Source organism: Podarcis melisellensis, assembly GCF_964234715.1.
Source record: "Podarcis melisellensis genome assembly, chromosome: 11".
Classification (NCBI taxonomy): Eukaryota; Metazoa; Chordata; class Lepidosauria; order Squamata; family Lacertidae; genus Podarcis; species Podarcis melisellensis.
Genome location: NC_138543.1, coordinates 4,779,291 through 4,851,379, shown reverse-complemented (window position 1 = coordinate 4,851,379; position 72,089 = coordinate 4,779,291). Strand labels below are relative to the sequence as shown.

The 72,089-nt window shown below is 42.6% G+C and overlaps 2 long non-coding RNA genes across 2 annotated transcripts; both read left to right on the top strand.

Moving 5' to 3' along the window:
- The first annotated feature begins 27,605 nt into the window (after positions 1-27,605).
- On the top strand, positions 27,606-31,357 carry LOC309380669. The gene is made up of 3 exons (XR_014173005.1): positions 27,606-28,137; positions 30,572-31,222; positions 31,266-31,357. It is a non-coding gene; the product is annotated as an uncharacterized lncRNA (long non-coding RNA).
- A 153-nt stretch (positions 31,358-31,510) lies between these two features.
- Positions 31,511-35,035, top strand: LOC309380726. Its single transcript, XR_014173080.1, has 2 exons — positions 31,511-32,124; positions 33,036-35,035. It is a non-coding gene; the product is annotated as an uncharacterized lncRNA (long non-coding RNA).
- The last annotated feature ends 37,054 nt before the right edge of the window (positions 35,036-72,089 follow it).

The window sequence follows — 72,089 nt, the reverse complement described above, 5'->3', positions numbered from 1 at the left end:
TTTCCAGGTAGAATGAAAGGTGTCTAAGAGTGTTAAAGGAGCCAAACCGGCCGGGGGAAAAATAAGTTTTAACCAATAGTGTATCTTTAGAATCCACAACCGCGCGTTAATGGGTGGTTGTCCAACTTCTAAGCGGACAGCTATATTAGATACACAGGGGGGGATCCCCAATAGACACCGATAGAATTTTGTTTGAAATGCCTCCATAGGTGCAAAATTTTTAAAACTGCAAACCTGGGATCCATAAGTGAGTTGTGGGAGTATTTTTGCAGCAAAAACCTGGGAGGCTGCCGGAACATATTTACCCCCTTTCCCGTGAAAAAATCTTGTAAGGGCTTTATTGGCCCTTCCTGCGTTGTCAATGGGGTTTTTCATCTGTTGGTGCCACGAGACCCTTTCCTGAAAAGTTATTCCCAGGTATTTGAAAGTCAATAGGTTGACCGTTTATTCTCCATTTGTGTTTCCTTCTTTTTTTTGAAAACACCGTAATTTTAGATTTGCTGTAATTTATTGATAGTTGTTCCTCTTGACAATAGTCAGCAAGTGATCTCAAAAGCTTCCTCAAGCCAACGCAGGAAAATGAGAGTAGGACTGGGTCGTCCGCATACAGGAGCACTGGGAGGGGCAAACCTGCCAGTTTGGGAGGGTGGGCATTTTCTTTCACCATATTTACTGCTAGAGAGTTGATGTAGAAATTAAATAGCATTGGCGCAAGGACACATCCTTGTTTAACCCCATAGTGCGTTTGAATTTCTTTAGTTAGATGGCCTGACCGATGGCATCTTACCCTCACCCTGGTGTTTTCGTATAGACCACGAATAAGGCGTAATAAGCGTTTATCTATGTTTGTAGCGCCAAGCTTTTCCCAGAGTCTATCCCTTGGTATTAGATCAAAAGCCGATTTAAAATCGACATAAGTTGCATATAAAGACCCCCCTTTTCTAGAGTATTTATCTGCCAGATGTTGAAGGATAAGGGCATTCTATGATTCTATTCTATGATTAATGAGAATAGGGAGAAGTTTGTTTCCCCTCTGGGAAAAGGTGGAACCGTATAGAGCTGCCACCAAAACCAGCATTCTTTAGGCTCTTCCTCTTTCTTTCCTTTAAAGATCTCTAGTAACAATACATAATATTTATATTTTATTGAAGTGATTTCAATTAAAAGAAATAAAGTGATACACAATAATGAAGTAAAAGATACATATTAAAAACAATATATGTATATGTATATGTTTGCAAACATGCAATATACGATATTCCCATACATTCTTATATAAATTGGTATAGTGTTCGTATCCTAATACTTATATAAATGTTAATAGCCTTTTTATTTATCCAAGCAAAGTCTGCACTTGTAAGCAGTCCGTTCAAAAGTTGTGAGTGATGTCATATCGACAAATCATTGATTAAAGGGTATTGTATCTTTATTTTTCCAGTTCATCAATATCAGTCTCTTGGCCACCATTAGGGCGTGCAAAATCCATTTTCGTTGTCCCTTTGATAATTTCCATACTGCAGGTATATGGTTCAATCAAATATTCTCCGCTGAAAGATTTAACTTTTTCTGCACAGTCATAGTTACACAGTCCAGCACTTTCTCCCAAAATTTAGTAAATATAGAACACTGTTTCATAGAGGCATTGTCCTTGCCACATATAGAACAATGAGCTTCCTTAGCTAACCTTTTTTTAAAAAATACTACCATAAAGGAGTCCAATAAACTCTAAATATTGTAGAAGTCTTAATTTTAAATCCAATGACACCTTGGGTATTGAGATTAAAACATTTTCACACTCTCTGGGTAGTACTGAAATTTCTAATTCTTTATTGCAATTATTTCTTACAATTTGTATATTGAATTTATGTATTGTTAATAAATATCAATAAAAAATAATTGCTGGCTTTTTGTTTTTAAATGTGTTTGGCTCATTTAAAGGGCTGATGGCTCAAACACACTTGTTAGGAGATGTTGTAACTGGAGATGCATCTGATAGGTTATATTTTTGTCTTAGAACAGCAAAAGTGTAAAATTCATCTTCCTCATCTATCAGTTGGTCCAATGTCAATACATCTGCTTCCATCCAGTTTTTCTATATTACCAACTTTTTTGCAATTCTTAGTGTGGGGTTTCCCCACAAAGTAATTTTAGCATGTGAAAATCGATCATTTTCTTTTTATTCGCTAAAATATTCCATTTCCTTCTAAGAGATTTAATTGTTTCCAGAGTCACCTAAGATTTCAAATATGTCAATCCTAGTATTGTTCAAGCAACAAAAGGTGCAAGGTGCATACATTCTAGGGTTGCCCAACTCAGAAAATTAGGACCAACAATGGATTTCCAATATTTAATACTCAACAGTAAATAAGTATAGTGATATAGTTCCAAATTTGGAATTCCAAAACCGCCTTCTTTAATTTGTAGTTTTATTCTCTGTGAGGAGATTCTTGGTGTTGTTGAGCCCCAAAGGCATTTCCTAAACAATGAGTTTATCTTCTAAAGATATGATCCAGATATAAAAACTGGAAGCTCAGGATATAAATAAATCTGGGAAGAATATTCATTTTGGGAACATTCACCCTTCCCCAAAGGTTCAATTACTCCCTCCTATCAATATGTGAAGAAACCTCTTTGATTAATTTATTTGGTAACAATACATAACATGACATCATCTGGCTCCGAGTTTCTCCATGTCTCACCCCAGCTGCCACCTGTGAGGATAAAGAACTTTCAGCAAAGATGACATCACATTGTGCACTTCTATTTACGGAGTGTTAATGTGGGTGGGGAAGAAGACGAGATGTGGGACTACTGTTTTCCACGGTAGCTGGACAACTCTAGTAATATTTAAGGTCTATATGGGTGTTCTGATCATATGTAAACCCTGAGCATGAACACGGTGAACACAATTCTAGATTCAGCCATCAGTATTCTGTGTTCTGACCCCATGCCATTATCTCAGAACCGTGCAAGACATTTTGGCATCTGAGGCAAGCCCCCAAATGATGCCCCCTTCTTGCCAGGAAAAAAAGGGCTGAGTGAAGATCAGGAACAAGTGGGGAAGAAAGACAAACATTGGAATCTGCTGCCCCTGTGTAGCCTGCCACCTGAGGGGGTCGCCTCAACTGGCCTCATGGGTGGGCCAGCCCTGCATTATCTCCATTGCCATCATACTTGTGGAAGCAACCTGGTGAAGTGGGGGATCTTCTCTATCCATGGAGTGGAAGAATTAGGTGCATGATTTAGAACTAGCCATGATGGCTATGAGCTGCCTCCACCGTCAGAGGCAGTCTCCTTCTGAATACCAGTTGCTAGAAACTACAAGAGGGGAGACTGCTCTTGTGATTGGGTCCTGCTAGTGGGTTTCCAGAGGCAGATTTAGGGCAGTGCGACTGGGCACCAAGTCGAGGGCCTGCCACAGGGTGTTGCAACCATGACATAGTGAATGGAGCACAATGGAAAGTGAGAGGCAGGGAGCACTAAAATTTGGCCTTGCACAGGGAGCCACTGAAATGTGAATGACCAAAGTCTGCCCCCGGGGTTTCCCCCAGGCATCTGGTTAGCCACTGTGAGAACAGAATGCAGGACTAGATGGGCCCCTGGCCTGATCCAGAAGACTCTTCTTATGTTAACCCCAATTATGCAAGAATTGGAAGATGACAGTAATGAAGAAGACGCAGCGGTGGAGCTCAGCACCCTCAACCCTGCCTGCCTCACTTGTGTGTGGAGTTCACACTCGAACAGGAGACTTAAACAGGGCTTTTGTTCTGTCTGAAATCATTCAAAGCTCCTTAGGAAGGTCACTTTCCATCACTCCAGAGTCAGGCCTCAAGAGCAATTCCCTTCCTCAAGTCCAGTGATAATGCATCTGCCAACACAGCCTTGGATATGGTCCAACTGGCTATGTTGAATTCTCACTCTAGCCAAAGTATTTTCAGAAATTTTCACCATGCCATAGCAAACAAGTGGGATTTCAAGTGTAAATATCTGGAGTATAGACGCTGTACCCTGAGCCTGTGAAAAGCTGCAGATGCCAGGAGTGCACTGAGAGCTGATTAACATTCATATCACCCCAACCCTCATTATCTCTCCCAGATGTTTCTGTGACTGTCCCTTTAAAGAATGCCTGTCTAAATTTTATTTACATTTGTTCAGCAATATTGATGCTCAATGAATAAATGCAGTACGCCGCTGTCAGTGCTGGAGACTAATTAAATCTATGTGTGAGCCTGATGCCCTGATTGAAAAATCTGCTGCAACTAAACTGGGTTTAAATAAACACTTTACTGTAGTGCTTTAATTACACTTTAGATTGTAATGTAATTTTTGGCTGTTTAAACTATGATTTAGGCTGAGCTAATTACAAATGATTTTCTACTGTGTAATTAATAATAACAAAATTGCAATTAGACAGCTGCTCTGGATCAGGGTGACAGTTTGTGTTAGGTGACTCATGATCAGTCTGGCAGAAATACAAGAGCAGATACAGACAGACTTGCGGACCAGGATACGCTGTGGCTTTTTTCCAGCTCATTTCCAAGAAACATTGTCATTGTTCTTCAGAGCATCTCAGAGCAACCATTGGTGGTTTTTTTTTTTAAAGAAATAAGGCTTGTTTCTCTCTCGCTGTAGTACTCTCCTTCCCATCCCCATTCTAACCACCTGTATAATGAGATGCTGTACCATAAAAGTGATATGTCCATTCATGGCTCATACACATGGGACCAACCAAGACTCTCTGATGTCTTCTTTTAAATCCCATTTATTTGTGTCTATGACTATCCAGTTATCTCTTGAACTAGAACACATTATGAAAGATGATAAACCTAAAATCTGCTAAAATGTGCCTTGTCTGCTAGGCACATGTTTTAGGCATCTGTAAAGTAGTTGTGGACGCAGGTGGCGCTGTGGGTTAAAGCCTCAGCGCCTAGGACTTGCCGATCAAAAGGTTGGCAGTTCGAATCCCTGCGGCGGGGTGCGCTCCCGCTGCTCGGTCCCAGCGCCTGCCAACCTAGCAGTTCGAAAGCACCTCCGGGTGCAAGTAGATAAATAGGGACCGCTTACCAGCGGGAAGGTAAACGGTGTTTCCATGTGCGGCTCTGGCTCGCCAGAGCAGCGATGTCACGCTGGCCACGTGACCCGGAAGTGTCTCCGGACAGCGCTGGCCCCTGGCCTCTTAAGTGAGATGGGCGCACAACCCCAGAGTCTGTCAAGACTGGCCCGTACGGGCAGGGGTACCTTTACCTTTACCTTAAAGTAGTTGTATCTTTTTGAGCGAAGTATCATAACCCTGAAATACCTATTCTGAATGTGATGTTCTTTCAGACATTATATTTCTTCAATATAATGTATCTTCATATATGAGAATCAGGAGGTAGTTTCAGGACTTCTTTTATTTTATCATGGTCCCATTCCTTGCTAGCAGCCCCTTACAGTCGGTTCAAGGCTGAGGCTACAGTGCCCTACATAAACCCCCAAGAGAGCTTCCTTCCATAACATAACACACGTGTTCCAATGATATCACCAACCAAGAGCTGACAACCAAGAGCATCAAGCTATAAGTGAGTTCAGAGAAGAAAAAGCCCCAATCAGCCCATTGCTCTTGAACCTGGATGGATGGGTCTTTAAGAAGAGGCCTGTGGTACAATGCACTGCGCCCTTCAGGTGACTGAGGACAGCTGGGTTCGGCTTTTTTCTTAATGATCTTGAAACAAAAAAATTCCTTCCAGTAGCACCTTAAAAATTCCTTCCAGTAGCATCTTTCACACGCTAGCAAGGTTATGCTTAAAATTCTACAAGGAAGGCTCAAGCAGTATGTGGACCGAGAACTCCCAGAAGTGCAAGCTGGATTTAGAAGAGGCAGAGGAACCAGAGACCAAATTGCAAACATGCGCTGGATTATGGAGAAAGCTAGAGAGTTCCAGAAAGACATCTACTTCTGCTTCATTGACTATGCAAAAGCCTTTGACTGTGTCGACTACGGCAAACTATGGCAAGTTCTTAAAGAAATGGGAGTGCCAGATCACCTCATCTGTCTCCTGAGAAATCTCTATGTGGGACAAGAAGCTACAGTTAGAACTGGATCTGGAACAACTGATTGGTTCAAAATTGGGAAACGAGTACGACAAGGCTGTATATTGTCTCCCTGCTTATTTAACTTATATGCAGAATTCATCATGTGAAAGGCTGGGCTGGATGAATCCCTAGCCGGAATTAAGATTGCCGGAAGAAATATCAATAACCTCAGATATGCAGATGACACAACCTTGATGGCAGAAAGTGAGGAGGAATTAAAGAACCTTTTAATGAGGGTGAAAGAGGAGAGCGCAAAATATGGTCTGAAGCTCAACATAAAAAAACAAAGATCATGGCCACTGGTCCCATCACCTCCTGGCAAATAGAAGGGGAAGAAATGGAGGTAGTGAGAGATTTTACTTTCTTGGGCTCAATGATCACTGCAGATGGTGACAGCAGCCACGAAATTAAAAGACACCTGCTTCTTGGGAGAAGGGCAATGACAGGCCTAGACAGCATCTTGAGAAGTAGAGACATCACCTTGCCAACAAAGGTTCGTATAGTTAAAGCTATGGTTTTCCCAGTAGTGATGTATGGAAGTGAGAGCTGGACCATAAAGAAGGCTGATCGCCGAAGAATTGATGCTTTTGAATTATGGTGCTGGAGGAGACTCTTGAGAGTCCCATGGACTGCAAGAAGATCAAACCTCTCCATACTGAAGGAAATCAACCCTGAGTGCTCACTGGAAGGACAGATTGTGAAGCTGAGGCTCCAGTACTTTGGCCACCTCATGAGAAGAGAAGACTCCCTGGAGAAGACCCTGATGTTGGGAAAGATGGAGGGCACAAGGAGAAGGGGACGGCAGAGGACGAGATGGTTGGATAGTGTTTTCAAGGTTACCAGCATGAGTTTGACCAAACTGCGGGAGGCAGTGGAGGACAGAGGTGCCTGGCGTTCTCTGGTCCATGGGGTCACGATGAGTCGGACACGACTAAACGACTAAACAACAACAACAACAAGTTAGTTCTTGGTATGAGCTTTCGTGTGCATGCACACTTCTTCAGATAAGTATCTGAAGAAGTGTGCATGCACACGAAAGCTCATACCAAGAACTAACTTAGTTGGTCTTTAAGGTGCTACTGAAAGGAATTTTTTTGTTTTGACTATGGCAGACCAACACGGCTACCTATCTGTTAATGATCTTGTGCATTTTAGCAGAAGCATGCTCAGTTTTTTAAAAAAACAGCTTAAAAGAAAAATGCAACTTGGGTAGGTTTTTGGCTACTTGACTACAGTACATATAATTACTATAAGGAGAAAAAACATGAGGTTAGAAAATCCACAGGAGCTGCAAATGGTTCAACCAAAAGGAGTTGGAGCTTAGGCACACAGTCAGATAGGGGGTTATTTCAGCTGGAACATTGCTGGTTGGAGAACCAAAAAATCAGATCCCGAATTCAGGAAATACATAAATTCATTTAATATCATTCTATTCCAAGAAACATGGGATGAGGAAGAGATTACCATAGACGGCTTCGATCTTCTAACACTTCCGGCCTCCCCTTCCCTGAAAGGTGGTCGCCCCAAAGGGGGTCTTTTGATTGGGATCTCACTCCAACTTCACGCCAAATTCACTCTGGTACGGGCTTCCCCGCCTTTTGCTCTATCTGGACTGATCGCAGAAGGGAAGTCCTCATTACTAATTACTAATGTCTATCTCCCCCCTGAAGGCTCTGCACCTGATCTTGACTGGAGATGGGAATCATTTGAAAATCACCTATTGTCATGTCATACCAAATGCCCTAACTCGTACTCCTTAATTGGGGGAGACTTTAATGCTCGTATTGCCACAAATTGGGACCTACTAACCAAGTCCAAATGGTGGACTCCCCCATGCTTGGACAACTTTGACTTAGAACATGCCAGAATTAGAACTTCAAAGGACAACAGAGTAAACAAAGCAGGAGTGACCCTTTACCAAATGGCCATTCGCCTGAATTTAGTCTTCTTGAACGGCACCTTCCCCCCCGACATACCGGGGGAGTTCACCCACCTGGGACCAGCATCTAACAGTGTTATCGATTACTTCTTGATCTCTGCAAATTTGGCCGTTAATGTTCTTTCCTTCCAAGTTGAAAACCAACATTTCAGTGATCACCTTCCAATAGTGACCACTTTGTCATTGTTCCGGTGCCAGAAGGACTATAAACACTCAGTCCTTCTGGAAACCTCATCATCGACCAAAATAAGAGGGATCAAATGGTCGGAGGCTGTGGCCCAAAAATACCAGGATTTTTTTCATAGGGAAATCATTGCCTATCTACCTCAAATAACTACTGATTTACAAGATTTCAACTCGGTTTTGAAACTTTTTAACCTTCTCATAACAAACCTCACCACTTTTTTTACATCACCTCCTCAAAAGGCGAAAGTGGCGCATTGCAGTACTGGGGCCCCTTGGTTTAACACCTCTTGCAAACAAGCAAGATCCCTTCTTCATTCTATCTATAATGAATACAAAAACTCTAATGCCCAGGCTCTACCACCCTCCTATTTACAAGCCAAAAGAGCATACAAACAGACTTTAAAGCTGGCCAAACGCGAGTGGTACCAAAAGCGTTGGCAAGCCTTGATTGCGGCCTCTAGATCCCGCAGACCACAGGAATTTTGGGCTCTGATAAACAAAAGAGGAAGGAAGTACCCACTGGCGATTATCCCTGCGCCCACATGGGAACAATTCTTGAGTAAATATTTCTCTTTGGCAGAGGAATCCAACTCACCCATAGAATTCCGAGCCGACCATCTACCTTTGTGGCCCTCTACCGACCCAGAACTGATAATGGACTTGATACTAGATCTGAAAACGGGCAAAGCCCCTGGGGCGGATCTAGTCCCCGCTGAGGCTATTGTCGCGCAACCGAGGTGGTGGGCTGAAATTCTGGCCAAAGCCTTTGATGCAATTAATTCTACGGGGCTTATCCCTAGGTCATGGAAGGAGGCCGTGATCGTACCAGTCCATAAAAAGGGTCCCCCTGCTGACCCAGAGAACTATCGGAACATCAGCCTTTTGACTATCATCGGGAAAATCTATGCAAAATTTTTGCTGTCTAAGCTGTCCCATTGGGCATACGACTCAAATTTGATTGGCCATGAGCAAGCGGGCTTTAGGAACAATTATTCGACCACTGACCACATGGTAATTATGTATCATCTTGCCAGAAAATATTCTGCCCCGAGTCGGGGGCGCCTATGTGTCGCTTTCATAGACTTAAAGGCCGCCTTCGACAGTATCCCAAGAAACTGTCTATGGAAGAAATTAGAGAGATGGGGCATAGATAGAAGGCTGTTATGGCTTATAACCCAATTACACCACGGGTCGTCGGCTAGAGTGAGACTCACACCGGCAGGAAACCTATCCAATGAGGTCCCAATAAATAGAGGAGTGCGCCAAGGCTGCATTTTGGCCCCACTCCTCTTCAACTTGTTTATTAGCGACATGAAGCTCTTTCTGAGTGAGTCTCAAGCCAACATTCATGCCCCCTGCCTAGCTGATTTTCGCTGCCCTCTGCTTCTATATGCTGACGATGCAGCAATCCTTTCCTACTCTAGAGTCGGTTTATGCAGAGCTCTAAAGATTTTTGCGGCTTACTGCAAACTCAACCACCTGACAATTAATCATGGAAAATCTAAAGTACTGGTCTTCAGCAGGTCTCGGAAAACTTACAGCTGGAAGTTAGATGGAGTCCAATTAGAACAAGTTTTCAAATTTAAATACCTGGGAGTCTTTTTTCACTACAACCTAAGCTGGAAGCCACAGATACAGTATTTACTAAACAAAGGGAAAACAATACTTTACACTCTACTCCAATTTTTTGCGGCCGACGGAGCCTCCCACATCCCTTCTGCATTGAAGGTGTACCACGCAAAAGTGGTTTCCACCCTCTGTTATGCTGCCCCGCTCTGGGCCCCAGGGTCCAATTTAACATCGCTGGGGACATTGCAGAATCAGTTTCTCCGTCGCCTCCTGAAACTCCCCATGTGTGTGAGCAATGCAGCCATACATCTGGAGTTAAAGATTGCATCATTGGAGATTGTCATCTGGAAGCGAGTCTTTGGCTATTGGCTGTCCAGCTGGCATAGGCTTCCCGACCATTACCTCTTTCAGTGCCTCTGGTGGGATTACTTTGTTAATCTGTGGGTAGGAAAAATCCATGCCAAACTTCTGAGCATCGGAATTTCCCCAGCGGACTCCTTAAAGATGAACCTACGCTCAGCCAAAAGCCTCATCGAGCAAAGATTAGCAGACATTGACAATCAACACAACCTCTCCAGGGGTGGGGGTGTCTGCTCTCCCAGGTATCACGGAATAACCCCACCACTTGGCCTTCCATCATACATGTCATCTCTTTCATCAGTACCACACCGACTTGCATTTATTCGTGCAAGGTTCAATGTTTTTCCATCAAACCTGCTGAACCACAGATTTTCCAAGGGTTTGGTGTCTCCGCTATGCGAGTGTGACGGGAAAACAGTTGAATCTCCTCCACACATAATGTTCAACTGTCCCTTACATAGAATAGCCAGGACTAAATTCCTGGGTCCTGCTTTACTGCGCTTGGTTGGCAGGCCTGTTGAGTCACATGCCGCACTGCTCTTGCAGGATACAGATCCTTCTGTAACTCTGCAGGTGGCGAGATTCCTGAATGCGGTTATCTCACACACAAAAACCACCAAAAAACAACAACAACAAAAACTAATCGGACAGTTATGATGAGAGTGCATGACGGATCTCGTCTCCAGTTCTCCTTTCTCTGTGAACCGTCCCTCGGATCTTTCCGGGCCCCAAGCTGTTATTTGTCACTGCTCAATGTCCCACTCTTGCATCGTGGTGTTCCTCTTCTGTCGTTCGATGTATTGGTTTTTATGCTTCTGTGCTTTTATGTTTGTACATATTTTATGGGCTAATAGCCGTAAATAAATAATAATAATAATCAGTGGACAACCAGGGATGCTGAACACTCCATGGACTCACATGCTGAAAGTGAAATGAATAGGAGTGTTTTACCTGGAAAGTCATCCTTTGCTTGTTATTCTGTCTGTTATGGTACATGATTCCCAAGCTTATACCAGCAATGATGGAACAAAGACTCATCCAAACCACTTTTTGTGAACGGAGCACTTTTCCTCTGTAGACAGCTGTGCCTACAGAGGAAAGATCCTTCATTTGCAGTAGGAAGCAGTTTGAACGCAAACGACTTGCTGCAAACAGATTTCAAAGTAGCTTCATATAACTGATGATTGGCAGTTACAGCAAATCCCTTTGAAGATGTGCTTCCAGTGTCAATCACGGAAGTGCCACTATCTGTGACACTGATATTGTAGCTGCAAAGGAGGTCACTGTAGCCACCAATTTGCAGTAACTGTAACTGACTGGCAGTTACAGTGAGCCCTTCTGAAGTTGGACAGCTTTCAGTAGGTTGTGGCCTCATGTGCTTTCAGACCATACTTCCCATGGCCAAAAAGTGGGAAGAAGAAAAAATGCCACTTCCCTTCACCACTATTAGTGCATCTTTAGCTGCAGCCCCCCCATATGTGACATTAAGTCACATATTCAAACCAAATTCACGGTTGCGAATGGCAAATATTGATGAACCATTTTCATTATGATCTCTAACATATCCTTAATTTTGGTTATATTAGATGGTGTTTTGAAGTGGCACTGATGAAGCCGCCGTAGGATGATTTTGGACAAGGTGGTCTGCTATCTGTATGCACTTAACATATGAGGTGAAATTGCACCCAATCAAATTCTGGCTCAGCCCTCCCTATAATAAACTTTCCAAAAGCAGACTACCCTGATTTAAATAATGTCTGACTAAAAGGTCCCAGAATTTGAAATGTAGGTACCAATTTTAGCTTTCAGTTAAGTTGGGTATCTTCCTGTTTTATCTCCATTTTTTGTTCTGCAAACCAGATGTGTGTTAGAGAGTCACAATTAAATTAAAACATGCAAGGGCTTACATATTGTGTTTCTTTCTATTATCTATTCGGTTTTCTTTGAAGAGTAGTTTACAGCACCTGTCAGCATGAATACATATGTAAATAACATCCTCTGGGATGAATTCATCTGAAAATAATCTTCAAATATTTTGTGAGTTCTGGGAAATTCAGTAAGATGTTGATCTGTGTTACAAATTCAGCCACAGTTTGTACATTTGCCTCACTTTCTCTGTTACTCAAGGTGGGTTTTTCTCCCTGAAATTGATCTATATTAAATATATAAAAAACCTCCATTGAATGGGAGAAGCCCTTGTCTTGGATTCCATGGAAGCCTTCTTGCATAAGGCTTATGGAAATGGAGGTAGAAGATTATTTTCTCTAATTTCCTTTCTACAGTACCCAGTGCTCCCTCCCACACTGATCAGAAGGGTCCCCCAACCCTTGAGAGTATATGGACAGGGGTCTGTAAAGAGAAGGGGCACCAGAGACCTGTGAGTGTCCCATTCTGTAAGCAGAACTCCATGCAGGAACATTTGGATCCAAGTAATGTTTGTTAGTTTCCCCCACTTTCTCTTCCTCACTTTCTCCTCCTGCTATCTTGGGATAAAGGAAAGGTGGGTTTTTTTTGTTTGTTTTTAATCCACCTGCGTCAGAAACCATCATAGTGCAGCCAGTTGATTGTCATTGCCCACTATAATCCAAACTCTACTCAATTCCAGACTAGATTATTACAGTGTGTTTTTGAGAAGTTCAGAAACTTCAGCTGGTTCAGCTGCCAGACTCTATTGGGGGTTAGGTAGTTACCTAACATGGCCATTATTTTAGTTGCACTCATTACCAGTTTCCAGGCTCAATTTAAAATGCTGATTTGACCTTAAAGGCCCTAGTTTGCACCCAAGCTATTTATTGAATTGCCTACACCTATACTACCCTGCCTGCACCTTAAGACCAGCTTCAAATGCTCACCAGGTGTGCCCACCCCTAGGTTGGTAACATAAGTGGTCATAAGAAACAGGGCCTTTTGTGTAGTGGCCCCATGCCTATAGAATTTCCTCCCAATTAGACCTACATCACCTCTCTATGCTGCAGGCTTTGATACTTGCTAACTGGGTGATGGTCTACCCAATTATGTTCTCTCTGGTTCTGTATTATTTCATTATTTTATGTTAATTTGTATTGTTTTACCTTTGGGTTTGCTTTGGACATGCACTTGATCAGAAAAGTGACCTTAAATATTTTAAATCAAGAATTTTCTTGCATAAGTAGCCAACACAAAGAACCAATGGTTTAGCCCTTTGCCCCCTGCTTCAGTTCCAATCTGGAATGTCCGCCTCCCCAAGAGCATACAACTGGAAATGAAAAAGCTCCCACTGCAGCAAATGGGAGTTTCCCCCAGCCTCCAACTGCAAATTGCAGGCACAGAGGCCCATTCTGAACTGGGATCACACCAGGGCACAGAAAATGAAATGGGTACATCCTCAGCTCTCAATCCTGGATGGGCCCATCGCAAAGGGGATTTCTGTCATGTGGATGTAGCTTTGCCCTCAGACACAGGCAAAAAGATGGTCTTGGAGTGAAATACAGAAGCTATACTGTACTGGATTTCAATATCCAGTCTGGAATTTTGGCAGAGCAAAATTCTGTTCACCAAAACTCAGGGGAGAGGTCCTTCCAACTCCAATACTCCACAAGATATTTTCAGAAACAATGGAGTGGGGAGGAGCGTTCATTCATCTTTGAATTTCTCAGGCTCTTGCTACAGAATTCAATGGGTCTTTAAAAGTTTTGTGTTTTTTTTAAGGATTCCCCCTCTTTTGAAAATGCTTCTTGCCTCGCTGCTGCTAGCTGGAATAAAACTTTTTCTTTGTTATGTTGTTGATTATATCTCAGCTCTCTCAGGAGCCATAAAAGAGACAGATGATTACCACTTCATTCCTAAGTGTTCGGCAAATTTTTAAGTGATATTACAGTAACAAAAGTGTCCCTGCCAGTCATTACTGAAGGGTTTGAGGCTTGTGGCAGGAAATGTAGGCTGTGAAAATTACACATAAATGCTCAGATAAAGAAAAAAAAATATGGGAAAAATTTTCTCTGCTCTTCTTCCAACAAGTATTGCACCTCACAAAAACTGGCATGATGAATTAAAATATTAAACAGAGGTTAGTTGAAAGCATTAAATCTGGCAGCCATAATCTGCATTGTTAACGCCTTTCTAAGAGCCAATCACATGACCACCAGTGCTACCAGCCACCATGTTTATTGAGCTCAAGGTTATCAGAGCCATGATGAATAATGAGAATGAAAGAATTTTGTTTGCTCAAAGGATACCCAAGGAGGCCAGCATCTCAGCTAAGAATGATTGGTCCAAAGCGAGTGCCCTCAATGACATATTTTTACCTCTTCTTCTTTACCTCAGACAGAAAGATATAACACAGGTCATTAGAAATGCCTGGCAGATTCCTTCAAAATGTCAGCATGCAGTGGCATACATTCCTTTGGCATTCAGCAAAAGAAAACTAACAATCTCCTAGCAAAAGAAAACTAACAATCTCCTTTGGTCACTTTGTTTTTAAGATGTACACATCTGTTTGCAGAGAGGACACTCAGAGACACAGTAAAATCCTAGCACTGTGCTGTTGGAGCGTGTGTGTGTTAATTTTAGAAGGGGGGAAAAAAAGAACAAAATGGCCCATCTTGTTTAACACTCATTCAGACTTCTCTAGCTGTATGATGGGCTTTCCACAACAGCTACATAAAGTGCCAATTGAAACCAGCCCTGTCATATATACTGCTAGAAAATACGAATAGTGCTAAATACTTTAAAGTGAATCAATTTTCAGTGAAAGTGTTTTAACCTTCTTTTAGGTCAAGAAATAGCAATTTTCTAGGCTCACAGTAACTTCAGAATTAGTCCTGAGAGGCGGGTGTGTGCTGCATACCTCATTGGAGCCATGAAATTTATTGAAAATGCTATAGCTTTGGAAGGTTTTCAGAGCTTCCTTGCATTTTAGGAATACTGTTTCAACTTTTTAGCCCAAAGGCCAGACTTGACACTGCAACAGGTTTGATGCATCTTTATCTCTTTAAACTTTTTTTTATTTTGTTTTTGCAAAAACAGCCACAAGTGAGCCTGATTCAGATTGGGTCTTTGACCCTTTCCCTGCCCTGTATTTTCCAAATACAAACCTTCCCAAAGCTGCTATTTGTCTCAGTAGGAATAAGATAGAGATGCAGTCACACATTTCTGTCACCATCATGTCTACTTCAGCCCTCAGTTGTGCTTAGAGCTTCTCAATCCATTAAGAAAAACCCAGTTTGTCATTTTGTTTGTCAGTAAGAGGCTAATTTGAAAGAGAGCCCTGTGAGGTAGGTTAGGCTGGGTGACAGCAACATGCCCAAGGTCACCCAGTGAGATTCATGGCCAGGTTCTAATCTGACACTCTAACAACCATACCACCTGTGTCTTTGCTGCCAGGACGCCCTTCCCATCCCCTAAAAATTGCTGAAATAACCCCCTGACTCAACCTCACAACAATAAAATTTCAGCTCAGTCCTAAAATGTTCTGTAGATGTTCTGTAGTTTGTCACTCTGGATCCCATCCTTAGAGGATTCAGTCTCCACTGAAGAAGATTATTGACATATGACTTTCAGTCTCACTAGCAGCATCTAGATTCTAGAAAATACTATAGCCTTCTGGGACGTGGGTGGCGCTGTGGGCTAAACCACAGAGCCTAGGACTTGCCAATCAGAAGGTCACCGGTTTGAGTCCCCATGACGGGGTGAGCTCCCATTGCTCAGTCCCTGCTCCTGCCAACCTAGCAGTTCGAAAGCACGTAAATAGGTGCCGCTCCGGCGGGAAGGAAAACGGCGTTTCCGTGCGCTGCTCTGGTTCGCCAGAAGCGGCTTAGTCCTGCTGGCCACATGACCCGGAAGCTGTACGCTGGCTCCTTCGGCCAATAAAGCGAGATGAGCGCTGCAACCCCAGAGTCGGTCACGATTGGGCCTAATGGTCAGGGGTCCCTTTACCTTTATCTTACTACGGCCTTCTACAAGCATCATTCGCACAAAGAGGGCAAGCATGGTAACCATGTGTCAGGGACTGGCTGGATGAGGAAGAGTGGCAGGAGCTGCCCGCCCAAGAGCCCCCCCAGGGAGGACACAGAAGAAGACCTACATCCCAGATCTTGATGGTGAGACACTGAAGAGAAATCTGGGGAAGGGATGAGCCGGGAAGTGCTAGAAGCAGGAGGTTTGAATGATCAAGGAGAAGGAAGACCTTCCAAGACAAGGTTGGAGGCTGAGAGTCACAGTGTGAGTGCAGACTCAGACAGAGAGGAGTCGGAGGTTGCCCCTGCTACCCAGAAGCAGGATGGTCCCAGTCCTGCTGGCTCACCTCTCCCTCTGACACCCCACTCAAGGAGTATCCCACAGACAGGCCCAGAGGAGGAGTCCTCCCCCTTGATGCAGCTTTTCTGTGCTTGGGAGGGATCAAGAGTGAGAAGCTAGAGGGGGAAGAGCAGGGCCAGTGGTCACTTTCAGCAATGTCTCAGCTGGATTAAGATGAACCTGAGGACTCCAGTGTGTTGTTATTTTCTGTTACTAAAAAGCTCCATGCCTCCCGTGCTTTTCTGTCCTGTGGATGACCTGGGCTCGCTTAACAGTTCCTTGGCACAATGTTTTTAGTCCTGACCACAAATTAGATGGGGCCATCACCATGGTAGGCAATGACTTGAGGAGCAAAAAGCCTACTCTGCGCATGGAGTCTTCCTAAGCAATTTAGAAACCTGGTTAATTAGAGTTCCAAATGGCTTGGGGAGAAAAGGCTCCCAGCTACAGAAATTATGGCCTAGCAGGAGAAGATGATGTCAGGAGTATCATTCTCTCTCGTGCTGCAGAATGTGTGACTACTAGATCACATGCTCCATGTGTTGACATTCTATTCTTTGGAAGTGTGGGAACGGAAGGAACTGTACGCCACTTCCATCTTCTTTGTTTTTTGTTCTGTTTCTGTTGCTGTACTCTCTCGCAGGAGGAGAGACACACCATGATTGCTCTGTTCTTTATTTTGATCCTGTAAATAAATCACTAAACCCAGATGCTACATATCCTCAGTCTCAGCTTCTGCTAAGCTCTGCTGCTTGCTTGAACGTCTGGAGGGGTGAATGCTGTGCTATGCTGTGCTATGTGTTCCGGACCAGTCCTGGGAGAAGACCGTCTCCCACCCAGAAACACCAACAGACACGTCATTTTAGGGGTGGGGCTACACTCATGGCCCTGCTGCCTCTTTCGCCACATTGGCCCTATTCATGCAAGTAACACCTGAAGAGGGCTTATAAAATAAACATGTTAACAGTGTGCCTTCTTTTTTTTTAAAAAAAGCAAATAGCCTTGCCTATTTGTACTCAGCTGGGTGGCTGTGTATGAATTGCATTTAGTGGCTTCGATTTGATCACATTTTTAAGGGAGGAAAAACTCAGACAGATCTCTCAGTGGACTGCTTAGTTGTTTGTTGGTGCTGCCTTTGGTGCTTCATTGAAGGCTGGTGTGATTCTTCCGCTTCTGACTGAGGGACACAGCGGCTGATAGATTTGTTGGAAGTAAAGATGAAAAAAGTTATTTACGCGGAATGATGACTTGAATCCTCTTTCAAGTTTTCATTTTTTTATGGCATAGCTCATAAAAGTTGTAATGCAATGGGAAGGCAATGCAGGGGAGGGAAGGAACAGAATGCTATAATCTCTGCAGCTTCTTTCTTGCTAAGCTTCTTAGGAGGCAGCCAATTCAAAATAGATTGAATAGCTGATAGACCTATCTCACTGCTTTTTATTTACAGTATGTATTAATTATTATTATTTCACTACAGTGGTACCTCGGTTCTTGAACCGCTCTGTTGCTGAACATTTTGGCTCCTGAACATCAAAAACCCAGAAGCAAATGCTCCAGTTTTTTAATGTTCCTCAGAAGACGAACATCCGATGTGGCTTGCAATGGGTGCAAGAACCAATCAGAAGCCACACCTCTCTGAAAGTCAGAGTCACCAGATGCTCATTCCTACCAACATTACTTGTGTTTGCAACATGTTTAGGGAATATCCATGGAACCCAACCCTTCATGGTGTGCCAAGAGCTTTATCCCCATTTATTGTAGGCAGAGGACCAGAGTGGCTTTCCACTGATAGGATGGATAACCATATTACTGAGCTGAACTGGTTTTTGACACAAAATAATGGGCTAAAGAAACATAAACTTTGCAAAAGCTTGCTGTCTCTCTGAATCTGACCAAAAAGCCCCATTCAGGAGGATGGAAAGACTACAAACTGTGTAGTCTATGAATCTGCTTTTTAAGGTAGAGCAGAGGAACTTAGTTCAGCCAGCCCTGGTGTACCTCTCAAATAGCCAAGAGGTGGGATTTAAGGCTGCTTGTTTTTAAAGGGCTCTGTGCATGCAGCCCCAGCTGCTGGGTTAGAAGGGTAATCAAGCACCTGTTGGCAGTGCACCTGTGACACTCTATCCAGCTCATGATACACATGCAGATGCTCAGCTAGTTTCTTCATTAACTACCCAATTAACCTAAGAGGGAGTCTACAATGATTCTGCTGAAATACTTTATATTCAGAAATCACACTTACTTTACAGACCAAAGTACAAGTTTTGGATTTTACTTATTTGGACATCACTGATCAGGCTCTTAGATCAAGGCTGCTTTTTTTAAAGAAAAAAAACAGTTTAATGCTCCTATTTTTCAGAAGAAAAATGCACATTAAGCTAAAGATATGGGGGATTTATTTGGAAATATCAGACTTAAACATCTTGTTATACTGTGAAATGGAAAGAGATGGATGCTTTGAATAGCAAATTCGGAGGTGTACTTCAGTAGTGCAAGGCCCTTTCACTTCAATAGAATTTCTGTTTGCAGAGCACCTGAGGACTGGGGCTTTGCTGTGCCTGTCTGTTTGTGATAAAGCATAAAGCCAAGGATGGTTCCTTTAATGTGATTCCATCTTCTTTAAAGCATTTCCCATGTGCAGACAGGCCCTTTCATAATATTCATGTTATGCTGTGCATTTAATACAGTTCGGATAAAATGGACTGAATAAGAGGGTTTCGATAGCCATTCTAATGATGCATTATTCTTCATTTTACAACCTATATCATAGAATCACAGGGCATTTCACACATGACACTAAAAGCACAGCTGAGCCTCTCACTCACAATATGACCCTATGTGTGAATGTTGTGAAGGCAAGGCAAAAAGTAGTGAAGAGTCATTCTAGCCAATACAGGTATTACATCTTAATTACGTGAGTGGGAAATGCATACACACAGTCATTTTTTTAAAAAAAACAATTCTGCAAACACCTGCAGAATTTGGAGATACTATATTAAAGTCAAATCCTGGGCTGCAAGACGTGACCACATCAGTGCCTCACTTATGTATACATGCTAAGATCACAGGCACACCACAAAGTAGGACAACTTGAGCAAGGAAGTCATAGGAACTCCATAGGAACAGCCTACACCTCGTTTTAACTGATCTGGGTTGGGAAACTCCTTCCTGATTTTCACCATGAGCAAAATCCATTCAATGAAACCTCCCAAGGGAAATGATTGCAAGTAACAAGTTCACACTGCTCAAAATGACATTTCCAATTATGGGAGTCCTTGATAATCTAAAGAGAAATGGGAAAACAAAACCTCCAGTGGCTGGAGCCGCAGGGGGTCTGTCCTGGGCCCGTTGTTGTTCAACACCTTTATAAATGACTTGGATGAAGGAATTGAGGGGATGCTCATCAAATTTGCAGATGACGCCAAACTGGGAAGGGTAGCTAATGCCACAGAAGACAGAATCAGAGTTCAAAATGACCTTAACAGATTAGAGAACTGGGCGCAAGCTAACAAAATGAATTTCAATCGGGACAAATGTAAGGTTCTGCACTTAGGCAGGAAGAACCAGATGCACAAATATAGGGTGGGGGACACCTGGTTTACTAGCGGTACATGTGAAGATGAGTCAACAGTGTGATACAGCAACAAACAAAGCTAATGCTATTCTAGGCTGCATCAACAGAAGTCTAGTGTCCAGATCAAGGGAAGTAATAATACCACTCTATTCTGCCTTGGCCATGCCACACCTGGAATACTGTGCCCAATTCTGGTCACCACAATTTAAGGAGGATTGTGTAAGATGGAGCAAGCTTGTTTTCTCCTGCTCTGGAGGGTAGGACTCAAACCAATGGCTTCAAGTAACCAGTTATGAGATTCCAACTAAACATCAGGAAAAACTTTCCAATAGTAAGAGCTGTTTGACAGTGGAACGGTCTACCTCGGAAGGTTGTGGACTCTCCTTCATTGGACATTTTTAAGCAGAGGTTGGATGGCCATCTGCCATGGATGCTTTAGCTGAGATTCCTGCATTGCAGGGGGTTGGGCTAGATGACCTTGGGGGTCCCTTCCAACTCTACAATTTTATGATTCTGTGATTCTATTTACCTGTCAGAGTCTTCAGTTTGAAAGTGGTGCATTTGAGGTAGCACAACAAATGAACACACACACCTCAAAATACTCATCACACTACCGTACCAAGAATTTATGTTGTTTCAGTACTGTGTGACGTCCATTTTTATCTTTTCTAGAGGCGCAGCAGGAGCTGTAACCTACCAACAGTTTGACTCCATCTCCAAAGGGACCCTCCTCCATTGTCTTCTGAGACAGACAGATGCCAACTATCTTAAACTTTGTTGCTGCTTCATTTTCTTCATTGTTTTCACTGCTTTTGATTTAATCAGCCGACATTGCTCTTTTAATCCTATTGCTTGTGGCCAGGCAGCCACATGTTTGAGCAACTTGTGCCTGTAGTAACAAAGACGGGCCAAGGGGCAAATCTCTAACTTCAGGGTGAGTACAACTCCTTTTGGCACAAGACGAATACCATTTGTTTGGGCAAAAAAACTACCTACCCACAGTACTTTCATCTTGTCTGGATTGCCCCTCATCCAGTCCACTATCATGGACAGACATCAATATAGCATTTGCTCCATCTACATTTGGTAAGAACAAGACATAGCGTTAGATGTCATCTTCATAATAATAATAATAATAATAATAATAATAATAATAATATTTTTTTATTTATACCCCGCCCTCCCCAGCCAAGGCCGGGCTCAGAGCGGCTTACAAGCAATAATAAAAACAAGATGAATGATTACAACTTAAAAACAAAAATAAAATACAACATTAAAATAATGGAACATTAAAATATTAAAATGTAGCCTCATCGCAGGAGGAGAAGGAAAAGAAAGGGGGGGAAAAGAGAGGGAGGGAATCAAATTGGCTCCAAGCCAAAGGCCAGGCGGAACAACTCTGTCTTACAGGCCCTGCGGAAAGAAATCAGATCCTGCAGGGCCCTGGTCTCATGAGGCAGAGCGTTCCACCAGGCCGGAGCCAGTGTTGAAAAGGCCCTGGCTCTGGTTGAGGCTAATCTAACTTCCTTAGGGCCTGGGACCACTAGGGTGTTGTTATTTATGGACCTTGAGGCTCTCCGTGGGGCATACCAGGAGAGGCGGTCCCGTAGGTACGAGGGTCCTAGGCCGTGAAGGGCTTTAAAGGTCAAAAGCAGCACCTTGAACCTGACCCTGTACTCCACCGGGAGCCAGTGCAGCTGGAAAAGCACTGGGTGAATATGCTCCCATGGCAGAGACCCCGTGAGGAGCCTCGCTGCAGCATTCTGCACCCGCTGGAGTTTCTGGGACAGCTTCAAGGGCAGCCCCGCGTAGAGCGAATTACAGTAGTCAAGCCTGGAGATGACCGTCGCAGGGATCACTGTGGCCAGGTCGGGACCATTCATATTGATGGCCTTTCATCCCAGACATCAAGCAGATGTTAAATGCCATGAAAGCAAGGAAAATTTGTAAAATACTTTATGTATGTTACTATAATTAGCAATTCAAAAGCACGCCAGTGCAAGTAGATAAATAGGTACCACTGTGGTGAGAAGGTAAACAGCATTTCTGTCCGCTCTGGCTTCAGTCACAGTGTCCTGTTGCACCAGAATCGGTTTAGTCCTGCTGGCCACTTGACCCAGAAAACTGTCTGTGGACGAACGCTGGCTCCCTCGGCCTGAAAGCGAGATGAGCGCCACAACCCCAGTCGCATTTGACTGGACTTAACCGTCCAGGGGTCCTTTACCTTTTACCTTTACATGAGTGGATTTATTTTTTGGTGGTGGTGGGAGGTTGCTTTCCCCCCGCCCAGAAACATCATAGGAACACTAATAGATATCACAATATCCACTATATTGTGGAAGTTGGTTTAATACATTGGCACCAGTGCATCACTTTTTCCCATCAGAAGAAAATTGACTGTTATGGTTATAGCTAGATTATACTCTCGCTTTTTTTCTTACCTCTTTTACAAAATTTAAGTCTGTGATGTTCTCATCAAGGGAAATGATGATAGAGTTACAGCAGCCCTGTGATTAAATTTACTCTGCAGCAACCTGTATATAATTTACAGCAAACCACTTCTTTTCTTTGTTTGACTGTATAACCTGCAGGGAACATGTTGCGGGAGTCTGTGTACTACTGTTTAAAGACTTCAGGAAAAGATGGATGCACAGCAGACTTGTCATGTTAAGCAATCTGGAATTTTGAAAAGCAATAATTAGAAAGACATTAGATGATGCTCCTGGCCTTTGACACCTGAGAGATATATTTTCAGGACCCATTGTTTTTGATAGTGAATTTTAAAGTGCTGTAACCCACCCTGGGCCCAATTCAAAGTCCTGGTTTTGACCTATAAAGCCTTAAATGGCTCAGGACCGCAATACCTCAAGGACCGCCTCTTTCCATATGAACCTACCCAAACCCTGAGATCGTCTTCCGAGGCCCTCATTTGTGTGCTACCTCCTCAAGAGGTCCGGAGGGTGGCAACACAAGAATGGGACTTCTCTGAGGTGGCGCCCTGTCTATGGAATGTTCTCCCCAGGGAAGTTCGCCTGGTGCCTTCATTATAGAATTTTAGGTACCAGGTTCCTTTTTAACCAGGTCTTTGGTTGATCTTATTAACATCCAGCACCCTTTTAGTATGTGGTTCTTTTTTGGAGGGGGGGTGTTATTGGGTTATTGTTTTTTGTTTGATTTTATATGTTGTGGTCTTGTTTGTGAACCGCCCTGAGACCTCCAGGGATAGGGCAGTGTATAAATTGAATACATGTTAATAAATGATGATGATGATGATGATGATGATGAAAGGTGGGTAAGAAATCATCAACATTATCTAAAGTTCAGGCAAAAGCCCTTCTCATAGACCAACTCACAACAGATAAAGACATTTTTGTTTTGTTTCTTGGACATGTTTGCACAGTCACATTAGGAGGAATGCTTTGGGTGGTTTGCACCGTCACATTCAGACCGCAGACTGGGATATCATAGGACTGAATTCTACTCCCAATCATCATCATCATCTGCCTGCCACAGTATATCCAGGCAGAGCACCCCTGTTATGTTGCAGGCTGAAACATCTGCTTCAGAAAGCATTGTAATTGAGGGATGGATGAAGATAGCAACTGGTGTCGGATGGTGTGACAGTACTTTTAAAAGTGTTGTTCCGTGTGTGTGTGTGTGTGTGTGTGTGTGTGTGTATGTACTGCCTCAGGCAGTAAAATATATTGAGCAGGCACTATATCTAGCTACATAAGCATTAGGCTCAAGCTCTCTTTCAGACATCTAGATTTCACTGGGTAGTATCCAAGGACACATGAATGGATTTTCACTCATGCAATGGAACTTCCCCTTCCTCTCGTCACCTCTGCAGCCCCTTCCCCTGCCACATCTGCTCTGGTGAATCCCCCCAACAGACTGGAGCAGATTTTGGAGGCATTCAAGAAACAGGGATTCCATTCTGCCAGTGGTATCTGTTCTGTTTGTGCTGAATTTTTATTATATGACAACAACTCTCAGTGATCCACATACCTGAAGTCACACAGCCCATGTAGAAAATTAATACCTCAACTAACTTATTCCAAAAATGAGTTTCAGCTAAAAAATGTTGTGTTTTAAACGGTCTTCAGTTTAATAGACACCTTAGCACTTAACAGTATACTTAAACTCCATTAACTACTTCAAAGAGACTTAACTGCATCTAATTTTCTCTGGAGTTCTGCCCAATCATAGTGATCCAATGAGGAAGCAACATGTACACAAACATAACCTTCCGACTGTTCAATATAGAATGGGAAAGAATCATAGGATGGAGACAAAGTCTGGTGTAAGTAGCTTCAACATGCATTTTCTGCAGCAGGCATTTATCTGCAAACCACTTTGGATAGAATATCTGGCTGTCTTCACCCTTAGGCTCTTGCAGACTCTTGCCAAAAGAAGCCCAATACCACCCACTGGGTTCTGAATTTTGATTAGTGTTGCTAATCTCTAAACTCCCAGACTCTGAGGAACAGAATAATGCTTTCTGCTGTTTTAACATCAGCCCAAAGCATGTTATTGTCTGTGCACTTACAAAATCCAGAACAATGGTAACGGCAAAAAGCATATCCTTTCCGTTAGTTTCAAGGTGCATCTCTTGGCTGTTGCCTGGAAGATTTGATTATGGTTTTTGAATAGTAAAAAGGTTCTTTAGGCCCTGAGCAAAACCTGGGGGGGGGGGGTTGCATTGTTTAACTGTGGGCTTTTCCTCCCAGGTCTGAAGAGCTCCAAGTGAAAACAGAAATCTTGCTCATAAGGTTCCCCACGTTTGCATTATGCTATGCTATTACATTCATGGAATTTTGTTATTGTTGCTTAACTTTTCACAAAATCATTAGGCTGAAGCACCACTCTTCAATTTTTCTAAATAGTGTCATTTGACCCAGCATCTAGCTTAATCCAGCTTCCACTTTGGAACACATTTCCTTACAAGTGGCAAGTCTCTAATAGGGTCACATTGATTGGTAGCCAGGCCCATTATATGTTACCTTGTACAACAATAAGGGCAATTTCAAATGGCATTCAATCAAAAAAGCGGAAGGGTTATTAAGCAAGGTTTGGTCCTGTAGGTCTTTCCTGTTTTTAGGGAAGTAAAATATGGTATGGCATTTTGATGATTAAAATTATAGATGATAACATTTCTACTGACATCAGTAGCCTGGAAAATTTAACATGTGGCAATCCAAGCCTCATGACAGATGAGCTTCCATCGACAACACCTTTCTTTAGCCCATGATTCATTTCGTTTATTACACTTAACATACAAGGAGATCAAAGCAATAAACGTTGTTCTTCTTCCTCCTACATTTTATCCTCACAACAACCCTGGCAGGTAGGTCAGGCTGAGACTCCTACCCTTCCACCCGGTTCCCTCAGCCGCCCCCCTGGCTACCCAGACCGCCCCCCCTTCCCCAAGCGCACTCACTCTGGCAGCTCTGACAATTGCAGCTCCTCGCATCTGCTGGTGCTCGTGGAGTACAGTAAATACGGTACGTACCGTAAATACTGAGACAAAAGTGCAACCCACGGGCAGGAGAGCTGGAGCTGCAGCTACAGTGGAGTTACACTGAGCTAACAGGAGGAGCTGCCATTACACAGCTTGCCTCACTGTTTGATGTTTAAATATACGGTACTAAATATACCAGTGTTTTGAATATTTAATAAAATATCAAAGTTGTTTGGTGTTTAAAATATTTATTTCTTAATTTGGGGCTCAAAAAAATAGGGGTCGTCTTATACATGGGGGCTTCTTATACACGGAAAAGTATGGTCAAAAACAAGGATTTGTTTAGCGCTGTCATGTGATTAAATGTCTTAGTTGATTAATAATGAGTGGATTAAGGCATTTATTAAAATAGCTCTGAAGCAAAAAGCATACTTGGTTTCACGATGATGCACAGGCACCTTCTAGAAGAAGCACTCCAGACTATGTGAGAGAAAAAGAAGATTTCCCCTTTTTAGGGTGTCTGTCACCAGAAGTTTGTATCAATTACTTTTTTTAAGATTATGGGCTGAATACAGGGCCACACAATGAGACTTCCACTTCCTCTCTTCCCTCCTGCAGGGGGATGAATTGAAAATGATCATTATCGGCATCACATGATTAACTTTTGTTGCTCATATCTAGATTTGATCAGTTAATTGAAACAATGAAAGAACTGCTCTACATAAGAAACAAAATTGACTGCACATTATTAACATGCAGTAATATTGTGAAATATCTAAATCTTTGAGGTTTGTTTAATGGACCATATTCACATTTTGTTTTACTGTTTATGCCAAAATACACATCTATTAAGGAGCAAAAAAATATTGTCAAGTATGGTGTGTGGAAAGAATTATTATGCAGAGCTGCTCACACAACACTGGCCGTGTCCTCTAGCGGGATTGATGTTGCAAAAAATCATAATTCCCTGGTTTGGAATACAACTTTGTCCAACTCCTAATGCTCTGCTATATTACCAGTTGAGTGCCATTTCCCCAGTAAGTTCTTCTGTGGACTACAGCTCAGAATGTTAAATGAGATTCTAAGGATGCACTGTGAATAGTCAACAAAAAGCCAGCTACTTCATAGGTATATTAATTCTTTAATTACTCTCAATGGAAAGAGATTGTTCTTCTTGATTGTTGTGAACTATCCAATCAGACCATTCAACTACTCAGCCTTGTATTTAGTGAGTATATTCTCCTTTTCATGCCAATGTATTATTGTGCTTTCCCCACTCAGATCTAAAGTATGGTTACCAAAAAAATTTCAATGAATACGGGGACACTTTTTATTTTATTTTTTAAGCTGAGTAGCAACAGGGAGTCAGTAGTGGGGATGGTGAGGCAAAAGACCCTGGGCCCAAGCACACATGCTTATTGTATAAATGTGCAAAGCCCTTCTTTCGCACCCTGTGAAACATAAATACGCAGTGTTTTTAAAATACTGGGCAACAGCCACTCACCTGTGACTCCCAGCCTCCCCTGATATCCTGCCCCCTTCCCCCTTTGTTTTGACTGATCGGGGGAGGCTTGGGACAAAAGATGTGCAATAGCTCAACACCGTGTGGATTACAGGCAACTGTGCATTTGCATGGGGGTTGCGTTCTGGGTCTTCGCGCGTGTTGGCAGACCGTGCATAAGCCCACCCTGTTCCGCCCCCCGCCCTGCCCTCCCCCCAGTCTCATTCCACCCCCTTTTCAGGCCACTTTCAGGTCCACAGAGATGAGTGTGTGACGGTCACACCTCAATCAGATGCATATAAAATAGTCGCTGCCTGTACATTTAAATCACACACACCAGCACTCAGACTCCATTGATTCTAGACTAAAATGTGTGTATGCAGTATCAAGTGTCTGGAGCGAGAAGCAACTGCTGTCCTTTTCAGCTGTGCCCCAGATTACAGCCTGTTTATTTTGTTCCATAGAATTCAATGGGGGCCACTGAGACCCAAGCATGAGCGTAGCCAGGATTTTTATTGGGCGGGGGCAGGCTGTTTTTAGGGAGGGCAGAACCTCAGTTATTTAAGTATTTTTATTGAATTAGGGGGGCACCTGCCCCCCTGCCACCTTGGCTAGGCCCATGGTCTCAAACCAGCCCCTCTTCCCATAGCTTTTCCCTCAGCCCTTTTTCACGGTGGTCACTCGAGAGTGCAATGGGTTAATAAATGCCAAGAAGTGATGAGCATGCCCTCCCCAATCCAAAATCTTCAGCTGCAATCCTAAAAACGTGAAGGGGTAAGGCCCATAGAATATACCAGCACTAAATTCTGAGTAAACACACATCTGTTTGCAGGTTTATTCAAGTATGGGTCAAGATGAAGTGGCGAGGGAGTCACCTTAATAATAAGATGATGAAAGGAAGAGTGTGAAACACATTTATTTATTTCCAGAATGTATTAATGTGGGAAGAAAATACTAATTCCTCACCAAAGCCCTGCAGTGATTACATGCCGAAAATGAAGACATTTGCACCCACTGTATTAATGCTGCAAGGGACTTTTTTATGTGTCATTATGACAGGTGGTGGAGGCAGCGAGCCCCATTCCAGTGAGTGAGCCTGTCCTCGGCTGTACTACTGGTGTTAGCCCTCTCACTGGTCAAAGCTGAAGGAGTTAAGGGGCAGAGGAACTAGGAGATGGAGCCTGGGGAAGATGAAACAGGTTTGTAAACACAACTGAAACCAGTTTAGGTTAGATTTTTTTAAGTAAACAAAGGGATTTTACTTTACTTAAACATTACTGTTTGCAACTTCAAAAAGAGGTACAAGTAATTTTCACCTGTGAGCTGATATAGATAGAGATAGATAGATAGATAGATAGATAGATAGATAGATAGATAGATAGATAGAGATAGATAGATAGATAGATAGATAGTATCTGTCTAAAAAGTGTTAGGAGAGGCAATAATTTTAAAATCAAACAGAAACAGAAAGAAAATAGAAACCAAAGTAGAATTAATCCTAATCAAAGAGGGGCAGTCAATTGTGGACAAAAGATGGACTTGTGAGAAAGTCCCCAAAAGAAAGATTAGCCAAGCAAAATCTAAACTGAAAACTCAGAAAAATACCAAAATGAAGATTTTAAGGATAATCACCAAAAAAACACACACACAAAAAAACAAAAATACCACGTGGCAACTGGAGAAGCCAAGAGAAAATGAAGGAATTTGAAGAGGATAAATCAAGTTTTGCTTACTTTTCAAACGAACCAATCTTTGGATTTAAAAAGGAGCACCTGAAAGCACATAGATGGATATGAAGTTAGCTTGAAGCACAGTGAAAAATAGGTAGGGGAAATGCAAAGTTTTTCTTTTAAAAGGCAACAAGAGAAGCCATTTGATGTTAGGAAAAGTGTGAGGTTTTCATTGCTGAAGCTAGAAAAGCCAAGATTGGGAAGACTTTAGCACAGGAAAGACTTAGAAGCAAGAAGTGTTGGTAGATGAAGGATGATGAAGTGTAGCTGGTAGCACAAAAACTGAAAGCCCTCTGCAATGTTCTTAGTAATACTTTGATAATAAGTTTTTTACTGAAGCCAGGAATAGGAGAGATGAGAAGGGAGGGATTTTGGGAGCATTGCAGGCATACTTACTTCTTGTCTCTTGATAGAAAGTCTGGAAAGTCCTTGTGTGTACCACCTTGAGGTTATAAGATTTTTGTTTTTCATCTAGCCCTGGGAGTGGCATCTAGCATCTGTAACCCTCCCTTAGAATGAGTGTGCCAAGATTTTGGTGGCTAGCAAGTGCCGCAAGTAGCAGAAGCAAAATGCACTCGTCACTGGTCAGAGTATTTTACCTAATTTGAAGCTATGGGGGAATTTGCAGAAGATGAACACCAAAATATTGTTGAGGGTTTTTTTGTTCTTTGAGATGTTTCTATACCCAGAAGGTCCCAAACATGCCAGCATCTTAGGAAGATAAAAATCACAAGCAAACTGAAGGTGACTTGCCGATTCCAGTATGGAAAAGCAAAGAAGGCATTTTTGAGGATGAAGCTGCTGATGGCAATAAGAAAGAGGTGGCTTGTCTTTGGCTCCCGTGGAGGAGGAGATGCAGAGTGACTGCTCAAGGACGTAGCAACTCCAGGACCCTGCGTGAAAGTGTATTATTTCTCTTAGGAAAGTTCTTCCTGGGTGACCTTGGGCCAGTCACTACCTAACCTACCTCACAGGGGTGTTGTGAGGATGAAATAATGAGGGGAACCATTATACCACCTGCGCAGAAAATTATCTAAGATATGGGAAATGGGCCTCAAAAGGTATCAATGCAAAAGAGCAGGCAAAACTATAACCAGTACGTAATGTGGCTGTGATTGCATAACTCTCTCATTACAGCCTACAGGTGAAACTCGGAAAATTAGAATATCGTGGAAAAGTTCATTTATTTCAGTAATTCAACTTAAAAGGTGAAACTAATATATGAGATAGACTCATGACATGCAAAGCGAGATATGTCAAGCCTTTATTTGTTATAATTGTGATGATCATGGCGTACAGCTGATGAAAACCCGAAATTAGCAATCTCAGAAAATTAGAATATTAAATGAAATCAGCAAAACAAGGACTGCAAATAGAGCAATATTGGACCTCTGAGAAGTAGAAGCATGCATATGTACTCAGCACTTGGTTTGGGCCCCTTTCACATCAATTACTGCCTCAATGCGGCATGGCATGGATGCCATCAGCCTGTGGTGTTATGGAAGACCAGGATGCTTCAATAGCAACCTTCAGCTCTTCTGCATTGCTCGGTCTCATGTCTCTCATCTTTCTCTTGGCAATGCCCCATAGATTCTCTATGGGGTTCAGGTCAGGCAAGTTTGCTGGCCAATCAAGCACAGTAATCCCATGGGCATTGAACCATGTTTTGGTACTTTTGGCAGTGTGGGCAGGTGCCAAAGTCCTGCTGGAAAATGAAGTCAGCATCCCCTTAAAGCTCATCTGTGGAAGGAAGCATGAAGTGCTCCAAAATCTCCTGGTAGACTGCTGCGTTGACCCTGGACTTAATGAACCACAGTGGACCAGCACTCATTTTTTGTAGGATTGGTGGAAGGTGACTGGGAACAAAGTAGTGACTCTAGATCTCTCTGTTCTGCCCCTCTAGATTAATGGTGCCCCCAGCTTCAAATAAAAAGGTGGTCAAAATGGTATTCCATGACTGAAGGACATTTAGGTGAGTATCCCTTGGTTGGCTAGGGAGGAAATCTTTATTGTGTTCCATCTGCAACTCATTGTGTTAAGACTCTTTCAGGTTGCGGTGACTGAGTTGTCAGAAGACGCCCATTCCGTGTCACCACAATGAGGCTCACCTGCGGGTAGGAGAATACTTCTTCTTTTGTTCCAGGTATTCTTTCCTTCAGGCTTTCAGAGTATCCCTTGCTGGGCTAGAGATGAAATCTTTATTGTATTCCGTCTGCAACTCATTGTGCTAAGATTCTTTCAGGTTGCGGTGACTGAGTTGTCAGAAGAGGCCCTATTCCGTGTCACCACAATGAGGCTCATCTGCAGGTAGGAGAACACGTCTTCTTTTCTTCTAGCTCTTTTTTCCTTCAGGCTTCCGAGAGTTCCCTATACCTGAAGAGAGAGTCACCTGCATTTGGACTGTGCTGCTTTAGGTAAGTTCACATTCCACCACTCAGTTCTCTTTTTTCAAGACAATCTTTCCTTTTTTCAAGACAGTCTTTCCTTTTCCCCATTTTCTTTTCTGCTGGTCTCTCCACAGGTCTCTCCAAAGAGCTCTTCTTAGCATCTTAAGGTTTTCTTTTTCCTGAGAGAACATTGTGCCAATGTTCTCTCAGGTTTTGCTTTTCCCCTTCTTGCATTGCTGAGAAAAAAAGCAAAAGACACTGGCGGTCGGCGCTCCTGGTTCCCAGGATGGGGTTCAAATCCCTGCAGTGTCTTCGCTTACTTCCAATGCAACTGCTATGTCTCTCTATCTCTTTCTGTCTATCCCTCTCTATCCCACACTGCCCAAATAACAAAATTATTTTATTTTTATATATATTTCGACTGCGTCAGACCAACACAGCTACCTACCCGATTGGCTCCCTTTTTCTTAAGCCAAAGTATTAGCATGGGAGGGAAGTGACTTTAGTGACTGAGCTTGATTCTTGACTCCACCATTGCTCCAAAGGACCATTTCAAGCACCACCCTCATGGCAATGTGCTGTTGCTGGGAAGATGCTCACTTGATGCATCACTGGTGTGTCTAGGTGGGCTGCATCAGGTGGCTGCTTACCCTCCTAGCTTTCCCAGTCACTGGTGTGAGAAATCTCTCTATGGATCTTGTCTGTCTGAATTCCAGACACTACTAGAGGAGCAATTCTCCCTGCAAAGGTAACAGACAAGGTGACCTTATGGGGGAAACATGCTGTGGAGCTTGCTATGTAGGGTGGTGTTTTTGTTTTTTAACAATTCATGATCAATAGCTTACCAATCTTCTGTCAGTAAATGGTGGATCATGAAGCAAGGAGAATTGGGAGGACAGCTGAGCAAGGTGTGATGCAGGTGAAGATGCAACTTTGATTACAGGTGTTTTGGCAACTTAGAAAGTTCAGTGTCTATGTTTGCTTGCTTTCAGATTGGCAGGTGCAACCAAACTATTGTGCAAGGAGGCCTCTGTTTCATGGCCAGATATGATGTGCTTTCTCATAACGGGTGAGTCTGAAAAATGGTTTTTCAATCTCCCCCAATCACTTTTGATTCTTTTGTCTTGCTTTGGAGTTTGATCTTGAAACTTAGGGTTGGAGACTAAACATGCTAAAGGGAAGTATAACAAGGAGCGGGGAACAAGGAGAGGAGAAAGGAGGATGAAGAAGTGACCTGGACAGAGGGAGAGGAGCTTCAGTAAAAAGTGATCCTAAGTGGCCAAGTTCAGTTACTACATTTAAATTTATAAAACTGGCTAAAAGAGCATCACCTGGTGGTCAAAGTTAAAAATTCAGTCAAAAGCTCATTTAAACATCAGAGAGGATTATAAGAGACTGTAAGCAACAACTATGTCACAGAAAAAGAGAGCAGAGTCCACTCTAGGAGAAAGGAGGAACTCAAAACGGAGAAGAGCCCAAAGGTGATGTTTTAGAAATGTTTGCTAAAATAAGGGAGGACATTAAAGAGAGGGAGAAGAATCTTGAGAGTAGATTGGAAAAGATGGAACAGAAAATTGACCAATCGGTGTCTGAACTGAGAGGTCAAATAAGTGAGGTTAAATCTAAAACTCAAGTTCTAGACGAGGCTGTTAAAAAGGAAAAGAAAGAAGTAAAAGAAACAAGGAGGGAGGGAGAGAAGGTAAAAGGAAATGTATCAGAGTTGGCAAGGAAGCATGAGGAGACCTTGGATACCTTGGCTTATATGGAGATGAAGCAAAAGGAGATGCAACTACACTTCCAAGGTGTCCCAGAACAGGAGGGTGAAGTAATTTATGACAAGATGATAACAGAAATTGCTAATTGGCTAAAAATGAAGGAAGATGAGGTTGCTCAAACAATTGATAGTGTTTTTAGGATCAAATTTAAATCCAAAAAAGGTAAAAAAAATCCTGGTGACTGTTTGATTTTCTTTAATTCTAGAGAGATGAAAGACTTGATTCTAAAAACTAATCAAGAGAAAAAATTGTGCATTGAGGAGAAATATATTATAATATATAAAGAAACACCTAAAAGATTTTTGAAACAAAGAGAGCCATATAAAGGAATTACAAACTCTGAGAAAGAATGGAATTAGATTTCGGCGGAAATTCCCAGAAGGGATCTCCTTCTTCTTCAAGGACAAAAAAATTAAGTTCAAGTCACCTCAGGACATTGATAAGTTTAGAAGGAAGTACTCAAAGGAGCTTGGCAAAAAGGAGGACGATGTGCCGGAATTTGGACAAGGAAGTGATAATATTTAGGAATCAATAGACATGTTTTATTTAAAAATTGATACGAGATGGCTCTGAAAATTTTAGTGGACTGAACAATAAAGTAAAAAGAAATAAAATTCATCATATATTAACGAAACAGAATTTGGATATTATTTGCTTACAAGAAACACATGTGGCAAGAAAACGCAGGTGAATATTAAATAATAAAAAACTAGGTAATGAATTTATTTCTTCAGATGTACGGTAAATAAAAAAGAGTTGTTCTATATATAAATGATAAATATGATTCACGACAGCTCTTCAAGTATGAAGAGGGGAGGATACTAGCAGTAGAAGTGGCAGCACTAGGCAAAAAACTGTTAATTGTGGGAATTTTATGCACCTAATAAGGGGATATTGGATTTCTACAAGAACCTAGAAGAGAAGCTTTTTGAACATGGATCAAAAAATAATTTTGGGGGGTGACTTTAATGGGGTGGTTTCATTGGAAATGGATAGAACTCAAAGAAAGAGAGATTCAAACCAAGGGAAGCTACCAAAGACTTTCTTCACTTTTGTGGAGAATTATGACCTAGTTGATATTTGGATATTAAAGCACCTATTAGATAAAGAATATAGTTTCTTCTCTGAACCAAACCAAAGTTCAGGAACAATAGACTACTTATTTCCAGAGACCGAGTTCCGAGAGCAATAAGAACTGAGATTCAACATCGAACACTCTCGGATCATAATCCCGTAATGATGGAACTGATAGGAAAAGATGAGGTTTCATTTAGGTGGAGAATGAATGAAGGGTTGTTTAGAGACCAGAAAATAATTGGAAAAGCTCAAAAGGCTATCACAGACTATTTTTATTTTAACTTAAATACGGAAACTGATTTAGATGAGGTTTGGGATGCCTGCAAAGCAGTAATGAGAGGTTTCTTAATACAACAGAACTCCATACAAAAGAAGGCAAGGGAGAAGAAGAAAGAGAGTCAGAATACAGGTAATGCAAAGTTATGTAAAATCACACAGTGTTTTTTGAAAATGAAAATGCCAATAAATATTATAATAATACATAACAGTGAGTCTGGTTTTGGAGGTCACATGGCAAGCCTGTAAATTAAAAAGATATTTTTGAAATAAAAAGTGTCAGCAGAGAGATTTCCAGTGCAACCCTATGCATGTCTACACAGGAGTAAATCCACCTGGGTTCAAAGGGACTTATTACCAGCTAAGTGTGTGTAGGATTGCAGCCTTTATGATGCATCAGACTTCGTCTACATCTGCTTTTAAGGGGACCTTAAATTACTTGAGTAAATATAGGATGCATAGATTTTTAATAAATTTGAGGCATGAGCCGTCCAAAGCCTCAAAAATGTATAGCATTGCTTGTAAAAGCATTGTAAGAGAAAGTAGGGTGAATGACAGAAAGCAGCCAATGACATGAAACTGTGGCCTCCTCCAGAGCAAGAGGCCTGGAAGAGAATTTTGAAGGCAGACATACTTCAGAGATTCTCCTCATCCACATTCTGAATGACCGGTACTTGTTTCCAAAGTAGAACCAATGCATTAAAATTTTTTCCTTTTTTTTTGTTTCCATGCAGTTTCTACGCACAACTTCCTTCAAGCTGGGAAGAAAGTTCCTCCATTTCAGTTATGTCTGTCCCACTCCATTACAGATGCATATGTGTTGTACCAATAAAATACTGCAATAATTGTTAACACTGCTGCCTGTTTTAGTTTTTTAAAAAAACATTTTCATGATTTACAAAAGTACGTGCATTGTTTCTTTTTCAGGTTGGGTTTTTCTACAGAACAATTACATTTGTTGAGAGACATTAGCGTTGCATGCAGCAAAAGGCTGGGGAAGAAGAGAGGGGGTGGGGTGGTGAAACTGCCATTCTTTCACTCTGTGTATGGGGGGGTTGTGTCAACGTCACTTGGGTAGGTTCTCTTTCTGTTCGCTTGTTATATTTCCTTGGTAATGAGAGAGGTTGGGGGGAAGTTGACTATTTTAGAACATTGCATTTTTATTATATTGTTAGCCACAATATGAAGATGTAGTATTTTTCTATTATCCCAGTATTAGGTAGAAAGCATTTTAAAATATTAAAAGATATCAAAAAAACCGGCAGAGAGAAACTGAGAGAGGTTTAAAAGCCTCAGAAGTCTGGGATCCAGGTTGAGAATAGATGGACTGATGGACATTGGTTTGGGGATCAAAGCCGGGAAAGGGTGGGTGGGATTTGGGAATCCAAAGGGTGTTAAAACATAATTTGTTAAGTTCTTTTTTATATGTACATTTTTTTTCTTTTTTGCAATTTTTATGGAATGTGGGAAAATCGTGGAAGGGAAGGTTGGGTCGACTTTAGGAAAAAGGTTTAAGATTAAGTTAAAATTGGGTCTTCTAAATTAAGTAGATACAAGGTTTTAAAAATAAATTGAGGAACGAAAGAAAGAAGAGAAGGAAAATAATAGCATGATCTAATCAAACTATTAAGTTAAGGTTGAGAAATAAGCTAAGAACTTACTGAGCGGAGAATAATGAAATTATAATACAGAAGGGGGAGGTGCGAGGAGGTCGGGGAAATAAGGTTTAAGGAAAAAAAAATATTGAAACTATACTTGTTTTTTGTTTGTGTATGTTTGTATGTTTGTGTGTGTTTATATGTATGTGTGTTTATATGTATAATTTGAAACTTTAATAAATATCATTTAAAAAATAAAATATTAAAAGCTGGATTTCATACCCTGATTTTAAAAAGCAAGCGAGCCATGCACAAACTCAGAGAGATAATGCAAACAATTCTGCAAGTAAATACATCAAATACTAACTCTTACTATACGAATGACAATGAGAAGGCCAATTAATTAATTAATTAATTAATTTCATACAACTAAAACTGTAAAGTGCCCTGTGGACCATGGATGAAGAATGGTATATACATCTAATAAATGATGATGACAACGATGAAACTGCAAAAAAGTCCACTTAAACAGGACATGTAAAATGCTCATGTTTCCCGCCCTTCCCATTTTTTCAATGAAAGACCCCTAGAATGGGGAGGGGCAAATTCTTTAAGAGGAAATCAACAGAGTTTGGACAAACACTTATTGATTTTATGGCCATATTAGTTTTGTACAGGTGAAACATATGTTTTCATTTATTCATGGCATCTGTCATCTGGTGTGTTATGGAATGAATGGTTAGACAATCACACAGAGAGTGCAGTGAAAAGAACACTCACAATGCAGATAAGTAATGACACATCTTGAAAGAGATACAGACTCACACATATTCATCTAGCACTGTGGAAATTGGCTATGAATAATAAGATCCAATCCAGGATGTTTCAGTTTTCTTGATTATGTCTCCCACATTTCTGAAAACCTTAAAAGGCAACCTTGTTCTGTATACAACACATGTCTCACTTCAAATGTAACTTAACTGTAGAAGAGACTCTACAACCTGAAAGAGAGACATTGCTTTTGTAAACCAAGAAAATCTTTAAACTTTTGTAAACCTAGAAAATAAAATTATATATATATATATATATATATATATATATATATATATATATATGCTTTCGTAGATTTTCACGGGTACAGGAATGCAGGTTTTGGTGTCCTCGGGTGTCTTCCCGTGTAAAAGTTGGGGTGTCTAGGCGACGTTTCGACGAGGTCTCACTCGTCATCTTCAGGCTGGTGCTTTCGGCTTCTTGTTACTGGAACAGAGCAGGATCTCAGTGTTTGAGTTCCTATAAATACTGTTGAGGGGGTGTGGTGTATAGCCTCCAATGTTCTGGGCAGAGAGGAAGTTCCCAGGCTAGTGTGCCTTTTCTTCTTTTGTTCCTTAATTACTTGAGGGATATCTTGAGTGATTTCTTGAGTGATATCCTGAGTACCACTTAGGTGACCCACCTAAGTGGTACTCAGGATATCACTCAAGAAATCACTCAAGATATCCCTCAAGTAATTAAGGAACAAAAGAAGAAAAGGCACACTAGCCTGGGAACTTCCTCTCTGCCCAGAACATTGGAGGCTATACACCACACCCCCTCAACAGTATTTATAGGAACTCAAACACTGAGATCCTGCTCTGTTCCAGTAACAAGAAGCCGAAAGCACCAGCCTGAAGATGACGAGTGAGACCTCGTCGAAACGTCGCCTAGACACCCCAACTTTTACACGGGAAGACACCCGAGGACACCAAAACCTGCATATATATATATATATATATATATATATGGCAGGAATGCAGCAAGCAGGGGTTTTAAACCTTATTTACAAACTACTGGTGCAGAGCACTAAAATGCTCATTCATCATTGGTTTGGGACAATCACAGCTTTAATTTAGTAGTGAGTATGCCAAAGTTATGCTCCAGAACCTGTTTCTATGCTGTATCTGAGACCTAGAACACATACAAAATATATAGTAATGTGAAAATATCATTGTAACTGACTGAGAATCCAACTTCTGTTATCGCTGCTGGCTGCATTTATGCTGCCCTTTTAAATTATGTAGCTTGTTTTACATTCTTTTTATTGCAACTTTGATTGAAAAGCAGGGTATAAATCTCTAACACAAATAGCAACATAATCCCATATATATGTCTGCTCAGCTCTACTTGAGCTAAATGGGGCCAGGTAAAGGGGTGTAGGATTACAGCCTAAATGTGTTCCCCTTAACTCCAGAAACAACATTTTTCCTAAATGAGGATCATGTCTGTGACTGATTATATATGCTTGGAAGCTGCTACACACTTGCACGTGTTCTGATTGTATGACCATATTTGGAATACTGCGTACAGTTCTGGTCACTTCACCTTCAAAAGGATATTGTTGAGTTGGAAATGGTTGAGAAAAGTTCAGTTGACATGATCAAGGGGCTGGAGCAATTTCCCTGTATGAAAGGTTGTAGCATTTGAGACTTTTTAGTTAAGAGAAAAGGCAAGTAAGAAGAGAGATGATAAAAGTTTATTAAAAATGTGTGTGGCATGGAGAGAATTGATAGAGAAAAGTTTTTCTTCCGCTCTCATAACACCAGAACTCATGGACAGCCAATGAATGTTGGAAGATTCAGGACAGGTCAAAGAAAGTAATCTTAACTTTGCAGATCATGCAGATCTACCACAGCCATCCCACGATCTACCAGTAGATCACGATCTACCTGTTGGACAGGTATATAATATATAATGACAGTGTCAGGTGAGCCTCCCTGGGATGAGTATAGAGGGCCACTCTCGTGTTACATATGGGTCCCTGACACAGGCAACTCTTCTTCACCACTATTTGGGGGTTGCAAGGGGTGCTGAGTGCTGTATCAGTCTCCAATATTTACTGCTGGTGGTGCAGACCTTACAGTCTCCTTTCCCTCCTGCTCTCCAGAGGTTGACCAAATACAGCAAATAAATCCCAATTTATTCCATAGTCTTCTTTGGTTGATTTTAGAGAGATTTACTGCTCCTGGGGAAAAAGTCAAGAGGCAACCTGCTGTTGGAAGCACGGCTCAACCATTGGCACTACTCGGCTCCAAAAGGGATAGAGCAGCATCATGGGAACTTGCTTCCGATCGCAGTGGAAACCCTCGACTGGTCGTCCCCAGGATCTTATTTGGAGCATTTGTTGTCTTCGAACTGCTCAAATAAGCCCCCCAGCAGCTGGGTCCCTGCAACAGCAGCTCTGGCTCTCTTCCTCCCCTCCAGCAAACTTTGAAGAGGCAACCTTGAAGTACAGCCAGCCTAGAGAGCAGGCCATGTAGCGTGTGTGACTTAAGAGACATACCTGGTGTGCAATCAAAACTCATCTCTTCGGGGAGAGTTCCCTCCATAGTTAGGAAATCCTGGCTGCTCTTAGGGCAGATCCCTTGTAAGATTTCCTCACACAGTGAGTACCCTTCCCAAACCCACAGGAAACTGCAGACCTGATTCAAGATGTACTCCTTAGAAACAACTCAGTAAAAGTGGCATTTCCATTATATCAGAATTCAGAATAATTACTTGATGAAACAGAATAGCCCAAGGTCTGATGCTTTCCTAGAGCTGTAAAGAAACTTTTGTGACAATATCAATATCATTGGCTTATTTCAAGAGTAGCTCGTTAATAAAGATTGTACGTAGTGTTGGCCCTACATTTGGATGCTTCCACCTGGAACTGAGTGAAACTGCTGTGTTATTATGTTGTCCTATCCGATGTCCCCAAACCTGGGTTAAGAGTGGCTGAGGCAAAAGGAATTGTAGCCTACCTGTTCCCTTCATCCTCATTTCCCACTTTTCTCTGTATGGGAACCCACAGTCAGTGGCGTAGCGTGGGGGGTGCAGGGGGGGCTGGCCGCACCAGGCACAACATCTGGGGGTTAGGGCTAGGGGGTGCAAATTACTTGCCTTGCCCCGGGTGCTGACAACCCACGCTACGGCCACTGCCCACAGTGCCTTGTAGAGGCATATCTTTGTCAAAGAAAAGAGCCTGGAGTCAGAATGTTCAGTCATTTTGTCATGTTGTTAAACATTTTCCTTCCTAAATATGAATATAGGGATTTTATTCAGGCACTCATGTCTGGAAATATTTGGCACACCTGAGCTAACTTTGTTAAAAGGATGTATTTCAATAAATCATTCTTCCAACATTCATTATTCCAAACACTGAAATGTTAAAATGGATGCTTCTTTTTTCAACGTATACAGTAATGGCTAACATTCTGACAAATTACACTGGGTGTTATTTTTAATAATTTAGCATAATGGCAGCAGCCTTTTCACTAAAGTAGCAATTAAGTCATCACTGCTTCTCTGGCCTATACAAAATGATTTTGCCTGTTTTTATTGTTAATACTTTCAGAGCCATTTTGCCATAGAAGCTGACACCAAAATCAGAAACCATGCAGCGAAAACAAAGAGAAAGAAAGGTCATTAATTGAAAACCCCTCTTTTAAAAAAAATATATATATTCTACCACTATTAACCCAGCTGCAAATTGCTGTGCCTCTCAAACATTTGCTTTTCCAATGTAAGCACCATTGCTACAGTTGTATGCTCAATAAGATATTTCCACCTGAAACAGGAGGTGTCATGAAATCCATTACTTGCTGGCTTCATCTATTCTATTCAGACTAGTCTGTTCTACATCTATTCTATTAGGACTATGAGGCACAATCCTGCTTCTGCCAGCGGCACATAGAGGACAAAGTGGCTCCATGTATGCATCACCATACTGGGAATGGCTGAGAACAGCCATTGGTGTTGAAGCCAACCCCCCAAAATGAGGTACAATAGGGAGCTCCCCCTCCTCCACCAACGTGTCACAGTCATGTCTAATACAGAAGGCATATCAGAAGCCCTGTGCCACCTTCACTCGCTGTGCCCAGGTTGTTTAGCTCTGTAGTGTGTGTTTGCACAGTCACAACCGAGTGCCCCCAGTGCCAGGCTTAAACCCATGCTAAGAAGACCTGACAAACTCCCATTGCAGACTGATGGTCCAGAGGCAGTGGGGAGCAGATGTTCACTTGTTATGGGCCATGGAGGGATGGAGGGTGTTGTCAGTCATAGGCCAGCCTACTAACTTATGTGACCCAATATCATTGGTCTGCAGCCACATGGGTTGTAGGATGCACTGGATCTGAGTCTAATGGATCATGTGTCTGGTGAGACCACATTAGTGCTTGGTGTGGAGGAACTGTCTATTGGTGCAGATGAGGATCAGTTCACCCCACCGCATGGGTCATGATGACTCTGTGGGTGGGCCCAATGTCCCCCAGATTTTGGCTTCTAGCATGAAAACAAGCCTCTGTTGGCACATGCCTATGATTCCTGCCACAGAGAAAGTGGCAGAATTGTGGCAATATCTTTCCAACAGACTTGTTTGTCATGCCTTTCATGTTCCATATTATTCCTTTTGTATATATTTTTTAAAATGAAATGTTTCTTTCTGTGTTAAAAACTTGTATCCCAATACATTAGAATAGATTTTAATTTCTTTAACAGAGTTTTACTTTGTTTGGGATGGGTTGTTCTTATGTCAAGACAAACACAAGTAATCAAGTTTTTTTTAACATAAATTTTATTTATAGTTTTCAATATTACAGTTTCCAAAACCAAATTGACATTAAAATAAACATTTCCCCTGTTCACATCTTTCTTTATAATAAAACAATAATTTACTACTTTCCTTCTTTCCCTTCCCTGGTTCCTTTAATTTCACCACCTATCCTGAATATTCTTATATATCCATTTAATTCTCGTTCCCTTTTATTATTCCTTTGTTATATATTATACTGTTGAATTTACCTTAATCCTGCTAACGTTTTCACGTTATTTTCCAAATACTCCACAAATCTTTTCCATTCCTCTTTATATACTTGATCTTCTTGTTCCCTTATTTTACTTGTTAGATGCTATCTTGCGAAACAACTCACTGACAGCCTACCTTTTTGAGATATGTGCCGTACAAATCAAATTAAATAAAAACAAACAAACAGATAATGCTGCTTTCCAGTGCACACTCAAGCTTATATGAGGGAACATCAGCCCATTGCTTAAAAAATGAGACGCTAGAGTGTGGGGCTCCATCCCATGGCCAGACCCCCCTCCCCCCCGTTTCCCTGCTCCAGTCCAGGAGTACCAGAAGTGCCAGCTTCCTGCGCCACAGGTTGGCCCTTGTACAACGAACTGTCAACAAGCATTTGAAATGTTTGCACACCCTTTCCTCTTCATTCTGGATTGAAACTGACCTGAGTGACAATCTACAGGACTGTGTCATCTTGAGGTTCTTAATGCTACATAACTGACCATGACCCGTGACCATACTGCCCATCTGGTTAGCCTAGACCAGATACTTGACCCAAGCTGAACAGAATGGGCTAGATGTGAAAGTACCTGAAATGTTTACTGACAGTTTATGCTATGTCAACAGACTGCTTAGGGCCTTTCATTTTAAGCTTTTGTGTTTTGCCAGGCAATGTTGTGACACATTCAGCGTCTTGTCCAATTTAAGCTTGTCATCTGTGAATGCCTCACTGCTTGTTTTCTTTTAAGAACATAGAATCATTGATTGCTGGTAATAACTAGACACAGAGTCAGTATGTTCATTGCACAGGCACAGCAATATGAGTCAGAAAAAGAGGTAGCTATTGCTGAAATTTGTCACTGACTCACTATCTTAACGTAGGAAATTCACAGAATTTGCCATCACATACACAAGTGACAAGAACTGTATAGATATTTCTAGTGAGACTTTTCAGACTTATTTGGCTAGTGCACCCACATAATTCATCCCAATATCCATGTTTGAAAATTGCTCCTTGAATAATCAGTTCAGATTCTAGGAGTCTTCATTGACACTCCTGAAATATGGACTCCTGGGGGTGGCAAATGCAATTGCCATGTTGCTTGGCCCCTCTATAAAACTAGGTAACCAATTAGGAATGGGCAAATTGTCTCAGCACAGCCCATGCAATTTCCAGATGGGGATGTATTCAAGTATGTTCTGTCCTTTTCATGTGTATATATTTTTAGGCTAATCATGGGGAAATCCTATAAAAGCTATGCGGAAAAACTGCCATAAATTTATTTCTTTTAAAATTATTTTTCTTTATGAGGTGGACTGAGGGCTACTTCCCCCACCCCCTCCACTTGCTTTGTCAGTGTAAAGATATTTAGAGCTGCTTCAAAGTGCAATACCTTTTAAAACAGTGAAGGAAGCAGCTGTACGTTGCTTCCGGTGTGAACAAAAATACATTGGGACAGCAGCTATGTCCCCACCCCATACAATGGTACATGGCAGGACATTGTACCTAGTGTGGCAGAACTGCTGCACATTGAAGCTGCTCTGAGCAGCTTAACACTTTAAAAGCAAGGAAAGGGAGGAGTCAACCCTAGGAGCACCTTATACATGTAATGGCTGAACCAGTCATAGATGTTTACACTGATCTGCATTTCATTTTGAGTACTGGTTGAACAATAGGTATGAGGGGACATTGCACCAAACTGTGGACTGAACCAAAAACACCCACCGTCCCTACCACTAATGGCAACCAGAACAGGCATACTAGTCTGGCCTACAATGAGCCATTGTAACATCTGACTGATGCCAATGACATTGAGAGGGCAGGGGTTGGGCAGAGAAGATTAGAGAAAGATGTGATAATGAAAAGAACAGTAGATGAGATTGATACAGGGGAGCAGGAGGGTTGGGAAGGTTTATACTTAGGCAAACACTTCTAAATTAAATTTTCACAGATGTGTGGAGATAAAACAATCCCTTTCCCCTTTCTCCTCTACCCACTCTTCCTCATCCCACTGCAGCCACATACAAGCAGCCCCTGCTCCAACTGCTTCCCTCTCATCATTGGCACTTCCAACATTTATTTCTCCTCCTCCTTTTTCCTCCAATGATTGAAGCACAGCTGGGGAGAAAAGTGTGACCTTATCTCCCACCCAGACCACAAGCTAAGCTTGGAGCTAAGCACAGCAATGGAGGCTTCACCCACAAACTTTGTGGGCTGTTCAAAAACTTGATTCTGAGTCTTCCTAGGTACAATATGCTGCCACTTCAGATGGGCAAATCCAATTTCATTTCTTATGGTGAATTCCATATCTGTCAATCCCCTTTTTAGTCTCTTTCATACCCTTCTTCCATACATTGCTTAACTCATTCAGATTTAGACTTGGCTCATATATGCACAGAGTCCTAAACTCTCCTCTCTCTTTCTTTTTTACTCTGAAAATAAATAATTGCTGTTTTGGGTTTCTTGAAGAAGGAGAGCAAACAAGTGAGAGACTGGGACTTTTATGACCCACCTAGTAATACAGCAACAATTTTCAGAAGGCATTTAATTATGTAGCCCTAATAACCATTGGTCCTCGTTATCATGTGGAATATGTTCTAACCTAGCTGAAGGCTGTGTGAAGGCAGAAAGTGTCACATCAAAACCCAGTCACATCAGGCTTTCATTTTTGTTTTTTGTTTTGGATACAATACTAGACCCAGGGGACTGATCAGTTTAGAAAGAGAAACTAAAATGCCTTTGGCAAAAATAAAATGTAATGCTGAGAAACACTAATTCTTTCTCAGGTAGAGAAAGTCAACAAGGCATCCACTCCATCATAATTCATGCCCCATCTCATGCCAAGTGTGGCTATTGCAGCCTTAGGGATTTGTTGTTATTTGCCCTTAAGACAGAAAATTCTTGCCGGAATGGGATAGTGGGAAAGGAACAAGAATGCCTATGTGGAGACTGAGCTTTCATTCTTTGAGTTGTTTAGCGCTATGTTTTAGCTGCATCAAACATCATGATTCCATCCCAACCCAGTCATTAAAGGAATTGAATGTGCTACCTTTGATAGCTAAAGCTTAACAGTAGAAGAAACTGCAGAGACCTACAGCACATAAAATGCATATCATGTTGCATGCACTATGACCTATCAAAGAAGTTCCATTTGAGCAATGAAATGTATAGTGTTCTATAGATACACACACATATACATGCCCTGCCCTTCCTCTTTTCCTTTCCTGCCTTCATTCTTTTCCTCCCCAGCACCGCAATCAACAGTTAAATTGATCTGACACTTCATCTGTCCAGAAGAGTCCCTGGTGAGAGGGTATAGGTGGGGGTTTGTGGAGTGTGTTGAGGAGAGGAGGGGGTAAAAGGTTCAAAAGTAAAGTCATCAAAAATAATGAGGCTGTTCCGCCCAGCTCCCACTGAAGCAAAGGAGCAAAGTACCCTTTCAAATTGGGTGTCCCAGCACCACAGCTGAAATAACCGGTCATAGAGAGCTGCAAGCAAATTGCTTTGACAAGGCTGTTACTGTTGTATGAGTTCAAGGGTTTGAGACACTAGGTCAGCGGCTGCCAATCAAGCGGACAGAAAAAGCCGCTCGTTGAACCTGTGATTTCTACCTAGGCCGCAATTATCCCAGACTATTTCTGTACCTCAGCAGCGCCTCTGATTAAACCTGCCTCCCTTTTACATCTCTTTCACAGTGCGATTCACACACTAATTAGTTGCCTGCTCTCCACTGAGATGTCAGACCCTCAGTCAATTTATCTCTATTTCAGCCTGTTCAGAGTGACTTCCCCAGTTATCAAAATTTAATCATGCCTTCAAAAATGTTGAAAAGTGGTCATTAGAGGCAAAAGGCCACAGGATACAATATTCATTTTTCTCTATCTTCCAGTCATCCAGCTGGCATCTATAATGGATATCCTGGGGGCTGTGAGAACACGTTGATTTATGCAACCTCGCTCTTGCTCTCACTGTGGTGCACCAGGCTGCTTTAAAGAACAGGTTTTAACAAGGTCTGAGGTGGGAGGACATTAATCATGGTAGCATTGTATGTGGAAAAGGGTGCTGTGTAGTCAGAAGAACCCCCTGCAGCAGGGCAGTTAGATTTTTTTCCTAAAGAAAAAAAACACCTTCTCAGTGATAAAGAAGAGTTTGACAATTGATTAGACCTTTCTGTAACCTTGCAGTCCTGTGAAATGATGAGAGAGGGAGCGATGGGGTGGGGGCTGGAGAGAGAGAAAGAGAAAGACAGAAGCAGGGGGGGGAGAGAGAGAATGAGGCTCATACTGACAGTTTTAAATGTGCAATAACTTTATGGTTCTTGACTGAAACGGGCTATCAAAATCAGTCCCAACTCAATACAGGCTAAAAAAGAAGATCATTCTCAGTCTAAGAGCCCTTTCAACTGCACATGTCAGAGCCAATCACAAGGAGCGGCAGCCTGCAGTGCCTTCCCTTGAAAACTACAGGCTGCATCAGGAAACCTTAATATAAATCTCATCTGATAAGGAGTGACTAAGTTACAATGCAGGATTCATCCAAATCAACTGCAAGGAATTGATTTTCTTCCTGGCAATGTGGGTTTTAGATTATTTTATTCCTACGGCATTAAGTGTTCGGTTAATTTAAAGGAATGTATTATCTGAGCCAGGTTGCAATAGTGTACCCAATAAACATGGCGAGTGTGCAAATCAGGTGCATATTTATTGTTTTATTGACTGCAAAGTGTACTTAAACATACAAATCATGTTGGCAAGTTAATAATCAGTTTTGCTTACAAAATGAAAGCAGGCTGAATGTTTTGAATTGTGCCTCATGCAGGCTGCAGGCAGGGCCCTTGACACAAGGAGTAAGTGCACACCTTATAACTCACTATGTGGATGACACCAAATACAGACTCACCCAAATTGGTGCTACATCCCATAGACATAATGTCTACAGTGGCATACCTCATGGATTGCCTCAATAGCATCAAATTGACACCCATCCAGAAATTCCACGAAACCCAGCCAGAACATGCTGACACGGACAAGGACAGAATCCAAGTTGTAAAGCACTCTAGATCAGTGTTTCCCAACCGGTGTTCCGCGGCACACCAGTGTGCCGTGAGACCTTGCCTGGTGTGCCGCGGGAGGGAGGCGGGAGAGGGAACTCCCCCCCGCGCGCAAGGCTTGCGGGCGGCAGCCTGCAGCGCGGAGCGCGGGGCGCCCTTTGGAAGACGCCCCGTGCTTCGCGCAGCTGTCCGCAAGCCTTGGGCGCCTGGGGGAACTCCCCCCCCCGGCGCGCAAGGCTTGCGGGCGGCAGCCTGCAGCGCGGAGCGCGGGGCGCCCTTTGGAGGAGGCTGCGGAGGGTGGCACGGAGCTGCCTGCGCTCCAGGGCTTCTTGCAGCTCCGCGCCACCCCCCCCCCGATCCCGGCGCGAAGCCGCGCGGGGCTGCGGAGGGTGGTGCGGAGCTGCCTGTGCTCCAGGGCTTCTTGCAGCTCCGCGCCACCCCCCGGATCCCGGCGCGAAGCCGCGCGGGGCTCCGGAGGGTGGCGCGGAGCTACCTGGGCTCCAGGGCTTCTTGCAGCTCTGCGCCACCCCCCGGATCCCGGCGCGAAGCCGCGCGGGGCTGCGGAGGGTGGTGCGGAGCTGCCTGCGCTCCAGGGCTTCTTGCAGCTCCGCGCCACCCCCCGGATCCCGGCGCGAAGCCGCGCGGGGCTCCGGAGGGTGGCGCGGAGCTACCTGGGCTCCAGGGCTTCCTGCAGCTCTGCACCACCCTCTGGATCCTGGCGCGAAGCCGCGCGGGGCTCCGGAGGGTGGTGCGAAGCTGCCTGCGCTCCAGGGCTTCTTGCAGCTCCGCGCCACCCCCCGGATCCCGGCGCGAAGCCGCGCGGGGCTGCGGAGGGTGGTGCGGAGCTGCCTGCGCTCCAGGGCTTCTTGCAGCTCCGCGCCACCCCCCGGATCCTGGCGCGAAGCCGCGCGGGGCTCCGGAGGGTGGTGCGAAGCTGCCTGCGCTCCAGGGCTTCTTGCAGCTCCGCGCCACCCCCTGGATCCCGGCGCGAAGCCGCGCGGGGCTGCGGAGGGTGGTGCGGAGCTGCCTGCGCTCCAGGGCTTCTTGCAGCTCCGCGCCACCCCCCGGATCCCGGCGCGAAGCCGCGCGGGGCTCCGGAGGGTGGCGCGGAGCTACCTGGGCTCCAGGGCTTCCTGCAGCTCTGCACCACCCTCTGGATCCTGGCGCGAAGCCGCGCGGGGCTCCGGAGGGTGGTGCGAAGCTGCCTGCGCTCCAGGGCTTCTTGCAGCTCCGCGCCACCCCCCGGATCCCAGCGCGAAGCCGCACGGGGCTCTGGAGGGTAGCGCAGAGCTGCCTGCATCCCGAAGCCTGGTGCGCGCTGAAGAGCGCCCCCGGGCTTCACGCACCTCTCCGCAAGCCTGGGGAGACCAGTGTGGCTCCCTAGGCTTGCAGATATCAGGCTGTTCTGGGGGCTGGGGTCGGGGGAAGCTTGGGCTTCCCCCGCGCCTGCCCCGTGCCTGGGGAGGGGAAATTTTTTTTTTTTCTTTATTCTCCCCCCAAAAAATTAGGTGCGTCTTATGGGGCGGTGCGTCCTATGGGGCGAAAAATATGGTAGTCAATATAGGCACAGAGTTAAATTTTTTAACATTTTCTAATGGTGGTGTGCCTCGAGATTTTTTTCATGAAACAAGTGTGCCTTTGCCCAAAAAAGGTTGGGAAACACTGCTCTAGATGACCCAGCCTTGGTCAGACTTGCTCCAGGTTAGGAGTGGGCTGGCAAAGTGTCCTGGGTTGGGGTCACTTGTCTTTCCAGCTGCCCCAGCAGTGAATTTTGATGGCGGCAGTGGCAGAGGCTGGGAAGCTGCCTGCCATAAGAACACCACAGTGTTGTGAAGTGATGCTGTATTAGGTACATCAGGGACTTGTGGGGAAATCCTAGCCATTGACACCATAACCCCATAGTCAAGTGACCAAATGAGCAAGAGAGCCAGACAGCAACACCAGTGCATAGCTGTCAAGTGTCCCTTATTTGAAGGGACAGTCCCTTATTCCAGCGCCATGTCCCGCTGCTGTCCCTTATTGATGGATGTCCCTTAAATGATGTCCCTTAAATTTCAAAGGAAGCAGCTCCTCTCCCTCCCTCCCTGCCAGCCAGGGAGGCTCCAACTGTGTTGCTTGGCTGTGTTGCTCACCCAATAAGAAGTCTAAGAATGACTGGGGGGTGGAGCTTGCATGCCTTGTGTGTGGCTAGTTAATGCAAGCTGAGGGGTTTTTTGAATGCTGGACACCATTTTGTTGCACCTGCTGCTGCAAACTTTGCAGTGCAAAGCCAGGCCGGGGAGCCATCTTAAGTTGAGGCTGCGTAGGCCTTGTGGTGCGTGTGATTCAGATTCTATTCAGTTGAACCTCTGGTTACAAAGTTGGTTGGACAGTGTTCTTGAAGCTACCAGCATGAGTTTGACCAGACTGCAGGAGGACAGGAAGACTGGAGTGCCTGAAACAGGTGATGCGGCAGGTCCCTTATTTTGGCTGCTGGTCCCTTATTTTCAAATCTGTAAGTTGACAGCTATGCACCAGTGGATCCTTCCAGGATGCTTATGTCTCAACAGAGGACGGTGCTTGCTGCTGCAAGCCCTGAGCCATGATGAAGTACTCACTCACAATGTGGAATCCATTTACAGTGGTACCTTGGTTTACGAACGTAATCGGGAAGTCCATTCTTAAACCAAAACCATTCTTAAACCGAGGCGCGCTTTCCCTAATGAGGCCTCCCACCGACGGTGCCCTTCCACCATTCGGATTCTGTTCTTAGACCGAGGTAAAATTCACAAACCGGGACACTACTTCCAGTTTTGTGGAGTTTGTAAACCGAATAGTTCATAAACAGGGTTGTTCTTAAACCGAGGTACCACTGTACAGGCTCCTCCCAAAACAACTGTTTTCTTGCTCTTTTAATTCTCAGCTTTGTTCACTGCTACAATAGGTAATTGCCACTTTGCACACACAAACATGCAAACCCATGTTGAATTTTTCTTACTAAGCTTTTGCCTTGTTTCCATTCTGGTGTGCAAAGGAAGATGACTCAATACCGTGTCCCAGTGTTACTAAGTGTATTGGAGTTAGCTCTGTATATTATGTTGAACCTTTTATCCTAGGGCTGTGTGAGAATTTCCCTGCCCTCATTGAGGTGATGTCAGAGCAAATCTATGCAAACATTTTGAGGTGTGGGCTATGGGATGAGTCAACATTGCTTAAAATTCTGCTCCTTTTTAGCTGTATAGCAAAGTTGTGTGATTGTTTCACCATGTGTTCAAACTTTGTAAAATCAATTTCTCAATAACCAAGATAAAACGCTGTTCTCAAACTTCTGTCCATGCATTTAGCTAATGCATAGAAGGGAGTGGGATCAAGGCTGCTGTCCATAGAGGACGAGCAAGAGAAGATCGCTCCCCTTCCCTTGGGGGCAGAGTTGCAGGCAGGCCACGAGCACTCCCCATGCTCGGCGGGGGGCGTGGCAATGCTGCCCGCATCGTTGGGAGTCCCGGCCATGTCATGCCCCATGGCCGACCAATCAGGTTGACTGGGGGGGCATGGTTTACCCGATTCAAACCTCCGCGCAGCTGGGGCTCAGTCTCCTTTCCCCCTCCTGCGTCAGATCTAGCAATTTGCTTGAGTGGCGATTAGGCATTGGTAAACCTGGCTTATGGGAGGGAAGGTTGTGACCTTCACCTGCTCCTCCTCTTTAAGGGTATTCCATTAAAGGGATCTGGGGGTGTGGATCCTGTCTGAAGCCTGGGTATGGGCCAGGGCCATGCCACGACCCTATTGGGGACCCTGGGGGAGCATACAATTGATGTACATCAATAGGGCTCCCCCTCCTGGTGGTTGATCCTTATGAGACTACCTGTGTGATGGGCAGGAGTCAGATATAGTCGGTTCAGTTCCAATGCCGCTCATATCTGTAACCAATAAAGTTGTGATCTAATTTATCCCATTAACCCAAAATATTGGTGTCTGTGTGTTTCATTATCTAAGGAATGGGGGTGGGCTCAGGAACTCGCCATGCAATAAAGGTTAGAATTAATCTTGTGGTGGCAGAGTTGTGGGGAAACATTCTGGACTTTTGAAGGTTCTGTCAATCTCAGACTGGAGCATTCAGTTACTATATTGTATGTATGATGATGTTGGTGACTTTGAAGAAAATGTATCTCCCCACCCCTCTTTCCTTCTTCCTGAAATGTCCCAGGAAAGTGAGTGTTTTGTAGAACTGAACTGAATCTCCTTCCTGTTTGTGGGGTGGATTTTTTCTTCCTGGAAAAAGTGGAGGAGAAAACTAATGCTAGCCTTTTTGAAAGAAAGTTAGCCCTAATGTTGTTGCTGGCAAAGCATCTCTGTGGGAAGGCCTCACATACTACTGAACTGATGCACAGAAGTCCGAGATGCTGCATTGGTAGGTGGCTGCAAGTTTCCCTGTTTTATTGCTACCAATGAAGCCAACTGTTTATTTGTTAGGTATGTGTCAGTGCAATTGCTAGAACCCACAGAGACTGCTAACACTGAAATGCCTTCAGCACTTACTTCCAACCCTGATCATATCTTTACACTACTGATTTTTAAACTCATTACACATTACTGTATTTTTCCGTGTACAGTGGAACCTCGTTTTACGTACCACCCTCCTTACGAATGCTTTGGGTTACAAGCTCCGCTAACCCGGAAGTAGATGCCCCTTTTTGCGAACTTGGCCTTGGGATGTGAGTGGAAGTCGCACGCTGGCGGCATGGCAGCAGGAGGAGGCGCCATTAGCGAAAGCGTGCCTCATGTTAAGAACGGGTTTCGGGTTATGAATGGACCTCCGGAACAGATTAAGTTCATAACTGGAGGTACCACTGTATAAGACTAGGTTTTTTTAACCAAAAAGTTTAAAATCAGGGCTCGTCTTATACACAGGTAGTGCTGAGGGGGTGTTTTCTTAATTTGGAGTCTCCCCCAAATTATACATGGAAAAATACAGTGCTATGTTTAAATCAAGCAAGCCAACCCCTACCCTTTCCGTGAAAAGTTCACAGACATTCTCCCATCTCAGTTTATTGGGGTACTTTCCCTTTGCCCTCTCAAATTGCTGGAAAAAAGTATTTTAACTTCATTTAACCTAGTATTTTAACCTGAGGGGACACTTCTTTCCTAAATTAATCCACCACCTCCTGGATAGTAACTTTTAATTGTTAGAAGCTTGAGCAGATTAGTTTTATTTCTTCCGTTGTCCTTCATTTCCCTTTTCCTCACAGCTGACACCAAAATATCTATGTCACTCAACCTATTCTCCATTCCCCACTTTTTAATTCACACCTTCATATTATGTCACAACACCCCTCAGCCACAGACTAAATTGACTCACATTATTTAGCATTCTTTGGTTTACTTCATACTCTTTTTCTTTTGCTATCAGGACAAAGGTAAGAACTGCTCCCAGAAAAGAATGGAGAAATCCTAGATTTTTGAATAATATATATCCACACACACCCAATCCAAGAAAAGTTTTGAACCTCAATGAATCCAGAAGTTCCCTTGCCAGACAATGAGATGAGTCACACTAGAATTTCTTACTTCTGTGCTATAAAGATTCATTGCTAGTCATATAGGCTCACAAGCCCATGTCGGGTCATTTTGGATTTTATAAAATTTTCTTTACATTTTCCAATTCCTATACTTTAGCATAAAGTCACCTGGGTGTACAGAAACTATTCCCTTATTTTTATTTATGCTGCAGGCATAAAATAGGGATATTGAAAACAGATATTCAGTTTGAAGTGAAAGCAAATAGTACCTTGGTACCAAATTATATCTATTGGTAATTATTATGTATCCCTTGAAATACAAGGCAATATTGAAGGCTATAATTTTCATCAAGACTCATCCACATATTTGGGAGAATTGAACAGCTCCTAAAGTCAAGGAGGAACAATCAACCAAACAACCCACAAAATGAAACTCATATTTTTCTTTCTTTTCCATGTGTGTTCTTGCTCATATTCACAATTATAAAGAGATTTTCAGTTAAAATATCACACAGCTGTAAGATATCACAGGTTTGAAAGCATTCCTTGAATCTCTCTCTGTCTCTCTCTTTCTCTCCCCCCACCCCCGTATGTCATATAAGGAAAAAGAGTCAAAGAAACATATAATATTGTTGAAATGTGCAGAACACTGTAGGGGCAAAAGAAGTGTGTGACTGAATAGGCCCTGTCTCTGATGTGGTTCTGAAGGAATGATCATAGAAACGACTCCAGCTCCATTAAAACTGCAGGGAGTGTCGGCACTGATTTCTAGTGGGGAGGGGAGTGGAATCCAGAGAACACCAAGCATGTGCAGAAAGCACTTTGGCATGTGCAGGGGGGAGCCCCAGATTTTCCTTGTACATAAAACCTCTGTACAATAATCCATAAGAGTCCAGGCAACCCTCCCTAGAGATGTAAAGGAATGCAGCAGAAAAGGGACCAGAAAAGGCGTAATGCATTAAACACCACTCATGGTTCTTTGAATCCCAGCCATGTGCTTCAGAGGGGTATTCCGCAAAACCAATCCACTACATTAAAGCTAATGCAAAATTCAAAATCAAAATTGTTATCTTTCAAATAATAAATACAGACTAGGAGATTGTGGTTGTAAGTGAGTTGAGAGTAGCAACACCATTAGGCCTAAAGCCATCCAAGCTATGAACCTCATAAATATATGATTCCAGAACATATTCAAAGTATCCAGTGGAGTTGACTGAATATTCTGATGAAGATGAAAGCCAGACTCTAGAAAGTATTTGGAGATAATTCAGTGATGTATTTAAGGGAGATGGACAGCTAAGTGGAGCTTATAAAACAGAGATTGACACAAAGTGTGAAGCTGGTTAAATTACCTAACAGGAAAGTACCAGTAGCTTTATAACAGCCTCTGAAAGCAGTGTTTCAAAGTTTACAAAGGCAGGAAATTTTACAACCAGTAGAAAAGAACAGACTAGATAAACAGTCTGGTGGTGATCAGAAAACTATTGGGGAAACTCAGAAACTGCACAGATTCAAAACTCTTAAATAAAACAGTGAAAAGAAGCCACTTTCCCTTACCTACAACTATTGAATATCTATCAAAAGCCACATTATTCGCCAGCGGCATAAAAAATGGATTCTGGAATATTAAGCAAGGTGAACAATCCATTTTCTTTTTTACATTTGCCACACTCTTTGGGAGAAACTGCTGACTAAAAATGGCAATATTGGTCCTGGCTCTGAGATATTTCAAAATAGTTTAATACAAGGCTTGGAGGTCCTCACAAACCACAGTTTCTCGCGATGTCCAAAGGAGGGAACAGTGGTTTGTTTAAAGTATGGTTCATGAGAACAAGCCAGCTTCCAACTGTTTCAGATCCTCACTTGTTCTCAAACACAGTTCAAGCACGGTCCCCCAAGTTCAGAAATGGCATGCAAAAGGGGGGGGGGATGAAAAACATGTAAGCCTTTGCCTTGCTACTGCTCTTTCTCATAGTGGGAAATCAGGGTTTCCCATTATGTCTGAACTGGAAGTAAGGCCTATTGATTTCAACTTCCACATAAGGCTGCTATGGACTGGAACCATTCTCAAAGATTACAGAATAATGCACACTGCCCTGACAACTCTCTTCCTAGGAGGAAGGATGGCTTTGGCTTTTACTAGACTAGCTATCCAGAGATGTTTAAGGGTCAAGTTGTATCTCTGAAAATTATGGACCCCGCACCCCAGCAATAAAAGAATGTACAGCAAAATACAGCTCTATCTGGGGAATAAAAAACAGACATACTTGAGGGCATGAAATCAAATGGATCACTGCCTTGCCGTGGAGAAGGGGCTTGAATAACTCAGAAAAGCTATGAGCTATGCCGTGTAGGGCCACCCAAGATGGACAGGTCATAGTGGAGAGTTTGGACCAAACATGATCCACCTGGAGCAAGAACCGGCAAGTCACTCCAGTATCCCTGCCAAGAAAACTCTATGGACAAAGACAACAAGCATATAAAAGTTATGAGGCAGTGGAAGACAGGAGTGCCTGGCGTGCTCTGGTCCACAGGGTCACGAAGAGTCGGACACGACTAAACAACAAACAAACAAACAAACAAATATATTCTTTTAGCATATTACATATTTCTAAAGGAATAGGCAGAAACTTTTCAAGAGTGTTTAATTTATTTTCTTACATTTATCTCCTGCCATGCCTCAACCATGGAGCCCAAGATGGCATACATGGGATACCCAGATGGTCACTATCCAAGCCCTGCCAAGAAACAGCTGTGCTTAGCTTCAACAATATGGTGGCCCTATGTGCCTTTAGACCATATCTGTATAATCATACTTCCAATTTTATATTATTGATACAAAAAAGGCAAGGATAAACAAGACCAACTCTTATCCAGGAGTACAACTCCAGAAGAACATAAATATGATCTGTTATTACCAGTAAAAGGATACCTTTCAGGGTAGATAAAATAAGCCACGTGTTCTAAGGTAACCCCCATCTAACAAAATTATGACCTTGCTATATTTATACACATGGGTGCAGTTTTCATGCACTATTATAGTCCCATATTATATATCTTTAAATCATGCTGCGAAAGTTTCTGCCTTCCCCAAATGCCTCCTCTAATTTAGGATGAACAACTGCTCTCATAAAGAAAAACTGCTGCTGCTGCTGTTTATTGGACTGAGAAAGGTCTCGCTGACTAATGTCCCAGGATTAAATGAATGTGGAATAATAAGAGCTGATTTATTTGTGCTCTGGTAGGATAAAGCTGCCACTGATTTTACAAGAAACTATTCATCTGAGGGCTACTATAGCTAGTAAATTGTGGCTGTTGCTGAAAATAGTCTCTAGGCCTTCGTGTAATCTATGGGGTAGCTGTGTCATAATAAAGCCATTGTGGGTGTTTGGTGTGTTTAAAAGGCCCCGCTTTTATTCCTGCCCTGTGGAATTCTAAAAATTAGCCTGAAGTTTCTCCTGGAAATTCTGATGGCTTCTGCTCTCAACCTACAATTTTACATCAGGAAACAGAAAAATAAAAACAAAAAAATAGCTGTTGATAAAATAGAGCTGAGGATACATGAGGCCTGAGGCTTGTTTTTGTTTTGTTTTTATTCTCCCTAGAGGAAAAATGCCCATCGCTCAGTGATATAGCACTGTGGAATGCACCCAGAAGTCCCCAGGCCTATTCCCAGGCCTCTCCAGTTGAAACAATCTAATATTTACACTGATAGCCATAGGTAAGAAGCAGTTCCATGCAAGAAAGTGAGCACTGCAGGTTGGAGGATGATGGTAACAGGTGACAAATGGAGCTCTCTGTCTCTCTTCTGCATCCAGAAACTATGAGGGCTTCCAGAGGCAGGAAGGCACTCATCTGTATTGAGCACTGAAATTCAGCAGCTTTCCCATTCTATTCTGCCAGCCTCTAGCAGGCTAGTAACTTTTGTGAGCTTATTTACAAGGCTAAGTTAAAGGTTCACAGGCAACGGGGCTTGGACAGGTGCTCCCAGTAAGAGTAGACTTTGGGCTGGGTATCCTAGATGTCCCTTGGTTTAATGACAAAGTCTTTGTATAATGCAGCTTCATGTGGATCTAGTACAGCACCACACACAGGAATTCTAAATCTTTATTTATTAATGTCTTCAGTACTATCATAGATAACCCTAAACTTTTGTAGTTTAGGCTGAAGTGGGGTGTTGCTTGTTTGTTGCTGAACTAGTCCATCTTGCCATATGAACACAAGAAGATGGTTTCATGGGAACTGGTGCAGAGACTGTGAATGGGGTAACTCAGTTATCTCTTCTTGCCAACTCCTGCTACTGTTTGCCAACTATTTAGAAGTTTAGTTGAAGCATATTTTGAATGTTTTCCTGTTATGGTATCTGTCTTATCCCTAGTTTCTGGGTAACTACTTACCTACCTAGATAAAGGCTAAGCAGATATGACCATGGGGACTATTAACCCATTTGTTCTGGAAAGGGCAATTAATTGTCATATTGATGCATACCATGCAGATAGGGTACAAGTCCAAGGCATGGTATCTGACTTCAGATTCCTCCTTCCTCTCACCAGCGACTCTGGGCCTTGGTAGAGGGAAAATAATCTATGTGAAGAAACACCAAAGGGGTGTTCACATACCATTTACTGTGGTTCCAGGATGCTCCCACCCTAGGTTTTTAAAGCCAGATTTGACATGACATTAGCCACAATCCACCTGTACCCAGTTGATTTTAGAGAAATACTTTTCTTTAGTGTACTTTTCCTTAAACTAGTTTCCATGTGATCCAAAAATGGAAGCCACCATTCTGCTGTAGCGCAAACCGTTCAACTAATGTCGTATACAGATGGAAGCTTCAGCAACTTGGGGAAAGAAATAATTGAGTGAAAACATCCCCACCTCTGCTCTGATAGGAACAGTAGCAGGAGAAAGCCACTTGCAAATGCAGAGTGGGAGGTACCTCACAGTGCTTCAAGCCACTAGCTTGAATACCACCACAGTATATTATCTCCATATAGGAGGATGGGTGAACAGTGTGAACAGAACAAGGCACATGCTGAGTGTTCTTCAAGGTGCACTTCTCACAGCACAGGAAGCACGTGGGGGTTTTTTGCACAGGAAATGATCTCCATGAAGCAAATGTGTAATGTGTGAAGCAGTCCTGGTGACAACATGAATAGGCAATTTAATATACTGAATAAGTAACTGCTGGTGAATCTTATCCATGAAATGCATTGCACTTCACTCTATGTTTTGTGGTGTTTTTTGTTTTTGCTGTTCTTAAATGAAAGGTTATTACCCTTTTATTTTTATATAATGTTTTATAATTGAGTTCTCTGGCTTGCAGGTTCAGGAGCCGCATCTCCAATTTTAGCTATAGTCAGTCTCTTCTAGACATTATAAACATTTCTTGTAGTGTTCATTTAATGGATTCAGAGAGGAGTCCCACCGGGAAGGCCTATTGTCAAAATAATACCACAGCTTTAAGTTCCTATTAAAGACTGTGTGAACCAGGCAGTCAGATTGCTACATCACTGATAATTGTTGGAAACTTACCAAAGCCACTGAGATATCCAGGTCTTCACACTCTTGAGGCATAAAAGAAAGATTAAACTGAAGAAACCAGCATTTTTCTGGGGCTGTTAGGCAAGCATTTAAAAAAGAACCTTACCACGCCACCTGTTTCCATACATTTTCCAAAATGTTTTACTTCTCAAATAGCTAGATATACCTATGACTAATCATCACAAAAAGGGATTAAACACAGCAAAAAAATGGATGTTTGTTAGTCTGAGAAAGTATACCTGCATCTTTCCTTTATTAGTGGTGGAAAACTCCAAATTGGTGGGAGGAAACTCATCACATGGGAGCTTTGCTTATAAGCTAACAGTGTTTCGTGATTTTGTTGTGGCTGTGGCAGGGAAGGGTTTGAAAAAGTCCTCATCCTGATCCCACCCCGTCTCCTATCTAGAGCTGGGGGAATTGCAGAATTTGGTGCATTTTGCACCATGTCAAGTGTGGCCCTAAATAATCAGAGGTTAGTTTCTAAAACAAAAAAGGTGATAGGTTTCAGGTAGGCAAGTTGTGTAGAAGACTTGCTACTTCTAAGTAATTGCAGGGGCTGGCTGTGATTACTCAATGAGGAAGGAAGGATGCTTTGCACATGCTCAGAGATATAATTTGCTTTCTTACATCATGCTCTTAAGCAGGCTTTGAAAGGAAAAGTGTGCAGACCCCTCAACATATCATGCAAGTTCCCCAAAGAAGAAATATAACGGAAGCAGAACAAGGAATTGTCGTCACCTATTAGCTAAGTGGTGGATAGAAAAACCGTCTGCTTTTCAGAGACATGGGAGCATTTATTTGTGAAAACTAGATAACTAGGTAAATTAATCAAGCAGAGTCTTCTTCATAAACAGAATAAAACTTTACTGGAGAAAATAAACTTGTTCATAAACAGCATAGTTAAAGAGCATACACAGGAGTGCTCATAGCAGCTGTCTTAGTCTTCAGAGGCACAGGCCTTAATTACTGATTAACTGGAGTCCTAGAGCCACTCAGTCTCCAACAACGCACTCACATACTGAGCGGAGACTGACTCAGAGAGAGAGTCTACATCACAGACTGAGGCCCAGAGAGAAAATGGCTACTTTTTATAGGGAACCCAGGATGAGTGACAAGTCACAGGGACTTGCCACTTTGCTGCTAGCAGTTACAGCTAGCAGGCTTGACATGACTGTGTAGGCCTTGTAGGCCTCACTGCCTTACTGCTTCTGCCCTTTGCCTCACGACATAACTGTTCTGCCTGCCACTTGCAGAGCAGATAGATAACAAACACTTATCTGGACATTGCCATACGTCCAGAAACTGGGCAGAAATCGCTGAAATGTCCAGGAGAATTTGGGTGCATGATAAGCCATGTCAGAAGTCTAGATTTTGGCGAAATTTCTTTAAAATAGCTCAAAAACTTTTTCTCAACGACTTTTGTGACCAGATTTTCACTTTTTGAAACATGGCAACACTATACATAAAATTGGCTGAAGAAAGGAAGGTTGAAGGAGCTAGCACATTCCCAGGCCTGGGGCCCATTCTGGCCCGCAATACCCTTCTAGACCATATCCCACACTCAAAACAAAACAAATTTCCTTCCAGTAGCACCTTAAAGACCAACTAAGTTAGTTCTTGGTATGAGCTTTTGTGTGCATGCACACTTCTTCAGATACACTGAAACAGAAGTCACCAGACCCTTCTATATAGTGAGAAGGTGGGGAGGGGTGTTACTCAGAAGGGTGGTGGGAATGGGTGATAGGCTGATAGGTGTGATGAGCCTGTTGACGACTCTTAACGACTGCAATAGGTCTTACAGGAAAAACTGTTCCTTTCCTAGGGCTTCATTCCATTTCCACTGGATGGGATGTGTACGTAGACGACTACATAAAGATAAGAATCCTATCCATGAAGTCACTGACATGCAACTCCTGGAAAATTGCCCACAGGGGAATGCAGCCCTCCAGCTGAAAAAGATTACCCACCTCTCACATGAAGGAAGGAAAATTCAAACATGCATATTTTAATTTTTCTAGAGCCATGTGGTTTGAGGCTAAGTTGCTACTCAATAAACTTCTAAGGGTGTGTTGTTGCCTGAATCCAACCTTCAGAGATATTCAAATAAAGGGGTAATCCTTTTCTAGGATTGGCCTTCCTCAGAGGCAACTAATGGAATGATCGAAACTAAATGGCCTCCCCTGCCGTTTATTAGCCCCTAGTACAGAGTTTATATACTGTAGGCTGCCAAACATTCATTTTTCTCATCACTTTCACTGTTTTTTTCAAGGATATTTGTATGGATTAATGGAAGCGCTTTTATATGTGAACAAAAAGGACAGATGCTCACATTAATGCTTTTGTGTAAATCTGGTAATGCTTACACAGGTAATGGATGCATATTCCATTCAGATTGGCTGGAACCACTTCTATTCATTTTCTTTTACAATGTCTGTGTACTAAAGAGAACCCTTCCTGGATTCAAGCAGACCACATTATACTTTGAATGATAAATTACTGGTGCTTTTCTTCCCAGCTGTATGCCCTTTCTCCAAACAAATAAACAAAACAAAAAGCTGTAAATAATAAAACTTAGAATGTCCCACTATTTTAATTTTGTTGTTATGTTGATAACCATTTTTAATTTAAAAATATGAGCTTAAAAGACACATAACTACACATTTTGTAGTTTATAATTAATGGGAAAGTTCCTTTTGACTCAAGAGCTAAAAATATTCATTTTGCAACCTAGAGAGATTAAGGTTACAAATGCTCATGGGAGATACAGACAAAATCTTACTGCTACCCTCCTGCGTAAGTTGATGATAGCCTCTTCGTACAATCCTAGGAAAATGACCAGAACACAAGCATTTCTGAACTAACTAAACGTACACTCTGTAAGCCTTTTAGATGTTCTTGAAATATCTGATGAAATTTTCTCCCCTTGCACAATAGGCTTTTGTAGAATTTCTTATTAGTAAGGGCCTGAAGCCTGCCTGCATTAAACATTAATCCTTCGCATAATGAAACTGTGAGAATGGATTTCTATGAAATTTCACACATTTGTTAGTCTGGTAAGGAAGATGTTCATTTTCATGTCTGGCTCTCCAAGGTTTTCCAACTTAAGATAAAAATACCTTTAAAATCTTGACTAGATGCTCCATAAGGGAAAGCATTCATCTGTGGGTCTCAGTGCTTCAGCTATGAAGTGCTGAAAATAAAACACTATATCCAGAAAATGTTAGCATTTGAGAGCTCCATATTTCTTGTGTAGACATATTGAGCTTTATGCTGGGGAAAAGGGACTGTGCATGAATACAATCCAGCCAAAGTTAAGCATGTTTAAGTCCTGTTGATTGCAATAAGAGAGTTAACTGCGTACTTAAGACTCTCTCGTTGAAATCAATGGGTCTTACAAGCACCAACTGGATTGTGCCTAATGTTTGGGAAATTCTCATTAAGCTCCTTTCATTAGGTACATTTGGGGAAAGACACAGGGCTTGGGGGTGAGGCCCTGAACCCCCCTGAACTGTTGTTCTTCAGGGAGCTGTGAATATGGCAGCTTTAGTTCCATCAAGCAATAGGGATGTGGTTGGGATGAGAGCCAGTGTGGTGTAGTGGTTAAGAGCGGTAGTCTCGTAATCTGGGAAACCGGGTTCTCAGCCTCACTCACCTAACAGAGTGTTTGTTGTGGGGGAGGAAGAGAAAAGAGAATGTTAGCCGCTTTGAGACTCCTTCAGGTAGTGATAAAGCGGGATATCAAATCCAGACTCTTCTTCTTGTTGGAAGAGTCCTGCTGGCTCAGGCCAAAGGCCCATCTAGGCCAGCATCCTGTTCTCACAGAGGCCAACGAGATGCCTGTGGGAAGACTGCAAGCAGGACCCAAGTGCAACAAAGCTTTCCCAATGTGTGAGTCCCATCAACTGGTATTGCTATTGGACGTTAGATGGGGAAATCTAACATAGTGGCCATGCACTCCCGTACAGAGCTTGGCTCCCATAGTAAGTGCTGTCACTGCAGAGGAAACCATAGGCATTTCCTCCCCATACCCACCTTTGGCCCAAACAATGTTGTTAAATAAAAACGGTTGTTGTATCTGGAAGACACTCAGGTTTGAACTTTTAAAGCACCCCTTGGAGTTTCATGTAGAGCAACCATACAAAATGCCGGTCCACATGGCTTGACATTTTGCACATAGTGGATGGAGAGCTAAACCTTTTGAGGATGGGCTGGAAGTAAAATTACAGCCAGACATGGAAAGTGATGCAATATTGAAAACATGTTGCTGTCATGAATCGTGACGTCTTATATGTTTAAACAGTAATGGCTACTTTCTGTTTTTGAAGTGGGTCCAGAAAGTGTTTAAGGGCAGAAGAAAACTGCTGTTTTTTCTTCACAGCCTGACCTTTTTCATGGGTGACTGTAGATGCTCACAGCAAAACTAAACAGAGCTAAGACAAATCTGCTTTTTTGGGGGGAAACAGCAGGTTGGAGCAGATGGATTATAACAGAGATGACTTTAGCTTACTGTGCTGCTCCGCCTAATTTTATTTTTGTCTATTATCCCTGCATTTTGAAATTTTCTCTATATCTTCAGGGAAAACGTCTTTGAAATCTTTCATCAGATCAACACAAACCCATGCTGACATCTTCTTTGTCTTCATGTATCAAAAGCTTTTGGTTTCCATTTCTAATTTTCTCATTTAGAATGAGATGCTTCAGCAGAAGGCTGTTATACTTTGCAACTGCAAGCAGAATATTTTCCTATTCTAGTATTATTCTGGTCTAAGGTTTTCCTAAAGAGGCATTTTGCCAGTGAGGTTTATTTTTATTAAATTTATGGGTCTTATTATGACCTCTGTGTTACAATCATGTGGCCGCTAATTTTAGGTTTCAGAGAATGTGGAACTGGCATTCTTGGAAGTGGATGTGTGGTAGCTTAAATCGGGAACTGGACAATTGACTTATTTTGATGTTTGCACTTGCTGGTCATTGCACAGCTTAGGTCTGGGGGTTTTACCTGAACCAGGGGTTATGCCATTCAGATGTTTAGGACTACAACTCCCATCACCCCTGACTACTAGCCAGGCTGTCTGCTGCTGATGGGAGTTGAAGTCCAAAATATCTGCAGGTCACCTGGTTGGCAAAGGCTGCCATAATGTAACTGCTCCCAGGTAGCAATCCTAGGCAATTGCCTAATGCTGCACTTTGTAGATAGAGAGGGTCAAAGGATGGAAAGCACCAATCACACCTATCCAAAAGAAGCCCAAGCCTCCAAATTGGAGTCCAAAATGTCTGGAGGGTGCTAGATTGGCAAAGGCTGCATTATTACATACTTAAATTAGCTACCTTATCCCGACCTCACTTGTCTGATAGTCTTAGCAGCACTCAGATTTTAAACTCCAATAATGCAGTTATGAAATTTTAACTTAACTTGGGAACAACCAATACAAAGCCTGGCTAGCACTGGCTGAGCAAGCAAGGGAGCCGGAATCATAACACCAAGGAAGAAGAAGAGTTTGGAAGAAGAGTTTGGATTTGATATCCCACCTTTCACTCCCTTTAAGGAGTCTCAAAGCGGCTAACACTCTCCTTTCCCTTCCTCCCCCACAACAAACACTCTGTGAGGTGAGTGGGGCTGAGAGACTTCAAAGAAGTGTGACTGGCCCAAGGTCATCCAGCAGCTGCATGTGGAGGAGCGGAGACGCAAACCCAGTTCACCAGATTACAAGTCCTCCGCTCTTAACCACTACACCACACTGGCTCCCAGCATTTCTTAAGAGAATCTGCACCTCAGAGATCAAAACATCCGATTCCATCTGGTATCCCAGTTCTCTGCTAGAACCTTTGAAAATCAGCAACTTAATCAACCACAAAAGCAGAAGCATCAGTTGTCTCTAGGATGCCCATCTATGGTCATATTTTATTTTTATTTACTTTTTTTAAAAAATCTTGTTTGTGTTTTATGTATTCATTTTCATTTAGTGTCAGCCATTTTGTAGGCCTGTTGTTAGACATAGAGGAGGAATATAAATAGTTTGCATAAATGAATAAAACATGTATCAGCCTGGCCAGTTGCAGTTTAGAGGTTATTATGAAAGTAAGAATTGCCTTTTAATGTGCAAATGCAAAGAGATAACATCCCTGTGCTTTTGGTGAAAACAGAGCATCCAAATAGATGATGTGCATGTGTTCTTCACCATTTTGGGATATTGTTTCCATCATCTGTGTGAACGTTTTTGTAAAAATGCAGTTCATCTTTCAAGGGCTTTCTCGGTGCTTATCATATGTATCATAATTAATAGCTGAGGGAGGCAGTGAATAGAGCTTTGTCCTTGTAGACCAATACAAGTAAAGACAATGGTAAAAAAGAAAAAATCAATAATGTCACTAGGTCAAGGACACTTGATAGTGCAGAACCAATAAATGCCTCTTGCCCATATTTACACTGAGTGCTAAAAATAATAATAAAAAACTTTCAGTAGCTATAATATCTACTCACACAAAAACCCTTTTCTTCCATAGATGTGAAAGTTACTGAACAGTACATATTTCTTCCAAGAAGATTTTTCTGTCACTGCATTTTCAATCATGAAGTGCTTTTGCTGCTGATTTGGCTATTATGGGAAGAAAATGACCTGTTAAAGCTGTTTTGAGGAGCTAACCATTTTGCATATATTGTAATAAAATGTGAACCATAAAGAAAAGTGGAAAGGATGAAATTTAGCAAAACTCAATACAAGTGTGTTTATTTTAGGTCTCTCATATTACAGTCTTCACAATCGAAACTAAAAGGGAAAAGAGGGCATCAAGATCAGTATTTTGCAGATTAATCAGTGCAGATTAATGAGTTCTGAATGACAAGGTAAAACGTGTACACAATGAGTCTTTTGTGTTCAATCTTCCAAACTCATTAGCTACGTACAATCTACTCACATCTTCAGTTATCCAAATTCATTGACTACAGTTCAGCAAGCCCTTGCAAACATGGAGTTCCACATCTGAAAGTTTCCTGTGCAATGCATGAGAAAGGGCGACTTCATATGTGCAATTGGATCTGTACATGAAGCTACAGAACTGAATAGGAATGCTTTCAAGAGCTCCATGTGCACAAGAGGGTCTGTGGCAACTGTCTATTGTTCCACGTAAAAAAAAAGGTGTGATTCAGTGAATGATGGGCCAAAGGGTATTCATTGTCCACTCTTGGGCAGTAAGGCAAAAATTGCCACTCAGACGGGCTGGGGCAACCCAATCAGATGGGTGAGGTACAAATAATGAAATTATTATTAATGCCCCTCCAAATTGGATTAACCTTCAGGGCGAGGAAAACCTCAGCACTTTGGAACTGCTTTATCAGTTTGAATGTTTAAGGGCAAAAATATTGAGAAAGCAGAATTTCTAGTAGTCTGCTAAATTGTTTTATCATGATTGCGTGTTTGTGTATATGTGTGTGGTATTTGATCAATATTCTTTTTGTTCAATGTTTGATCAGTGTCTAAGTGCATGTATTATTTGAACTCAAACTCTCATTTTGTTTTTATTAGCTTTGAATAAAAGTAATATTTTATAACATTTGAATAAAAATATGCTTTTTAAAAAGTAAACACTTCAAAAGCAATTTGATGCATTCAAGATTGCTTCTATTTTAATTTTGTTTGCACTGTTTTATCAATTCAGATACACATGGATAACATTGGGGGGGAGATGATGCATATGAACTCAAGGAACATAAAACTGTAGAAAACTTTTATATTCCATTTCCAACCCAGAAATTAATTCTTTGAAGTATTCAAGTTAAACTACCATTTAGGAGAAGTGAAATGAAGAACGTAGCAAACAAGAGGAACAATAAAAGAACTGAATGGATAGGGGAATACATTCATCCTACGTTGTTTCCAAATTTGGTAAGGGCCCCACCCCTCTCCCAGTAATGTCATAAGGAATGCAGAGGTACCTAGAAACTTGAGGTATGTCTTCCAACATGAACTTGGACCTCCTTGCTACCCATCTCCATTGAATCACTTAATGGAAATAAAGAAGACTTCATCTTATCAGGAAGTGGGCTGAACTCTAAAGACCCTTCCTAGGGCAGATCAGGTCATGCATTACGGGGGGGGGTCCCTTCCAACTCTACAGTTCTATGTTTATCTCCATTGGAGGTGGGTAGCAGGGAGGTGAGCAGTATGCACTGATAATTTTTGAGCATGGTGAGCTGTAGAGGCCTTTCATATATTTTAGGCCTAATTTGGAATCCATAGCATTTGTGCAGACCAAAAAGAGTAGAACTTCCCTGACGGTGCCAGGTAGAGCTAGTCAAGACTGCCCCATCACTGGTTCTAAAGGGACATCTAGCAACGTAGGCATGATGTGCCAGTGTGCTAATGGAAACAATTGTCTCCCTCCTGTTCCATGACAAGCAACTGACCATTGCAATACTGAATAGAAATATTGAATGTATAAAGATAATTGGGCTGCTGAAGCCCTTCCCCAATATTATTTATTAGAAACTGCTATTATTTTATTATTTTATTTATTAAATTGTTTCTATACCATGATATCATATAGCATCATGGCAGTGTACATTGCTAAAACATAAAGCACTATTAAAAAAATAAAAATTCAGATAATCAATAAGCTGACTAGCTAATTTAAATAAGTAATAAACAGCAGCAAAAGTATGTCAACATTAACAAGTACAGTGGTACCTCAGGTTACATACACTTCAGGTTACATACGCTTCAGGTTACAGACTCTGCTAGCTCAGAAATAGTACCTCAGGTTAATAACTTTGCTTCAGGATGAGTACAGAAATCGTGCTCCGGCAGTGCAGCAGCAGCAGGAGGCCCCATTAGCTAAAGTGGTGCTTCAGGTTAAGAACAGTTTCAGGTTAAGAACGGACCTCCGGAATGAATTAAGTACTTAACCCGAGGTACCACTTTATTCCAAAGATGCCTGAAAATAAAAAACAAGGAAACCTGCCAAATCTCTGCTGGAAGAGTGTTTCATTGTATGGGACCTGCCATGTCTGACTTTTAGTTGGGGCCAATTGGGCCTCTGTAGCACAGGGGTGCATCCTGATTATGGTGGTGATTAAATAGGCTTCCTACCTTTTGTCATATCATTATTGATTTGCAAAGTGTATACAATTTGCAAAAATTAAAGGGCTTAATTTTAGCAATACTGACTCATGAACACCATATCACCACAGGTAAGAGGTGCACATATAATTTGCAAGAATTAAAAATTGGTTAGTTTTATTTTAACAGCATTCATAAGCAGTACTAGAGAAGAGAGTCTGTCAGCATTCTGCCTCAAAAAACTTAATTCTAAAACAGCTGTTTATACTTCAAGTGTAAGAAAAAGACACTATACACTGTATAGAATCCAGCAACTAGGCAAACAGTTTTGAAGGGAAAAGGAGAAATTGCAGTAGAAGCTTGTTTGAACCAGAGCATGTGGGGCTCAATTTCATGCATCTTTCATGAGCTAACTTGTTACCTAAAAGTAAAGGAAGAGCAGTGTCAGGAATGAGAGAGTGAAAAAAAGTACTATTACAATGCAATGTGATATTTAGTAGTCTTGAGGCAAAAGAGAGGAGCATATTTTCACTCACTGTTATTCCCACCTATATCTGCAATAATCGTGTGTTGGGAGGGGAAGAGACTGCAAAATGGGTTGACAAAGTTCTCCCATTGAAAATGAGAGCAGCAAGCCTTGCCCTCACTCTCATTTGGCTTTGTGATGTGATTAGCTACTTAGCACCATTATGGTATCACACCAGCCTCTCTAACTCCTCACTATCTCATGAGCAGCAACTCCTACAGTCTCTAAGCCAGAGCTTTCCAAACTTTTTATGTTGGTGACACACTTTTTAGACATGCATCATTTCCCAACACGTACAGTGGAACCTCGGTTTCGAACGTCATCCATTCCAGAAGACCCAAAAACTGAGGCGCAAAGGGCTGTCTGCAATTTCAGGGGATAAAATGGGGGGGGCGACCTCAGTGGAAGCCATTTGACTTTTGAGGTGCGTTCAAAAACGGAAGCAATTCCAGGTTTTTGGCGTTTGAAAAGCGAAACGTTTGGCTTCCGAGATGCTAAAAAACCGAGGTTCCACTGTAATTCAGTTTTACTAGCAAACCAGAGGTTAAATGACCCCCTTTTAAGCCCCAGGGGGAGTATGGGGAGTGTTTGTGTGACACACCTACACAATGCAGCCAACACACTAATGTGTTGCGACACAGAGTTTGGAAAGCTCTGCTTTTGTTGGTCTTGCTGATGTCACAGTGCCTTCTTTCCTTCTCTCTCTGCCCTATTCTTCTATAAGAAGATGGTGAGCAGATTCAAGCAATGCTGCTTCACTCCACAAGCAAATATTCGTGAGGAAAATCTTTTGGATAATATTTCGGGGTTCCCCAAATGCCCCCTTTTAACACTAAATGTTTGCGCATAAAAAGCCAGCTCCACTTCATAGTTAACTCCTCAACATCATCAAGAATTAGAAAATATACACCTAATTGTACACATCTAAAACCACCTGTGTTTCAGGTTTGGTTATTTATTATACAATGATGCCAAATATCAATGTATACATTTCTAGGGTTGCCATTCATCTGGATTTTCCATTTTTCTGGTTTTTAGGGGTAAGAAAATTCTGTCCATTTTGGGTTGGGTTTTTGTTGTTGTTGTTTTTTACAATATGCAAAAATGTCTGTGTTTTTTTTCCCCCTGTGGCCCAGAAGCGGAAGAGGCTTAGAGCAGTCACTTTCCTTTCCTGGCAGCAGGGGTCGGTTGGTGCCAGCCGCATCCCTCCCCAGTGCCCTCCAATGTTGCTCTCTCTCTTGCGCACACCAGCCCCCGCAGCCCCTCCCCCGCCTCCCCAGGAGCCAACAACCCTAAGGGAGGGAGCAAACTATGGAGCTGTGCATTGGGGAGTTGCCCTAATGGTGGAAGGGGGCGTGTCTGGGTTTTTGCTCTTTGGAATATGATGACCCTACATTTCACTAGATGAATAGCACCCTGACCAAGCTTAGCAACAGCCTTGTCTGCCAAAGACTCTCCTCCCTGGAAGAGAGGAGAGTGGTTGTGGGCGGGAGCCCGAGCACCGCCCCTAGCAGGGGGCGTTAGCCCCCTGCCTCCACCTCTCCTGGCTGGCGCCCACGGCCCTCGGCAGGCACCCAACCAGGTGCCTCCGAGGGGGCGTGCTCAGCAGCCTTTTGCTGCAGCGCCAGCCTCTCCCCGGCCTCATTCTTCGCCGTCGTCTCGTCGCGAATCACCCACCCTCCACTCCCTTTGAGTTAGGGCTTAGGTCATTGGCCTTGCTATGGACCTTAGGTTGGTCGCCCTGGTTGTCCAGGGAGCCTGGTATGAGTTTTTCCATTTGGCATTAGGCCTTTTGGTTTTTTCGCCTACCTCGTAGCAATCGTCACAACTTTTGTGGTATTGGTGGGTAGGTTAGGCATTGGAATAATGTGTTGTGGTGTGTCGAAGGGACCCACTTGTTTTAGAGATCCAATGCCTAAGCCAATACCTTTTCACTGCTGTAATCAATAAAGTTGTGGCCTTTCCTTGCCCATTAACCTTATATCACGTGTCCTTGTGTATTCATTTCACATTGCGGGGGTCGGGTCCTCGAACCACAAGCAGTTCTATAGTGTGTGAGGCTAATACCACCTATCCTGGTGGGGTATATGACCAGAAGACCAACCAGCTTGCACACACGCCTAGTATTGTCTGCGCATGCATGTGCAACAGTGGGAGAGAGAGTGTGCACGTATACACATGTGAATGGACAGGTGTGTGAAAAGGAACGGATGGAAAGTATAAGAACTCCCTGTAAGCCAACCTTCTTCAACCTGATGCCCTTCAGAGTTGTTGGACTACAACTTGTCATCCCAACTAGTGGACATGCTTAGGCTTGCCATATGTCCAGAAAATTCCAGACATGTCAGGAAATCAGATGCCTAAATTTTTTGAATTTTAAGAGATCTCAGGAATTTCCAGGATGTATGGCAACCTGGATTTTTGTGTGTGTTTTGTTTTGTTTTCTGGTCCCCACCCCCCATTTTTTTCAGGTTTTTAAACCCCAGCGGCAGTGGAAGTGATGAGAGGTCACTTCCCTTGGCCAGGGAGACGGGGAGAGAGTGAGGAAGCGGGGGAGGGAGAAAGGCGACTCAGCGATGGGGGGGACTCAACAAGGAATGTTATGGACAGGCAAAGGGGGTTGCTGGTCCCAACTGTGTATGTGACAGTACCTCTGCGAGAGGAGAGGCACAGGGAGGAAGGAGCTGAGAGGATGTAAACATTGGCATCACGTGATCACATTACAGTCATGTTTCCTTCTCTTTCGGATGCTGGGTTGTGTTGGGTGGGTCTCCGAGAGGCAGAACAAGGAGAGGCAACTCGGTAGTCAATGGTTTCGTTGCCGCGGCCATGGCACCAGGACAGTTATCCCCTGTCCTGATGTCTTGCCTTTGTTCCTTCCCTAATATTCCTCTCTCTTTTTCACAAACACACACCTATGGCTACACAGCAGCCAACCGGATTTCCAGGGGCAGGGAGTGGAGAGTGTAAATGGTTGTGGTGCAGGAAATCATGGGCTTGCTGCTGTAAAAGCAAGGAGCATAAGGGAGCGTTGAGTTTTTTTAAAAAATGAAAAACTGAGGCAGGTAAAAGGAATGCCTCTTCCCATCTGTGTGAAGGAAATGTGAGGATGCCATTCCTATTCCTTCAGCAGAATGCTGGGATCTCATTCTGGGGTTGGGTTGAAATGCTCCACATCTGTTTGGAATAGTTTCCATATGAGACAGCTGCAGAAGGAGCCAGAGGTTCTCAGTTGACCCTGGTTGTTCCTGACTAGGGACAGGCGAACCTGTCAATTTTGGGTTTTCTTAGTTTCTCAGTTTCCATTCTTAAATTCAGTGCTCTACATTTCCACATCAGTTTGTTATCTTTTCTTAAGTCTCCATGAAAAATCACCAACATTGTAAGTAATTTTGCCTAATATACACAATTTTGCAAAGCAATGTACCATAATATAATGCAGTTTTGTATGTTATATTCATTAATATATGCATTTTATGCACACATTACATGCATTTTTGAACACATAACTTGGCTGAACTGAATGGAAATATTAATAAAAAGTGTGAATTCCAAAGGATGGATGTTTCTGTTTCGGAAAGTTCAAATTTGAGAGGTTCACCTTTAAATGCAAACTGAATCAAATTTCTCTTCCCCCACACCATAATACAGTGACCTGGCTTATCCCACCAGCAACAGGTAAGTAATAGAGGCAGAGTTTGATGTCCCACATACTTACAGCCTAAGGAAGATTTCACATACGCATGTTCATTGCTCAGAGACTGGAGCATTGTGCTGATTTGCATATGTGAAATAGTTGTCACAGATCAAATAATCACATATCAAGCAAAACAGTTACAACTGTCACATGATTTCACCTCCTCAAAGTTATTTCTCACTGTCTCTGATGGAGAAAGTTCACACATTCAGCTACAAGTCACAGAGTGATGAGACATTAAGGGCCATGTTAATGAAAAATGTATGTGCATGTGCAAATTTCTCCTGAGTTCAACATTACTTTTTTTGCATGTATAAGACAAATGCAAAAGACAGATGGGTGTGGAAGGACAACAGATATAGATAAATCGTGTTCCAACTCCCTGACCTCTGAGGTCTAAACCACTGATCCTCTTGGGCTTCCACATCACAAGGTCGGCAGTTCAAATCCCCGCAACGGGGTGAGCTCCTTTTGCTCGGTCCCAGCTCCTGCCAACCTAGCAGTTTGAAAGCACACCAAAAAGTGCAAGTAGATAAATTGGTACCGCTGTGGCGGGAAGGTTAACGGTGTTTCCGTGCGTTGCTCTGGTTTTAGTGTTCCCTTGAGCCAAAAGCGGCTTAGTCAAAGCAGTCTGCAGAGCAGACAAATGTCGGCTCCCTCGGCCTGTAAAGCGAGATGAGTGCCGCAACCCCAGAGTCATCTGCGACTGGACTTAACTGTCAGGGGTCCTTTACCTTTACCTTTTTACCATTTTCTCTCCACCCAAGACATCCTTTGGCACTGACTGATTGAACATACATACAATAACGGTTTCCTAAAAAATCTCAATAACTTTGGGGGTGTCAGGAATTTTAATTTTTTACTGGGACTGATAGGAGCAACATCTGACAGCATCCCATCATCAATTCAGCACCCTCCAGTAACTTCTCACCTCCATGCTCAAGAAAAGCTCACTCATATCTTGTTTAACAAAGGTAACAAACGGAGAAACAATAAAGACTCATGTAATAACACTCTCCATGATGTGTCATGTGGCCCTCAAGTCTTAAATATGCACATACATGATAGATATTCTGACTAGAACAGGTCACATGGACATGTCATCACCAGTAAATAGTTAAATG